General features: G+C 37.2%; 1 protein-coding gene across 2 annotated transcripts; it reads left to right on the forward strand.

The window, feature by feature from the left end:
- Positions 1 to 16189: 16189 nt before the first annotated feature.
- On the forward strand, positions 16190 to 40452 carry DR1 (down-regulator of transcription 1). Of its 2 annotated transcripts, none has more exons than XM_044002893.1 (3): positions 16190 to 16587; positions 31257 to 31420; positions 38345 to 40452. In XM_044002893.1, exons 1-3 carry the CDS (start codon positions 16368 to 16370, stop codon positions 38558 to 38560), a joined length of 600 nt encoding a protein of 199 aa, XP_043858828.1. In that variant the 5' UTR covers positions 16190 to 16367; the 3' UTR covers positions 38561 to 40452. The 2 variants fall into 2 exon arrangements, with proteins under 2 accessions (XP_043858828.1, XP_043858829.1); XM_044002894.1 differs by having other exon boundaries at positions 16223 to 16587; positions 38359 to 40452.
- The last annotated feature ends 31637 nt before the right edge of the window (positions 40453 to 72089 follow it).

Genomic DNA, 72089 nt, shown 5'->3' on the forward strand with positions numbered 1-72089 from the left:
TCAAATATTGCCTCTGTCCTTTACCACCCAAGGGCAAGTAACTTAACATCCCTTCTAGACCTATTCTTGTGATCCTATGATCTTTTCTATTTTTTGGAATCTTTCACTGAGATACCTTGAGAATTGATCCCTTTTGAAAAATTAGATGTATATTTAAGCATCAAGGCTCGCTGAGGAAGAAATAGGATATAGTGCCAGGTGAGTCAAATACCACTGTCAGCTCACTCATCACTTCTGCTCAGACCTAGATGGAGGTAGCCCAACAACCCTAAGTCCAAGGGCTTGGAGAAGAACAGTGCTTCCATAGCATTTGCCTTGCTTCCAGTTTGTTCCCTCCCAAACATCTTTGAGGGGAGCAATCTTAAAAGATGGGTCTTCTATTCTTACCACCACCAATACCAACTGCTGTCCAACTACCATTGATGGACAAGTAAGACCAAGAATCCTTGAAATAAATAGTATCTCCTAGAACACTGATATTGCATATAACCCAACTCTTAAAGAGCAACCCCTAAGAAGAAGGGGCCTGTTGTACCTACCAATGGTCAAAAAACTACCATCCACAGGTCAGGCAAGCCAACCTAGAGGAAACAGCAAGACATCCTGAGGGAGAAACAGGAAGTGATATGCTCTAGGCAAGTCAAATCATTGCTACCATCTTTACTACCACCTCCCCTTAGACCATGCTAGAGAGACAGCCCAGGACCCTAAGCCTAAGAGCCCAGGGAACATAAATCCCTCCCAGACTAACCAGCTCTGCTGCCAGCCCAGCTTCTGTAGTCATGGTTCAGGGAATTAACCCTTGCGGACATGTGACCTGATAACTGCTTCTGCAGGTTCTCCAGCCCCAGCTATGAAAGAGCCATAACAGAAAGTTTTTTGGCACCAAAGCTCAATCAAATGGTTCTACATCAGAAGTTTTTATTAGTGGGAATCACATTAAATAAGATACTTTGCCATCTGCTTTGCAGCTGTATCTTAAGAACCATAGGGTCTTTCTATCTAACTTGCAATTGAAATATCCCATTTGTATTATCTCCCCCTATTAAAATGTGAGCTTCTTGAGAAAAGCTCCTTGTCCTGCTTTTCTATTTGTATTCCCAATACTTAGAACAGTGCTTTAGGTGCATTGTGAATTCATTTATTAATTGTGCTACAAAGATGACAAAAGATAGCAATGGTTAATCTTTGAGGGGTTGTGGAAAGACAGACTAATACACATTTTGGTTGAGCTTAAAATTGATTCCATCATTTTGGAAATCAAGTTAGAAATATGCTCAAGAAAGTATATAACCTTTCTTCCAGAAATCCCACTGGTAAGCACATAAAGAACTCTAGGAGGTCAAAGATTGAAAGAAAGGTCCAATTTACAGCAAAACATTTATCACAGCATATTTTTTTTTGTAGTGGCAAACCACTGGAAATATAGTAGATTTAGATGACAAGTGGTTGGGGAATGGTTAAACAAATTAGGACACATGAATTAATATAAATATGCTGTTATAAAGGAGACATGAGAAGACACATGAATTGATACAAATAAAAGTAAGTAGAACCAGTAAAACAATATACACAATGACTATAACAATATAAATAGAAGAATGAAAACAATAAAAATGGAAATGGAATGCATAGTAATTATAGTGATAAGTTTGGCCCTGAAGATGAGTTATCATAATGTATCTCCCCTCCTTTCTTTACAAAGATTGGGGGAGAGGGTTGACTATAGATGTGAAACAATACATGTTCTCTTAGATGATTGATAGTTTTGTTGAACTAGGTTTGGGTTTGGGGGTCTTTTTTTTTACCCTTTTTCTTTTTTCTCCTTTTTATAAGTCATGACTCTAAGTCAGGAAGGGATTTATGGGGAAATAAAGTTTTGTCAAAATGAAAGATAGAAATATCAGTTAATATGAATTAAATTTGTGCTACCTCCAGGAAGATGTTTTCTGCATTTATTTGGTTTATCTTAAAAGCCATTGCTGCTTTCTCTTCTGATTTATTAGGAATGTGGTGCTCCTATTACTGCCAGATGTGGGACTTTGAAGAAGGGGTCATCAATCCCTATCAAATGTCAAGCAAATGTTGTCCATAGGTTAGGCAAGCCAGCCTAACTGAAGTAGACAATAAAAGTAGAGTATAAAAATGATGGCAAATAGTATCTGTTCTGTGTCTGTTTTCATATTTTCATGTAGGCGAAACAAATGCTATTGGGATGATTCTCCTTATTAGAATCTCATACAGCTCTGTGAAGATATCTTTTCTTTTTAAGTTTTTTTTTTTTAAATATCCTATCGATAACTTAGATTGTTTTCCCTTGAGAACTAACTTTTCATAAACTTTGGTCATTTGTCATTTGGGGAATGTCTGCTTTTTATACGTTTGCATCAGGTTCTTATATAGCTTGGAAATAAGAGTTCAATCAGAAAATTCCTCTCCTCTCCATTTAATTTAACTCAAATAGAAACAGGGACCACTGATCCATACATAAAGACCCCTGGGGACTACATATTCACTTGGTTTTAAAATGCAATGTTATCTATATTTTATTGTATTTTAATTTGGTTCCCAGCAGAACTAGGGAGTATTGCAGGCCACATATTTGACACCTCTACTATGTCCTTTGGTGTTTTTATGGTATGACACTAAACAAATTAATTTAGGTAATATTTAAATTTTTTTATATTGGCTCAGTCTACTCATGAGTAATTAATGTTTCTTCAATTATTTAGGACTATGTTTCTATAAATAAAATTTTATAACTGTATTCATATAATTCCTTTGTTTATCTTGTTAGGTAAATTCCCAAATATTTTATGCAATCTTTAGTTATTTTAAATGGAATTTCTATTTCTACCTCTTCCTGATAGGTTTTGTTGGTAATAAACAGAAATGCTAACTGATTCATGTAGATTTTTTTTTATCTTGAAACTTGGCTAAAATGATTCCTTAAATTAATTTTTTAGTTGATGCTTTAGAGTTCTTTAAGTGTATCATCATGAAAGCAAAAGGTGATATTTTGGTTTCTTTTTTGCCTCTGCTTATTGCCTGAATCTCTTTTTCCCATTTTACTGCTATAGCTAGCATGTCTACTATTGTATTGAATAATAATATTGACAGTGGACACTCTGAACTCATTGTTAAGAACTCTGGCTTATTTTCATTACATATAATGCCGGATCTTGTTTTAGATGTATTCTATTTATCATGTGAAGGAAAAGTCTATTCATTCCTATGTTTTCAAAAACTTTTTTGAGTATAATGACTATTTTGTGAAAAGCTTTTTCTGTATTTGTTAATATAATCATGATTTTTATTGTTCTTGTTACTAATATGGTCCTAATAGTAAACCAATCCTGCATTTGTAGTAGGAATTCAACATAGTCAAAGTGTATAATCTTTATATGTTGCTGTAGTCCCTTTGCTAATATATATATATATCTATATATATACATATATATATATATACGAGTCCATAGTTTTATTTTTTCTATTTTGACTCTCCCCAGTTTACATATCAAAACAATAATTGTATCACAGAAAGATTTTAGTGGGATCTCTTTTTGGGGTATTTTTGCAAAGAATTTGTGTAATATTAGAAATAATAGGGTTTTTTGAATGCTTTAAAGAATTTGTAAATACATCTGTAATGGATTTTTTCTCTTTGGGAATTCATTTATGATTTTTTCAATTTATTTTTCTGAGACTAGGTTGTTTAAATTCTCTATTTCTTGTTCTGTTTAACTGGTATTTTATGTTTTTTGTAAATATTCATCTATTTCACTTAAGCTATTTGCTTTATTGGCATATAGATTGGCAAAAGTTTCTAATAACATCCTTTATTCGGCAGTTGTCAATTATTTTTTTCATTTTTTTAATACTGGTAATTTAGTTTTCCTCTTTTAAAAATCAAATTAACTGGGAGGGAGGGAGGGAGAAAAATCTGAAATTGTAAAGCATGTATAAACAAAAGTTGAGAACTATCTTTACATGTAACGGAAAAAATAAAATATCTCAAAAAAAAATCAAATTAACTAATGGTTATACAGATTTGTGTCTAATAGTGGTCATTTCAAAGTTTGGGTGGGGAGGGAAGGTTAGGGAGGGAAGACAAGAAACATGAAACTTTGTTGGACATTTGAAAGAATAGCAAGTTGTATATAATGGATCTGCAATTTCAGGTGCTATCCTGTTTTTTTATTCCACTTTATGTAAATAATTATTTTATTTCTTAAGTTCTGAATAAAATAAATAAAAAAATTTTAAGTATTTAGATGCTATACCAATAAATAGGTACCTACATGTTAAGTATTTAACTATGTTACCTTCCCATAAAATGTAATCTCCCTATTTGTTTATTTTTAATCTCTTTTTGCTGTTGCCTCATCTGAGTTCATGAAGCTAGGTGGTGTATTGGATAGAGTACTAGGCTTAGAATCAGGAATATTTGAGCTCAAATCTGGTCTCAGACACTTAGTAGCTGGATGACTCTGAGCAAGTTACTTAACCTCTGTCTGCCTTAATTTTCTCAACTGTAAAATGGGGATAATAATAGCATTTACTTCACAGGGCTGTTGAGAGAATTGAATACAATATTTGAACAGCACTTAGCATAGTGTCTTGTACGCAGTAGACACTTAATAAATGCTTAATCCAGCCATGATTGCTATCCTTGCTTTTTTAAGTTGAGCTGACACTTAATAGATATTGCTCTAACCTCTTATTTTAATGTTGTATGAATATGTTTCAAGTGTTTCTTGTAATCAATATCTTGTTAGATTCTGTCTTCTAATTCACATTACTATCTCTTAGAGTTCAAGAGAGTTCATCCTATTCACATTTCTTGAAAAATGATATCTAGTTTCTTTTGAGCCTTGATACGCTTTTCAGGTCAATTATTTTTTATGTGGAATACTTTACATTTTCTTCAATTTTTCAGTCTTTTGTATTCATTTTAAGTTTTCTTTTCTCGTGCTAAAATTTAATTTTCAGAGAGTTTGCTACTTGGGTAAAATTTTGTACCTCTTTTGCTAAGTTGTTAATTCTCTTTCCAAGACTCTCTCATATAGTTCTTATTTCCTTTCCAAATCTTTCCTCTGGTGCTCTCAATTCACTTAAATAATTTTAAACTCTTAAACTCTTACTTCATTTCTTCTAGGAATTCTATTTGATCTTTAGGTCAAACTGTGTTATCCTTTGAGGCTTCAGAGTTATTTTGATATTATTCTCCTTTTCTAGGTTTGTGTCTTTCATATCTGTGGTATTACATTAAAAGCTTTTTTTTTTTCAGGGCAATGAGAGTTAAATGACTTGCCCAGGGTCACACAGCTAGTAAGTGTCAAGTGTCTGAGGCCAGATTTGAACTCAGGTCCTCCTGAATCCAGTGCTGGTACTTTAATCTACTACACCACCTAGCTGCCCCTGTCTGATTCTTTTCAAAGGCCTCTTACTTCCATTCTACCACCGTGGTTGGTCCCTGAAGGTTTATTTTCCAAGAGGTGACACTGGTTATACTTCCATCCTTCTCTTCTGGAACATTTTGCTAATGGGTTTGCACTTGACTCAAGGGCAGATTCTATATCCCTGATTGCAGAGGTAACTGTTTGTCCTTCCTTCTCAAAGAGGACCTGGATGTTTAAGGCAATTACGGTTAAGTGACTTGCCCAGGGTCACACATCTTGTGTCTGAGATGAGACTTGAAATCAGGTCCTCTTGACTCCAGGGCTAGTGCTCTATCCAGCGTGCCACCCAGCTGCCCCCAAGGAGAGGTAACTAAGCGTTTCAAAGAGGTAATTTTGGACTTCTTTTTTTAGCCTCCTCATTGTTGCTACTGTTATGCATCAGTTCAACCTCTCTAAGTAATGGTGATCATTTTTACTTTTGTCCACTTTCCATTTTTTACCCAACAACTTGTTTAAATAGATGGGATTGAAGAAAATTGAATTCAATGTTTTCTGGTCATCCTTTTATTTTAAAATTAGAAGTATTTACTTCGACCTTTGCGCTAAACATTAATAATCTGGCTGCACACATAAAGTTCACTCAGAAATTATCTGAATGTTATTAAATCTGTAACCTGGCATTTCATGTTAAATAAATTTTTTTAAGTTTAACTTTAATGCCATTTGATACTCACTAGATCTAGCTCCTTACAATTTTCTTTTTCAAGCAAGTCCTTATGATGTAGGGGCACAAGACTTTGGGGTAGTTTACAAATCTTTAGGTCATTTCATTTTTTAAAATCTCTAGCCACATTTTCCAATATAAATTTTTACAGTTCTCCCCTGTATCCACTTTTGCATTCATTTTACTATCAAAATACAGAATCGGTTTGGAGGATCTTGCTCTTTATGAAATTTCTTTACTTCATCTTTTGCAAAGGATGTTGAGAGCATAAAACTTCATTTATCTTCTTGGTGATCTACTTGTGCTCATTCTAAGCACTGCAAAATGGGTATCTCATGAAATGAAGTTTTTGTTGCCGTTGGGTGTCAAATGAAACCAGTTCTACCAGTTTTTCTGCCTTCCTAAAAAGTCTGCAAACTATATTTTAGCTGCAACTTCTTTGTGTCTGTCTTCTGGCTTTATTTATAGTCAGAATGTTAATATAGATATTCACTTTGCCCAGCAGTAGAGCAATTCTTATTTGGAAAAATATTTACTTTAAGAGTACAAACTCTTTGTGTTTATATGTAGTCTAAAAGTATTTTTTATTCTCTTGCCTTCCCCCCTCTCCTTTTTTGCTACTACTGTTATCACGACAGAAATAGAAGAGGATCATACATACTGAGACTCATCTTATATTTTTGCTTTTTTATTGGGAACTGTGCAAAAAGAAATCATTTCCACAGTGTTTTTTTGTAATAAACCCCTCTGAATTTTGCTATGCTGCTTCTTAAGACTCAGACATAGGCAGTCATTAGATCTAGTTAAAGCCTTCCTAGCTTGGTAGAAACTGCCCGAGCAGTTCCATTGACATAAACTTTGAGAACCCAAGGTTCCCTCTAGAGCATGCTCAAGCATTGGCATGGATGGGACTTTTGGGAAAGACTCAAGGTATGACATACTTAAACAATATAGCTAGGATGTGCAACTCTAACACCATTTAATGAAACAACTTGGTCTTGGCATTTTAAACTGCAGACTACTCCCTACTTCCTCACACTCTCTCTTCTATTTTTGTTACACTTAACTATCCAAGTTCTGGATTACTTTTCTACCTTGCCCCCTCCTTCCCAGCAGCCTTCTCATGCTGAAGACACCTCCACTCTCACAGCCTCTTCCTCCATTGGTAAGTTTATCAGAAACCTCCAGTTGAAGAAACACTCAGACCAGCCATGCTCACCTCAAACTCAACTCTGCTCCTGATTCTTGGGACTACTTTTCTATCTTGCCCCTTTGTGAGGGCAGGGATGGTTTTCTTTTTGCTTTTACTTGTATTCCCGGCATTTAGCATGGTGCCTGACCTTTAGTAAGTACTTAACAAATTGTCTATCCTTTCTTTTCTCCAACCCCATTTGGGACTGGGATTACTCTTTCTTTCTTTCTTTCTTTCTTTCTTTCTTTCTTTCTTTCTTTCTTTCTTTCTTTCTTTCTTTCTTTCTTTCTTTCTTTCTTTCCTTCAACCCCCTTTGGGAGTGGAGTCACCTTTTCTTCCTTCCTGTCTTTTTTTCTTTTTATTTTTGTACTGGAAGCTCTTGGTTTAGCCCCTAATTGTAGGTATACTCCAAAAGTCTGTCCACAGCCCTTTTCTCCTCTGTCTTCACTTTCCTGGAAAACTTAAAGTCACATGTTCAATTGTCAACTTTATTTGGCTGATTTACAAATCTCTATCCCCCTAACACATTCTATCAATGATTAATCAACACTGTATACTAGGAGTATTTTTCAAAAACACAAAAGTACCTTTCTTCAGGGAACTTTTATTCTCAGAGAGGAAACGTGAATAAATAGATACATATAAGAAGAAAGAACTTGCAGCTGGGGGGGCTGGGAAAGGCCTTCTGCAGAAAGTTATATTTGAGCTACATCTCAAACTTAGTATAACGGAAATAGTACTGGATTTGGATTCAGAAATTCAAATTCCCAGATTTAAATTCCACTTCTGACAATTAAAAGCTATGCGATCATGGGCAAGTCATTTAAGCTCAATGGGCTGCTTTCCAAAGGGCTTTGACTAGATGATCTTCAAGGCCCATTCCAGTTACATGGACATATGTGGACATTTAGGTAGTTAAACATGCTAGTAGAAGAACAAGATAAAAAAAGAATGAAAAAGCATTTGAGTGCTAAGTATGTGTAAGATACTGCACTAAGCCCTGGGGGTACAAATATAAAGGAGGTAGTCCCTAAATTCAAGGAGCTTACATTCTAATGGGGGGAAACAACACATAGGGGAATGGTGGCTAGGAGAAGTTTTGCTTAGGGGAAATCACTGAGATGGCAAATTGGTGTACCAAATATGCCTTTTCCAGAAACAATGGTACTATTATTGTGTGCAGAGGGAAAGGTAAGGGGGAAGGAAGAGAAAGAATGCTTGTGACATATGATGAAATGACTTGGGTGGATCACTGGAGGGGATGTGAAGTTCAAACCCAGCGAGGCATCAAGGGCTGAGCAAAGTGAGCTACTTTCATCTTTTTCCTTTTTTTCTTTTTCTTTTCTTTTTTTTTTTTTGGTGAGGCAATTGGGGTTAAGTGACTTGCCCAGGGTCACACAACTAGTAAGTGTCAAATGTCTGAGGCCATATTTGAACTCAGGTCCTCCTGAATCCAGGGCCAGTGCTCTATCCACTGCCCCACCTACCTGCCCCGAGCTACTTTGATCTTAATAGTATTTTATTTTTTTCCAGTTACATGTAAAGATGTTTTCAACATTTGTTTTTATAACATTTTGAATTCCAAATCTGTCTCCTCCCCCAAGACAGAAAGAAATCTGATATAGGTTATATATGTACAATCATATAAATTTAATTTGGTCACTATTCAACTGGATGAAGAAGAGAAGAATGGTAAGAGAATGACTGGGAAAATCATCCTTTTATTCACTTAACTTTTGCCTTAGTTTCCTGAACTCTAAAATGGGAATAATAACAGTACTCACCTTTCAGGGTAGTTGTGAAGATCAAATGACACATTTGTAAAATGCTTAGCACAGAACCTGGCACGCAGTTGGTATTTAATAAATGCTTGTTCCCTTCTGTTTCTCTTCTCTACCCATAGATATTTGGCAGTAAACCATTGCCAAAGGTAGTCATTCTAGCTACTTACTATATGAGGTAGACAAGAATCCTTGAAAGTTTGTGGCATGATTGTATTACTAAACACCTTTCTTTCCATTTCTCCAACTACAAAAAATCTCCAGTGATAGGCCAGGGTACTTTTTTTTTTTTTTTGGTGAGGCAATTGGGGTTAAGTGACTTGCCCAGGGTCACAAAGCTAGTAAGTGTTAAGTGTCTGAGGTCGGATTTGAACTCAGGTCCTCCTGAATCCAGGGCTGGTGCTTTATCCACTGCGCCACCTAGCTGCCCCTTTGGGTACTTTTAAAAAAATGCTTTTTTCGTGACTAATATGTTATTAGTTGAGATAATGCCGCTCCACAGATTTAAGACCTACCTAGACATTCCATATACCCGATTAATACCATTGAGTGCATACATATTTTCAGCATATAGCCACAAATATCTTAAGGTTAATGAGGTATATGTTACAAATACTTAGAGAAAGTGAAAGTTATAAGATCTTGCAGTTTTAAAATAGTCTTCAAAGAGATCTTTAAAACTGAAATTCAGGTAGAAAAGAGAATTGAAACTATTCTTCTACCACTGAAAGAAAAGGGTTGGGGAGCTTTTTCTTTCCTGCTGTAAAGAAAAATCAACCGTTTTCTTAAGACTTTTCTTCTATAGCACACAAAGTACATTGAGAGCACATCTGTGGTCAAAAGAGAGAATGCGATGCTATTTTGCAAAGCAAATCTACTGGTGTGAAATATTTTGTCTGGAGTTATGCATACTCAGGCAGCATGATACATTAGAAAGAACAAAGCATTTGTCTAGGAGACCTGTTTATATTGGCATTCTTTTTGTTCTAGCAAAAATTTCTAATATTTCTATTAATGATACTTCAAAGAATTTGATTCAATGAGTATGGGGTATTCCCTTAAGTGGAGTCCAGTCCCTATACACCTATGGTCTTTGTTAGGTGCCATGGCCTAAACAATTCATCAGAAGGTGGATAACCTTTTGGCTGGCCTCTCCAAAATTAGGTGGCTGCCTCCCAGATGGTAGACATGCATCTGAAACAGTATGTCATTGGGCTTATCTTAGAAGTTTTTCTATCTTGGAAGTACCTTCCTGATAGTCTACACAAGTTTCCCAAATATGACAATATTTAGCAAAAGTCTTAACTTTACACTATTTCTGAGGTGTTAGAACAAAATGTTCTAAAAAGATCTGGAAAAGATCAAAATGTTTTTATGTAGAGTACTTGGCATTTTGGATCAATTTTCAATATGCCAAATTCAGTACAAACCCTGCTGCGACAACCAATTAAGTCTCTTTACTCCTCGACTGATTAGGAAAGACAAACAAATCAAAAGGGAAAAAGTATTTGATAATAATTGTCAGAATTCTCTTTAGTAGGGTAGGAAAAGCACTGGACATGGAGAAGGCTTTAATCTTTCTGAATCTTAGTTGGTTTTGCTCTGCATCAGTTCAGACAAGCCTTTACAAATTTCTTTGCATTGATTTTCCTGTCCAATTGTTCAAAATGTAATTACAGTCACATAACACAATTTGTCCATTCCTATTCCAACTTTGTTCCCAGTTCTTTGCTATCACAAAAAGTTTTGCTATATTTTTGTATATATGGGACCTTTTACAATATCTTTGACCTCCCTAGAGAATATACTCAATAATGGTATTGTTGAGTCAAGAAATATGTATAGTTTAGGGACTTTTCTAATATAGTTCCAAACTGTTTCCCAGAAAATGTTTAGATCAATTCAGTTTCACCAAAAGCACATTAAAGTACCTGTCTTCTCAGATCCCCTTCAATATTAATCATGTCTTTTATCATCTTTGCCTATTTGATGAGTATAAGGTAAAACCTCAGAGTTGTTTAAATTTACATTTCTCTTATTATTGGTGATTTGGAGCATTATTTAAATGGTTGGTAGCTTCTTTTTATTTATCTGTTCATATTAGTTGACATTTATTTATTGTGGGATGGCTTTTCTTATATACACGTATCACTTTCCCATATATCTTATAAATCAATTATCATACTTGCAAATTATTTTGTATTCTAAACTGGTGAACTCCTTGGCTACCACCTTGATATCAACTTTTTGCTAAGGCTGTTTTTAGTTTCTGTGGGTCTCCTTGTTATAGTAATTTCTGTATGAATTTCTCTGGTTTGTATGTCCTCTCTTCTGTTTTATCCAATTTTTCATCAATTTGTTATTTGATATGAAGATGTTCCCAATTGACAGCTTATTCTAGCTGCACCCAATTGCTTACAATCTCTTTTTATGTATTCAAAATTACCTATTCTCTTAAAATTATGTCTATTCTTTAAGAATTTTCTCTCTGGACTTGAATGTTTTTATATTATTCTCAATTTTTAAAAAAAGCAATCTTTTATATTTAGGTTATATACTCAATTGGAGTAGATTTGTGGTATGTAGTACAAGAAATTGGCCTGAACATAATTTTTGCTAAATTGCTTTCCAGCTTTCACAGCATTTCTTATCTGGAAGGAAGTGTTTGCTATTTGTTAAGGACTGTGCTGATTGGTACATATCCCAAAGAAGTGTTATTATTTCCATTTCACAGCAGAGGACACTGAGGCAGAGGTCTTGTTCTTGCTCCAAAAGTTTATGCTCTTGGGTTTATCAAACATTTGGCTATTATGTTTCACATTCTTGAGTATTTCTTAATTTTCCACTGATCAGTTTCTTAACCAATGCCAAGTTTTGACAGTTAGTGCTTTATAACATTGTTTACAATCTGGTAACTCTAGGTTCCACTAATTCCTACTTTTTTTTCATTATTTCCTTTGGGATTCTCGACCTTTTCCTATAAATCACTTGGTAGTTTGATTGGTGTAGCATTAGTCTATAATCTTTGGTTATCATCTAATCACAGCTTGGAGTATATGACCTTTTTCTCCAGGAAGGATCTTCTATTGATTTAAGTTATCTCCATTTTTTTCTTGAAAATAGGTTTGACTATCCCCAAGTCATTGAAAGGATGGCTCCAAGAAATGAGTGGTTCAAATTCTTTAGGTTGTTTAGTATGATTGGACTGATTGAATATTAATTTCCACTAATTTGGCTGGCAACCAGACCTTTTTTTTTTTTTTTTTGGTGGGGGGAAGCCTTGTGTGCTCACCTCACTGGGTAAGCATACTCAATGTTTGTTTTTCATAAATGTTTTATTTTTCCTTCTGTCACTGGCATCACAAACAACTCTTTGCATCATAAATCCCAGTATGTCCTGGGGATAACTTTAAAGTCCTCTTGAGCAATAAAAGTGACCAGGAACCAACACTGTGTATATATATCTTGTAGGGGAATGATGTGGAAATTGAGGTTGAAGGCTACCCCTCCCTGGCTGTTCTTCTACCTTCCCAATCTAACTCACCCCCTCTGCTTAATTCATTACAAGGAAAGTTAGTTCTCCTAAGTTATTTTATTTTATTTTATTTTTTTGTGGGGCAATGGGGGTTAAGTGACTTGCCCAGGGTCACACAGCTAGTGTCAAGTGTCTGAGGCCAGATTTGAACTCAGGTGCTTTATCCACTGTGCCACCCAGCCACCCCTCTCCTAAGTTATTACTTAAATTAAGTTTTACAGCTATTTCGGTTTGCTGTTCAATATAGTACAACTATGAACTGAAAGAGACTTCAGAATTAACAGCTCTATCAAACTTGCTGTTTAAAAATTTTACAGCAGAGAAATTCACCCTTATCATTCACCTTATTATTGCTGAATGAGGGGACCTCCGAAATCACTATATGGCATAGTTTTTAAATTTTAAAAGCACTGACTTCATTTTGAGAATTTGATGAGAAGTCTTGCTATTCCTGGAATAAGAGGTAGGACAAGGCATTTTTTAGCACTAAGCAAGGTTTGAAAATTGCACCTAGGGGCAGCTAGGTGGCACAGTGGATAAAGCACCGGCCCTGGAGTCAGGAGTACCTGAGTTCAAATCCGGCCTCAGACACTTAACACACACTTATTAGCTGTGTGACCCTGGGCAAGTCACTTAACCCCAATTGCCTCACTAAAAAAAAAAAAATTGCACCTATATTCCAAAGGAATTGTCCCTATGACATTAAGACTTATTACAAAATAAATAACATTTACCTGCCATGAAAGGTGGGATTTTTATAACATTAAAACTATCTGCATTCAAAAAAATATAGTATCTCTTATCACTGTACTCTTGGTGGCTGCCTACTCTTCTCCTACCCAGCTCTACCAAGCATTTTTGTCTCACTAGTGTATTATTTGCTTAAGATAGGCCTATGATGTGGAGGGGGGAAAGGGACCCACATGTACAAAAATATTTATAGCTGCTCTTTACGTGGTAGCAAGGAATTGGAAGTTGAGGGGGTGCCCATCAATTGGGGAATGGCTGGACAAGTTGTGGTATATGAATACAATGGAATACTATTGTGCTGTAAGAAATGATAAGCAGGAGGAGTTCAGAGAAACCTGGAGGGTCCTACGTGAGCTGATGATGAGTGAGATGAGCAGAACCAGAAGAACATTGTACACGGTATCATCAACATTGAGTGTTGACCTACTGTGATGGACTATATTCTTCTCACCAATGCAATGGTACAGAAGAGTTCCAGGGAACTCATGATAGAAGAGGATCTCCAAATCCAAGAAAAAAAAAAACTGTTGAGTATAGATGCTGATTGAACCATACTATTTCTTTTGTTTTGGGTGCTGTTGTGTTTTTTTCTATTTTGAGGTTTTGCATCACTGCTCTGATTTTTTCTCTTGTAACAGGATTAATGCAGAAATAGGATTAATGTTATTATGTGTATATGTATGTGTGTGTATATATATATATGTGTATATATGTATATGTATATATGTATATAGATATATAGATATAACCTATATCAGATTACCTGCTGTCTAGGGGAGGGGGGAGGGAAGGGAGAAAAACCTGAAATTGTAAAGCTTGTATAAACAAAAGTTGAGAACTATCTTTACATGTAACGGAAAAAATAAAATACCTTATATGTAAAAAAAAAAAAAGATAGGCCTATGATGTATTGGAGCAGAGAGGTAGAGTGCCCTTGGAGATAAGACTCAGGGCAAACCAAATGTCTAGGAATGACCTTTCCTAAACACCTAACCACAATTCTCAGACCATTTCTCCAAAGGGTGAAAACTCTACTAGTTCTTAGGCATCTTCAGCACCTACAAACAAAACTGAGATTAAAAAACAAGAAAAACCAGATGTCGCAAGATTATGAAAAACTGCTTTATCCAGAGACCATGAATAACAGCTCATATTTATATATAGTGCTTTGAAAACCACAACAATCTTGAGACAGGTAGCACAAGTCCTATCTTCCGTATTTTGGTGATGGGTCTAGACCTGGGATTTCAGCAGTACGGGAAACTTCTAGTATGGAAACTCCAACCATCGCTGCTGACTGACACTTCTACATCTTAGATGCTCAGAGTTTTAAGTGCCTTGCCCAAGGTCACACAGCTGATATGTGTGAATGTAGCATTCTAAACCAGGCCCCCATAATCTACTGCATCAAAATGCCACACATCTCCATTCTGATGGAAATTAAGACCCAAAAGGGTTCTTTGCATCACAAATTTACAGCTGGATGAGACCTCGTAAATCTGCTAGTCCAACCCTCTCAGTAAACTGAGGCCCAAGGGAGGTAGGGTACACAAGTTCGTAAGGGTCTCTAAGTGAGGTGCAGGAGTCTCCCCCACTCATAACCAGAGTCGCACGTGTGTGAAGTTTGGGGGTGCAGATGGGGCCTATGAGCAAAAGTGAACGAAAAAGGAAGACTATCTCTCCCCCCCCCCTCGAATTGACACAGAAAAGGGCTCTTTGGGCCCACGATGCCCCAGCTGCCCTCCTGGCCCTCCAGCCTAGCCCCTCTCCCGACACTTTCACTCCTCCACTTCCTGCCGGCTCAGCCCGCCTTCCCCCAACCCAGGCGGAGCGGGGGCGGGAGCCGGGCACGAGATCCGGTTCGGCGGAAGGGCCGCCGAGGAGTGTGCTGCCGTTCGGCCTAGAGTTCGATTCTGGTCAGCCTCCTCCGCGACCCCAGCCAAAGGGCTTCCTCCCGGGGGCTCTCGCTACCGGGAAGCCAGGCTCGCCCTCCCGCCACAGGCGCTCCCTGGGGTCCCTCCTCGGCCGCGGGGGCATTTGGGACCCGTCCGGGGAAACTGGACCGCGAAGCGGCCGTTGAAGCCCCGCGAAGGGGCCGCAGCCTCCCACCCCTGACCCCCTCGAACGCCCATGGGGGGAAGGGCGGCGGCAGCTCTTCCTCGCCGGAAGTGAAGTGAGAGTTTGGAGGAGGCCGGCGCTTCCGGCCGCGCAAAGGCTCTCGGGAGCAGCTTCTGGCAAACCCTTTTCCCTGGCCTCTAGAGAAGGCTCCTCTCTCGCCGCTCCGGCTTCCGCGACCTGCATCCGGGCTAAGCGGCCACGGCGGCCGCCGCTGCGGCTCCTCGTCTGCCTGACTTAGCCCCGCGTTCCCTTCCAGACGATAGCGGCGGCCACGGGGGCCGACATGCTGTGAGTCGGCGGCGTCGGTGCCGGTGCCCGAAGAATGGTTTGGCGGCGCCGGCGGCGGCAGCAGGTGGTGGCGGCGGAGGCGGCGGCGGCGGCGGCGGCTCCGGCTCTCTAGAGCCGAGCCCCTGCCTGGGGTGTCGGCCCGGTGCAGCGGCCAGGCCAGGCCCCCGGATCTCGCCAGGGCTCGGGGGACGGGGCCGGCGGAGACGGCGCCCGCCCCCCTGAGGAGGAGACTGAGGTGGTGGTTCCCGAACTGCTCCACTTCCCGGACCACGCCGGGCTTCTCTTTCCCCTCTTCCCTCCCTCCCTCCCTCCCTTCCTCCCTCCCCCGTGCTCGCGATCCCCAAGTCACCCCTCACCCCCACATACACACACGCGCTCTCTCTCACACTCACCACTCTCCCCGGGATTGTGGGCTTGTGCCCCCAACCGCGCCGCCCCTCTCCTTACCCCCCCCCCCTCCAGGCGGCCGGGTCCTCGTGTGAGGAAGATTCTCTGGTCTCTGCGGGCCAGTGGACCAGAACCAGGGAATTTTTAAACGCCGGAAGGAAGAGAGGAGGAGGAAGGTAGAAACGAGACGATGGCTTCTTCGTCTGGCAACGATGATGATCTCACTATCCCCAGAGCTGCTATCAATAAGATGATCAAAGAGACTCTCCCCAATGTCCGGGTGGCCAACGATGCCCGGGAGCTGGTGGTGAACTGCTGCACTGAATTCATCCACCTCATCTCTTCCGAGGCCAACGAGATCTGCAACAAATCGGAAAAGAAAACCATCTCCCCGGAACATGTCATACAAGGTAAGCAGGAGGGGGCAGCTGGGGTCGCTGGGGGGTGTAACTCGGTGGAACAATGCACTGAACACTGCCTCCGTGCGGGGCTCGGGGTTCAGGAAGGGACCCTCCTCCCGCCTTCAGGGGGCTTGCTCCCTGCCCCGAGAGTGGAGCCAGCTGGCTTGGCACTCAGCGTGTTTCTTTTTTTGTCCTTTAAAAGCAACGCTGGCGTTCCAGGAGCAGGAGCACGATGTTTGGCACCCCCAGAGTGCGTCTGTACAGTGCTAGTTAATGATTGCAGGCGTTTGTTGTGTCCCGCAACGTCCCGAAGAGAGAATTAGTAGGAAGAAGTAGGTTCACCGAGAGGGACGGGGAAGCAGCCAGATGTATTGGGCTAGACCTAGGTCAGTCACACCAGGGGAGTAACACAGCTGGAAAAAGAGCACGGGGTTTCTGGCTTCATTGCACAGTTTTTACAGAAAGACTTTAGTTTGGGGATTTCTGGGGGGAGTGAATACCAAGACAAATGAAAACACCTCGAAATTTTTTTCTAACGTGTGTGAGAGTAAGAATTTTCAGCCCAAGATGGGTGTTTGAATTAGAACCAAGTGTACCATGTTTTCTACTTTGTGGAGTTCCGTATTACATAAATACTTCCCCTCAAAATGAAGTTTTTGATTTCTGTTGTGGAGGCAGAGGTAACTTTTTTGAAGAGGACTGATGTTACTTGGATCATCATTGACTCTGTTTTACCCACAGCCAGGTTGTGTACTGGAAAGAGAAAATATTTGAATGTGGCCAAGAGCTTATTCCAAGGGTTTTTACATTGATTGTTTTTCTGTTCTCCCCCCTTGAATTACTCCCTTAGATTTACACAGACAGCCATTCATGAACTCCACTTTAAAATAACTTCATCAGTTAGCAATAGATCATGTGCAGGGTACTGTCAAGTGTCAAGAGATGGAGATAAATAATGTTGGAGACTTTTAGTACATCATGATGGTCTTGGGGCTTGAGTGAATACTGGCAATAGGACACTTTGATTTTGATTTTATCCACTTAGTTTTTAGTATTTTAAAAGTATTTAAACTTGAAATGATGGGGGCAGCTAGGTGGCACAGTCGATAGAGCACTGGCCCTGGATTCAGGAGGACCTGGGTTCAAATCCAGCCTCAGACACTTGACACTTACTAGCTGTGTGACCCTCAGCATGTCACTTAACCCCAATTGCCTCACCAAAAAAAAAAAAATTGAAATGATGACTGTATTTCATAACAAATTCCAGTCTTGCCAATTTGCCTTGATTGCTTAAGATGCTTTTTAAAAATCCAAAGTTAATCAAAACCATAGTATTTAAGTGGTCTTCTAGTTTGCCTTTTATCATTTGAGTTTCATAATTGCTATATTGTGTGTGTGTGTGTGTGTGGGTGGGTGTAGTAACAGTCTCATCACAGTGATGTGGAAAATACTTGAGCTCCAGCACTGTACAGATGTGGTATTATGCTGGTAAATGTACCTGTTACCGCACTGGTGACATTTTACCATCAGTATTGACAAAAGAATTAAATGACCCATTGTAATTCCTTTATGATATATTGTAAGCAGTTTAAAAATATACCATAACTTCTCAGTGACTGAAAGGGGGAAAAAAACTCCAGTAAAGCAGGTTGTATGCTTTAATAGACTCATGGTGAAAGGATTCTTCTAAAAGCTTTTTTGATGTTCGTACTTAAGCCCACAACATGAAAGCTAAGGATATTCTTTTGTTTATATTGCTAAGTTATACTGTGCAGCTACAGAAACATCTTTTCTTATACAACATTATCCACCGCAGAAAACAATTTATTTTTTACAATTCATATAAAAATGGAAAGATTCTTTTGTCAGCATCGCCTGTCATGGAAAAATACTAGAGCCTTCAAAGGGATCTGCCTTAACATTTTTAACACCTTTGAAGTGGTGAACTTTCCAAAATCTATTAATGAATTGCATAAATTTCTCGGTAGAGTATAATCAATTCTATAATTTTTTTATGTGAACATAATAGATTGAAAGTACTGGTGTCGCAAACAGTATCAGTTCAACATTAGAATATATTCAATTCTAAATACTTTATGGTTATACCTGTAACTAAGCAGTGAATCAAGAATTAGAATCCCAGTAAAACACTTATTTTATTTACAAACAAGGATAATAGAAGAAGGGGAAAAGGAATAAACATTTATACAGTGCTGGACACTGTACTAACCACCTAATATTTTTACAAACAGTGTGACGATATTATGATAATAGTTGAAAATCTCAGTGCTTTGAAAATAGTATCTCATTTGAGGTTCCTAATAGCCATTTCAGAGAGATCATTTTATGTAAAAGAAAATTGAGACTGAGGCAAGTTTAGTGACTCGCAGGGGCTCGTGCCCAAGTTATCTTGCTTTCAGAGCCATTTACATGATGCTACTGGGGCCTGCTATAATTAATTGTGCCTTTTTGGTGTTAATACTATTTATTGCAAAAATCACATTTTATTAGAAAAACACTATCTCTAGTTTCCTTTTCTACTCCTAGAAATTTGAAATTATATAGACTCTTCATTTGGAAGCTCCTTCATTGAAGGGATTTAAAAAAAAATTGTTAGAAGATGTGTTCTTACAGAGAATGAATATCCTTACACTTTGGAAACCTAGGGTTAGGGAATATGGAGGAATTGCAGATGAAAATATAGATATCTGTATAGCGCCTACTTTATTGTACGTATTTGTTTCAATTAGAAATAACACCATTTACATAGATGATGAAAGTGGTATAAGTCTTGTGGTTTTAGGTTGCTGAAGAAGTTAAACTTTTAGTGATGGATTCTTTAATGAACTAGATTAGACTTTTGCCTCTGGACATTTCACTAGCCACTTACTTAACAGTGGCACCAAAGCACTGTAAGAGTGAATTCAGCAAATCGTTATTCAGTTACTATAAATAAAAAGATAAAGGAAGGAATACAGTTACTCCAAATAGATCCGTAAAGTAACTTGATGTGAAAAATAAGTTTGACATTAATGGTATACTTTATTTTGAAAAGTTGTTTTATATCTTAAGTTGAGAGAAAGTACATTTAGTAATTTGTGTGAAGGTCATGGTTCATTACAAAAGGTTCTGAGTTTCTCAGATGGTGCTTTATGTTGCTACCTTTGCCTGAGAATGTGTTTTCTGGAAGCCAGCCTTGAAGCTCTCTGGTTTTCTCATCTGTTAGTCAACGTTGCACTAGATGATCTTTTAAGTCCCATTCTGTCTCTAATAGTCAATGAATTTGTGGATCTTCATTAGAAATTTTATGGCTTTTGTTTTCCCCTATCCTCTGCACAATTTAAAAGTAAAGAGAGTGTAGGGGAATAAAGATTTACAGTTATTATCTTGTTACTCATAATAACCCTGGGAAGTAGGTGTTGATATTTTCCTCACTTAACTGTTGAGCAAACGGAAGCAGAGGTTAAGTTACTTGCCCAGGAGTCACAAAGCTAGTAAGTGTCTGAGGTTGGATTTGAATTCAGGGCTTCTTGACTCCAGGCCCAGCTCCTTATCCTTTGTGCTACCAAGCTACCATAAAAGTATCACGTTCGATTCAGAATCAACTTTGAAATAATTTTGAGAGCTTTAGATGTCATATTATTTGTTTTGTATTTTAGAATCATAGGATTTAGAGCTTGAAGAGATTTAAAATGCAGTCTAGCCAAATACCTTTATTTTACTTATGGGGAAACTGAAGTGCACAGATGTTGTTAAGATTGTTTAAGATTGAAGATTGGAATCCTGGTTGTTTACCTAGCTTCTTTTTTTTTTAGTGAGGCAATTGGGGTTAAGTGACTTGCCCAGGGTCACACAGCTAGTAAGTGTTAAGTGTCCGAGGCCAGATTTGAACTAAGGTACTCCTGACTCCAGGGCCGGTGCTCTATCCACTGCGCCACCTAGCTGCTCCATTTACCTAGCTTCTTAAACTGTGGGTCCTGACCCCATGGGGGGGGGGGTCACGTAACTGACTGGGGGAGGTTATGAAAAATTTAGCAACAGTAAAAGGTTATTTATACTATTTTATATATTTATATACCAGGGGTCGCTTAAAATTTTCTCTGACAAAAAGGAGTTGCAAATGGAAAAAGCTCTTATAAGCAGTACAATGATGTAAGACAATTCTAAAATGCTTTCCACATCTAGAAAAAAAACCTGTGGAATCTGAATTAAAATTGAACCGTACTGTTTCTACTTCTGTTGTTTTTTTTTTCTTTTTTGAGGTTTTTCCCTTTTCTTCTGATTCTTCTTTCACAACATGACAAATGCAGAAATAACGTTTAATGTGATTGTACATGTATAACCAATATCAGATTGCCTTCTGCCCCCAAGCCCTGGCCTAGTATATCACAGTACTCTTTTCTGTTAGACCAAAGCTTTTAAACTATGGGTCCATATGAGTTTGAGTAACTGAATGTGGGGGTTGTGAAAAATTTGACAGTAAATGTTTGATTCATATACCTATTTTTATATACCTATATAACCCGGGTTGCATAAAAATTTCTTAGGTGAAAAGGATAGGAAAAGAGTGGGAAAAGTTTAAAAAGCCCTGTGTTAGACAGGAATTCTGTTGCTGTTACCTGCAGTATGGATTTTAAGACTGGATGAAGTAAGCAGAACCAGGAGAACATTGTACACAGTAACAGCTACATTGTGTGATGATCAACTGTGCTACTTAGCTCTTATCAGCAATACAATGATGTAAGACAATTCCAAAATGCTCTCCACATCTAGAAAAAAACTGTGGAATCTGAATTCAAATTGAATCATACTGTTTCTACTCCTGTTGGTTTTTGTTTGCTTGTTTGTTTTGTTTTTCTTTTTGAGGTTTTTCCCTTTTCTTCTGATTCTTCTTTCACAACATGACTAATGCAGAAATGTTTAATGTGATTGTACATGTATAAGCAATATCAGATTGTTTTCTTTCTTGGGGAGAAGGGAGGGAAGGGAAGGAGGGAGAAAAATTTGAAACTCAATGTTATAAAAAACAAATGTTGAAAACTATCTATACATATAACTGGAAAATAATAAAATACTTTATGATTAAAAAAAAACACCATCCATTGCCCATTCTCTCTGACTGATCTATAATAGTCTTTCATACATTTGTCATAGGGTGTCCATCTGATCTGGTGGGGATTTCCTTACTTTCTCTTGGCAATACAGGGATACCAGTGGAGCATATAGTCTGTCCATCAAATTATCATTCCTTGCTCTTAAAATGAAGGGCATTGTGGTAGGCAGGTCCAATGTTTTATTTATTTAGCTATTATTATTCTGAAAGTTGACATTTGTTGAATAGAACATAGAGGTGCTTAGAAGTGGAGGTTGAAAAAGACCAGAAACAGTCTCCCATCTTTCTCTCCCTGGGGCCAAGATTAGTAATTACAGTTACACAAAATTTAGCTTTGTTTTGCTGCTTTTTTCCTTTACGTTATGGTGGTCATTGTGTGTATTGTTTTCCTGACTAGTGATTCAAGTGATACTGACCAACATAAAGTCTTTTACTAGTGTCAATTTTAAAATGTTGATTAACTACTTTTTGCATGTGTTTTCATTTTTTAGTTGTCTCTGACTCTTTGTGATCCCATTTGGGATTTTCTTGGCAAAGATACTGGAGTGGTTTGCATTTCCTTCTGCAGCTCATTTTATAGATGTGAGGAAACTGAGGCAAACAGGGTTACACAGCTAAGTAAGTGTCTGAGGCTAGATTTGGACTCGGGAAAGTTAATCTTTCTGACTCTAGGCCCAGCATTCTATCCACTGTGCCAAAATGATTATATATGAGAATGACTCATACATAGTTAAATATTATATTTAGTTAGTGATTTTTCTCCCTATCATACATTGTAATTCTTATCATATGTTTGTTTTTGTTTTTTTGTTTTGTTTTGTTTTTTTAGTGAGGCAATTGGGGTTAAGTGACTTGCCCAAGGTCACACAGCTAGTAAGTGTTAAGTGTCTGAGGCCGGATTTGAACTCAGGTACTCCTGATTCCAGGGCTGGTGCTCTATCCACTGCGCCACCTAGCTGCCCCTCTTATCATATGTTTTTATAGATTTTTTATTTTTAATTTTATTTATATTTTTTTTGTGAGGCAATTGGGGTTAAGTGACTTGCCCAGGGTCACACAGCTAGTAAGTGTTAAGTGTCTGAGGCTGGATTTGAACTCAGGTCCTCCTGAATCCAGGGCTGGTGCTTTATCCACTGTGCCACCCAGCTGCCCCCTTTCTTCACAATTCTTAATGGTTTGACTTTTTACTTGATAGGTTTTTAAACACCCCAGAGTTTTGTGTAAGACTGGAATGATTGTTATTACTAGATAATAAATCACAGTAAAAGTGTTCCTTTTTTTTTTTTTTTGGCAAGATAGTGGATAACATATATTGTGCAAAGTGTCTTAAAATATTAGCTTAGTATCTTACCATATTTTTAAAATAAAATGTATGCAAATTCATTTTATTAGTAATATTTGTGTTTTGATTCATTGATAATTATTTTGCGACTTACTTGTCGTTTTTGTTAGTATGATTCTCATTTTAATCTTAAATTTTGGTGAAGCAGATGTTCAAAAGTATTACTGACAGCCAAGTTACTCTGATGGGGAAATTTATGCAGTAATGATTTCATTGAGCTCAGGAAGACTACAGAACCTCCTCATTGAAATTCTCCTGAATGCGAAAGAGAGGGTTTTTCTTATGTAAGAGGTTAGACCCAAGTGGACATAGGATATATATTAGTTGAACTTTAAGTAGGTGGTGTAGCCTGTCAAATTAGTTGATAAAAGACGTACACAAATATTGGACATGCTCTTCAGATGGACAATGAGTTGAATCTAGAGTTAAGAAGGTAGATTGGGTTGAATTGCATTTGGGAATTAGTGTTCTCAGTGGTTCCAAAAGGCTTGTTATATATACAAAGACTTGTGACTGAATGGAACTTCATGATATAGGAAGAATCAAATATCAGGTAACCCAAAGGTCAGTGAAAAAACTCATAGCTGGTATAAGTTGGCCATAGCATGTTACCAGTAATGACCTGCTTATATGAAGTAGCATAGTAGACATCACTGAAGAGGTGTATAAGCAGAAAAGGAGGTGGGTCGGAATCAGAACAAGCCTGAATACTACCTTGGTAAGGAGCCTAGAGAAAAATATATTTTTCCTCTTGCAAGTTGAGTGGAACCTTCAGATGAATTTGTCAATCAGCAAGCATTTATTAGGAGCCTTTTGTGTGCCTGGCATACAGAAAAATGAACTTCTCTCGACACTCAAGGAGCGAATACGTTATCTACTAGGGCAGATAAACACACACAAATATATACATATAGATGTGTGAATGTGTCTATACATGTTTGTGTATACGTGTGTGTTGATAGACATATGTACATGTATGTATATGTCTGCATGTATGAAATGTAAAACAGTTTTGGAGAGAGACTGGATTAGTAGCTTGGGAAGGATTGAGTGGTAGATCAAGAAAAGCTTCATTTGAAAGTTAGCACCTAAATCAAATCTTGAAGAAATAGGGATTCTAAGAGGCAGAGATGAGGAAAAGTGAATTCCAGTCATGGGGCAGCAACTGCCAAGACATGTGGACAGGGACAGGAGATGGAATGTTGGACACGAGGAACCATTATAAGGCTAGTACCTTCTTCTGTGCTTGTCAAGATCCTTTTGTTCCTTTAAAGCTTATTGCAGTATTCTATGTCCTCTGTGAAGATTTCCACAATTCCCCTTGCTGGAAATGAGTCCTTCCTCTTCAATTTTTCCTCTAATACTTTGCCTAAACCTTTCCTTTGCATTCACAATGCTCTACCTTCTATCATACCTTATCTATATGCCTTATAGGTCATATTCCCATATAGTAGATACTAAGCTCCTTAAAGGCAGATATCAATAATTTTAGTTTTAATGTTCACTAAAGTACATGAAGGAATATGTGAGGACATGGGCAAGAGTCACACAGGTTGAACTTGGAAAATGATAAGATCCATTTGAGTACTGTATACTACAGCACATTACACCATTCTTTTGTCATTAAGCACATAATTTGTTTCCATCTTTTTGCTATACCATAGCGCTGCTTTAAATATTTTGTTACATATTGGACCTTTCTGTTATTGATATACTTGAGGTAAAAAAAACTAACAATCTCATGCTTAGTCAGATAGGTCAGTAGTAGATGTAGTGGATTCAGGAAGATCTGGACTAAAGTCCCACTTTGGACACATAACTGGGTATGTGACTCTGGAACCAGCTTAACCTTTCAGAGTCCTGAAGGAACTCTTGTTCAGACTTTAAATTGAAGATCAGTTGCTGATGTACTTTGGTGCAGATGATTTCCTCACTGGGTATTCTCTATTTACTAATGAAATAAAAGGGTGCAGTTTATTCTATTGCCTAATTCCAAAGTGTTTTCTAGAATAGTTAGATTCACAGATCCACCAACAATGAATCAGTGTGTGTCTTTTCACAAGACTTTCTAGCATTTCGTTTTTTCAATCTTTTATCATCTTTGCCACCTTGATGAATATGATGTTGCAATCTCAGAGTTTTTAAAGTAGCCATCTCCATTTATTCAGCAAGCATTTATTGAGAATCTCCAGTGCTGGGTACTCTGCTAGGATACAAGGACAAAAGACCAAAACAATCCCTACCCTCAAGGACCTTATGTTCCACTGTAAGCATAATAACCAGACATGGAATAGAGTAGATTATAAAAAACAAAATGCTATTTTTAATAGAAAACTTTCATATCACCAAAATAAAACCTTTAATGAAAAGAAAAATTTTGAATTGGAATAAAAATCTTCCACCAAACATTCTGACAGAAATCCAACATACAGTTTGTATAGAGTTGACTCAGATCTATCACACTAAGAGCCATTCCCCAATAGAAAAATGGTCAAAGGATACAGATAGTTTTCAGAATATGAAAGACAAACTGTTAACTAGAAAATCATACCTTTTTTCTATTGGGCTCTTAAGGCTAATATATTTGTGTCAATTCTTTATAAATCTTGGCTGTCAGAATTTTATTACACTGTTTGATGCCACGACTTTTCCCCCTAAACTCTGTGACAGATATTAAGGATTTAGAGAAATTTGGAAAGACTTACATGAAATGATGTAGAAAGAGTGGGTAAAAAAGATTTATTAAAAGTGCTATTAAGTGCCAAACATTGCTGAGCAATGGAGATACAAAGACAAAGAGCAAAGGTTCCTAGTTCTGTCCTCTAGAGCCAAGCACGTTGATGTGATAGTCTTTCTGCTACTTGAAGACAAATTACCATCTCTTCTGTAAATTAAGCATTTGTAATTTCTTCAACTAATCCCCCTCCGAGGATTACCCTGTGACATTATATTACAATTGACTTTAAGTCTTTTTACCATCTTGATTGCCCTGTTCTGGACATCTTCCAACTTAATTTATCTTTCTTAAAATGTGACCCCTAGAACTGTATATAAGCACAACATTAAATGGTTTAGCTCAGTTCTCTTTTTATGGGAACATACTATGGAGGAAGTGTTTATCAGTAAGAGACTAATATGTCAAAACAGCATATAAACAAAAATTAATGGTGAGTCTGGGAAAAAATGAGTAGTCAAGGTAAGGAATTCGAATGACTTTTCTTGATTTTTTTTATTGTCATTTGCATACTACTGAGGGAGAGAAAAGTGAAATTTCCTTTATTAACAGGCATCTGTTAATATTTTGTTAGTTCAGATGAGGGCCAGGTTTTCTTTGTCATCTTCTATCTCACATTAGTAGAGATATCAAGTAGAATTTATTTAGTTTAATCAAATAATTGCATATTGTGACAGGTAACATCATTGATAGAAATAACAGAAATTTGCAACAAAAGCATGTCAAATATCTTTTAAGATTATTCATACAATCACCTATATGATAATTATGATTCTGTAAGTGTGTATTTGGCACTTATCCTAAAAGTCACAGACTCAAGCTTTTTTAGACGTTAGGTGGGAGGTCTAATGGAATGTAACAGAATATTAAGGGATATGCTCAAATTCCTGTTTCCTAAAACCAGATTTTTGGAAATCTTTATAAATTTTCTCCATTAAACTCCTTCATTGATGTGTTTCTGCTACTTTCTGCAGTTAGGTGGCACAGTGGATAAAATGTTGGTCTTGGAGTCAGGAGAACCTGAGTTCAAATATGACCTCAGACACTTGACATTTAGTAACTGTATGACCCTGGGCAAGTCACTTAACCCTAATTCCCTCAGACAGCGGGGCCATCTCCAGTCGTTCTGATATATATATCTTGCTACTGGACCCAGATGGCTCTGGAGGGGGAAGTGATGCTGGAGACTTTGCACAGCCCTCCCTCACTTAAATCCAATTCATTGCAAGTCATGACATCACCTTCTAATGTCATGGTCATCTTTGAGAACAAAGGACAAACAACAACAAACTGTGGGACAGAGGTAACTTTACATTCTTGAAAACTCTGTAACACAAGCTGTGGCAAGTTCTACTAAAGCTGAAAAGATTGAGTATTACAGAATCCTAGATTTAGAGCTAGAAAGTACTTCAACCTGAGTTCACTTGACACTTACTAGCTGTGTGACCCTGGGCAAGTGGCTTAACCCCAATTGCCTCACCAAAAAAAAAGAAAGAAAGTACCTCAAAGGGCATTGATTCCTTCATTTTACAGATGAGGATACCGAGGACCAAAGACATTACTGGGTAGCTCAAGGTCACACAATTTGTGAGTGTCTTGGATAGTGTTTGAACCCAGGTCTTCCTGATTCCAAATTCAGTACTCTGTCCATTACACCGTGCCCGTCTGGTGATGGACAGTATGTCCATAGTCTAATGACAAGCCTAGCCACATTCGGAAATGTTTATTACTAGATGGTTATGAGGGGGGTTTTGGCTGCAGAAACCCGTGAAAGAAATAGGAAGAATATTTTCTTAGAGCAAGGATGCCTATTATCAACACTCTTCTTGAATAGTGTTCTAGAAATGTTAGCTACAGCAATGAGAGAAGAAAAAGAAATTGAAGGAATTAGAACAGATAATGAAGATGATCAGCTGTGGATGACTTATTCTCAGCAAATACAATAATCCAAGACAATTCCAAAGGACTTCAAGATAAAAAATGCCATCCACTTCCAGAGAAAGAACTGATGGAATCTGAATGCAGATTGAAGCATACCTTCCCTCCCTCTTCTTTCCCTCCTTCCCACCCTCTTCCTTCCTTTCCTTTTTTCCTTCTTTCCACACCATGGCTAATATGAAAATGTTTTGCATGACTGCACATGTATAATATAAAATCAAATTGCTTGCCTTCTCAGTGAGGGGGGAAGAGGAGGAGAGAGAATTTGGAACTCTTCTTTTTTTCTGTGAATAATATTTTTCCCCCAGACATGTAGTAAAAAATTTTTAAGTAATGAACATTTTTATTTATAGTTTTGAGTTCCAATTTTTATCCCTCCTTCCCTTCCCTCCCCTATCCCTGAGGCTGTAAGCAATCAGGTATGGATTATACATGTACGATTATGTAAAACGTTACCATATAAGTAATTTTGTACAAAAAACTTGAATAAATGGAAAAAATGAAAGTGAAAAATAGCATTTCAGTCTGTGTTCCATCAATATCAGTTCTTTGGAGGTGGATAGTATGTTTCATCACTGGTCCTTTGGGATTGTCTTAGATCATTGTACTGTTGAGAATAGTTAAGTCATTCACAGTTCTTCATCAAAACGTATTGCTATCTCTGCACAAAGTTCTCTTGGTTCTGCTCACTTTACATCAGTTCATACAAGTCTTTCCAGGCCTTTCTGAAGTCATCTTGCTTGTCATTTCTTACAGCACAATAATATTCTATCACCGTTGTATAGCACAATTTATTTAGCCATTCCCCAGTTGATGGCACACCTTTGATTTCAATACTTAGCCACCACAAAAAGAACTGCTATAAATATTTTTGTACAAATAAGTCTTTTTCTTTTGTGTGTGTGTGGGGTATCTTCGGGATATAAACCTAGCAGTGGTATTGCTGAATCACAGTTCTGTAGCCCTTTGGGCATAGTTCCAAATTGCTCTCTAGAATGGTTGGATTTTTTCACAATTCCACCAACAGTGGATTAATGTACCAGCTTTCCCACATCCCCTCCAACATCCAATATTTTCCTTTTTTGTTATATTTGCCACTCTGATAGGTGTGAGGTGATACCTCAGAGTTGTCTTAATTTGCATTTCTCTATTCAGTAGTGATCTAGAGCATTTTTTTTTTGCAGGCAATGGGGGTTAAGTGACTTGCCCAGGGTCACACAGCTAGTAAGTGTCAAGTGTCTGAGGCCAGATTTGAACTCAGGTACTCCTGAATTCAGGGCCGGTGCTTTAACCACTGCGCCATCTAGCTGCCCCTAGAGCATTTTTTCATGTGATTATAGATAGTTTTGATTCCTTTGTCTGAAAACTGCCTGTTGATATCTGTTGACCATTTATTAATTGGGGAATGACTTGTATTTTTATAAATTTGACTCAATTCTTCACTATATAATTGAGAAATGAGGCCTTCATCAGAAATATTTGTTTCAAAAATTCTTTACCAGTGTTCTGCTTCCCTTATAATCTTGGTTACATTAATTCTGTTTGTGCAAAAGCTTTTTAATTTTATATAATCAAAATTACCTACTTTACATTTTCTTTTGCTTTTTATATCTTCTTTTGTCCTAAATTCTTCTTCTGCCCATAAATCTGACAGATGATTCCATGGTTTCTTAATTTGCTTATGGTATCACCCTTTATGGGTAAATCATATGCCCATTTTGACCTTATTTTATTATATGGTGTGAGATGTTGGTCAATACCCAGTTTCTAATTTGGGGGTGGGGAGGCAGTTGGGGTTAAGTGACTTGCCCAGGGTCACATAGCTAGTAAGTGTCATGTGTCTGGGGCCGGATTTGAACTCAGGTCCTCCAGAATCCAGGGTCGGTGCTCTATCCACTGTGCCACCTAGCTGCCCCATATAACTAGCTTCTACCATACTGTTTTCCAGTTTTCCTGGCAGTTTTTGTTCCAAAACCTTGGATCTTTGGGCTTATCATATACTAGATTACTAAAGTGTAATTTGTACCTATTCTGTTCTACTAATCTACCTCTCTGTTTCTTAGCCAGTACCAAATTGTTTCGATAATTACCACTTTATAATACAGTTTGAGATCTGGTACTGCTAGACCACCTTCTTTCATGTTTTTGTTTTTGTTTTTGTTTTTTTTTCATTGATTCCCATTATATCCTTGAGCTTTTATTTTTCCAGATGAATTTTGTTATTTTTTCTAGATCTATAAAATAGTTTGATTGGCATAGCACTAAAAAATGAATTAACTTAGGTAGGATTGTCATTTGTATTATATTGTTTTGGCCTACCCATGAGCAATTAATATTTTTCAAGTTATTTAGATCTGACTTTATTTGTGTGAAAAGTGTTTGTAGTTCTGGTGTTTGTCTTGGCAGGTAGACTCCCAGGTATTTTATATTGGCCATAGTTATTTTATTTTATTTCTTTTTGGTTTTTTGTGGGGCAGTGAGGGTTAATTGACTGGCTCAAGGTCACACAGCTAGTAAGTGTCAAGTCTCTGAGGTCGGATTTGAACTCAGGTCCTCCTGAATCCAGGGCTGGTGCTTTATCCATTGTACCACCTAGCTGTCCCCTGGCCACAGTTATTTTAAATGGAATTTCTATAAAGATAATTTTTAAAAATTTATTTTTAAAATTTTTGAGTCCCAAATCCCCCCCATAAATGTTAGTTGTTGTTAAACCAATATTAACTAAAAATAACTATAGCTTTATGTATTTTTAGATTAAAGAAAGCATTTGGAGAATTTTTCTATCTATGAAAGAATAAGAGGTTAGAATTCTTTATCCCTATCTCTTCTATCTCTTTTCCACCCCTACTTATCCATTTATGCCACTTGAAATTATTTTTGTGATGTTTCCTATTTAGTTTCCAATATATGGGAAAAGCAAATGGGTAGCTATGTTTGTATGTGGCATTTCATTTCCACTTGTATATCTTAAACTTGGCAGTTTAGTGATTTTGCTAAAATCTACTTGTCTTCTGCACAAAAGAAAAGCTATCCTTTTTTTTCTATTCTTCCATTTGAAACTTAATATGACGTACCACCTTCTCAAGCCAATTGACATAAAAATCTACTATTAACAAATAGGTTATGAATATTTGTTCTTTTTTTTTTGTCCTTTGAAGGTGACTAAATCATTGAATCATGAGTTACTGTAGGTCTGTTGATGATGCTTCAAAAACCATATATTCTTAACATTAGTAGTTTTTCATAGGAAATGCTTTGATCTTATTAAAAATTATAGTCAGTGAAAGAAGGAAAGGTGTGAATATTGAAACCTGTTCTTATCTGTTAGCTGATTTTGCTTTTAATGTTGAGCATATTGGTAAAATTTTTATTGTTTCAGCCTTCAAGATAATTGTTAGTAGAACTATGAAATGGATTAAATTAATTAAAAAAAAAAAAGACCAACTGAAACTTAATGGCCCATACCTAGGAAAAGGGCTCTTTGCTTTTTCACTGTTTCCCCTTAGCCTTTATGGTGTAGAAAATCAAAATGTTTTGTTTTTTCCCTCTAGCACTAGAAAGTTTGGGCTTTGGCTCTTATATCAGTGAAGTGAAAGAAGTCTTACAAGAATGCAAAACAGTAGCCCTAAAAAGAAGAAAGGCCAACTCTCGTTTGGAAAACCTCGGCATTCCTGAAGAAGAACTACTAAGACAGCAACAGGAATTATTTGCCAAAGTAAGTATTATATTATTTATGGTTTTACATGGAATCCTATTTAGGATTACATTACATTACAGAAATTCATTACAGAAATTTTTTTGGATTTTGAAGTCTGTGATGTTTTGGGTCTGCACCCAAATTAACTTTTCTATCATGTGAGAGAGGCTCGTGTTTTAGTCTGGTCAAATTTTGTCATCTATAAAAAATAGTAAATGTGTGCACTGTATATTTTCTGTCTTGTTTTCTAAAGTAGATAATCTTAGAACAAATATCTTTTAATGTGAAAATTACTTTGAAGTATTCATGTAAAATGACTGTTCTCAAGTATAGTATTATGATTTAAGGTACAATAAAATTATGAAAGTCTTTGATAGAAAATATTTATGAAAAATGTTATGATTAATGACACAGGAGAAATTCAAATAACTTCCCCTTTGTGATTAAACCATGTTCATGACACCTTTGAAAAGATTGGCCTTTTTGAATTTTAAAGAGAGTTGCAGTTCCATTTATTCTGCTTGCTCCCTCCCACTAAGATTCTTTGAATGAGAAGGTTCTAATGTAACCTCATCTAAGCCTGGGTCCCTTTTGCTGATTTTAAGTAATAACATTAAGTCTGAGGCCACACTTCTGTGGGTAGTGCATTCTGTTTTCTGGCTAGCTGTCTTGCCAGTATAGGCTATTGTTTACAAGGGGGATTGGTAAAAGATTTCAGTAGTTGCTTGCCATGTGCTGAGGATGTGGGAGGAGGTAGTATAGAGTTTAGATAATAGTTATAGGATCTAGAGAATAGGATGCATATTTAAGAGGTACAAACAGTGTACTGAATTCAGAGGGGAAATATTATTAACTGGGGGATCATGGAAAACTTAATAGAGAAGGGAATATTTAATTTCAGCTTTAAAGGGGGGGATAGAAAGTCATCATATAGTGAGAAGGCATTGCAGGCATAGGAAACAGACGGCAAAGTACAGGGCATGGATCTCTAACAGCAAGTTCTCTGGTTTGACTCAAACAGTACATGAAAGGGAGTCCTATGAAATGAGGGTGGCATCAAATTATGGAGGGCCTTGAATTTCCAGCTAAGGTTTGACCTTTACTCTATAGGGGAACATCAAAAGGTTTTAAAAGGAAGTGTGATATGATCAGATATATGCAGAAAGAAAAAAAAAGAATGGCTTAGGAGTTGTATGGATTCTGGATTGAAGTGGGGATTGGGAATGTGGAAAGATAGAAGGCTATAGCAGTGATGGTAATTTAATGGAGATTATGGGTTAGATTCAGGTTATTGTGGAGGTGTAGTATAGGACTTTTTAGGAGAGAGTGTAGAAGAAAGAGAAGTGGCCCAAGGGCAGGATCTTAGGAGATCACTTTAAAAGATCAAGAAGAGGAGCCAAGCCAGAAAAGACAAAGTGGAGTTGTTAGGGAAGAGGTTAAAAGCAAGAATAGTATTTGAGAAAGGCAAGGAAGGAGAATATTTCCAGAAGAAGGTAGAATGGTCAGTGAAGTTGAATACTGCAGAGAAGTTAAGGAGGGTGAAGATGGACAAAAGGCCACTATGTTTGATGATTAGTAAGTTATAAGTCAGTGAGAGGACAGCTGGGTTGAATGTTGTTCCTGGAGTCAGAAAGACCCAAGTTCAAATTTGGGCTCAGACATGTACTAGCTAGCTGTACCCTGGGCAAGTCACTTAGTTTCTGTCTATCTCAGTTTCCTCAGCTGCAAAATGGGGATAATAACTCACACCCAGCATTGTGAGGAGATAATAATTGAGATAAATAAATGAGATAGTAACTATAAAGCATAGTGCCTGACACATAACACTATATAAATGTTAGCTATAATAATCATTACTATTAAGGATTAAGCATATCTCTTCCTTAGACACAAAAGAAGGAGAAGGCTATGAGAACTGCTACTGAGAATTTGGGGAAAAGTTGAGGGAGCTCATCAAATAAACTCAGACTTGTTAGTGAAATAGGAGGTCAGTGTAGAGGTGATAGAGCTATGATTAGGAGCTTGAGGGACGAGAAGGTTTAGAACAGCCATTGCAATGAATAAGATTAGAATATAAGGATTGCTGACTAAGAATAAGGACGTATCTGAGATTGTGCACCAGAAATTTATAACAGATGAATTTGATTCTTTTACATGATTTTCTGTAGTGATAGCAGCCTTTAAAGCAGGAGAAATATATAGTGGGAATTGCCATGGATGGAGGATTTGTGAATAACTGGAAGACAGGAATCATGTGATTTTAGAGTGGTAATTAGGGAAATTTTAAATTTGTTTTTTTTAAGTGAGGCAATTGGGGTTAAGTGACTTGCCCAGGGTCACACAGCTAGTAAGTGTTAAGTGTCTGAGGCCTGATTTGAACTCAGGTACTCCTGACTCCAGGGCTGGTGCTCTATCCACTGCGCCACCTAGCTGCCCCAATTAGGGAAATTTTAAAGTGACATACCATGGGGTCAAGGCCAAGTATAAAGAAAAAATAGGTAAAGCTAGAGTCCGGTAGAGACTGTGACTCCTTCATGAGACAAATAGGAGTCGTGAAGGAATGGTAGAGGCAGAAGGATAGAAGTTTGTGGTCAGAGAGTAGAATTTTGAACTTCAGAATCTTGGAAGTGGTATAGTTCTGTAAAATGGAGGGGTCCAAGGTATAGTGATTATGTTGGTATGTGGCAGAAATAGAGTGGAGGGAGGTCATTGAAGTTAAGAAGGTTGAAGATGTAGTCAGATTAGGCTGTCTGCTGTAAAAACAGTTTAAAGCAGATGATGAATGAGTTATGGGTATAAGTCTCCCATTTGCTTCTGCCCACCCCAAACACAAAGAGCTATTTCTCTCTACTGCTTTCTAGCTTCCCTCTCTAATTTTATACCTTTTTGAGGTACCAGCATAGAATTTAATATGTGTGGATTGTTTAAAACTCTTGTTCTGAACCTCATTTGTCTCATACTGACGCTTTAAGACTGAGAGTCATTTTACATATTTGTTTATTTTATTGGTTAATATGGCCAGAAAAGGTCATCACTTGATGGCCAACTTGATGGTAAAAGGCCTCTGTATTTAGCCAGGCTAGATCTCACATAGCAGATACACAGTCATCAGGTTCATACTTAAAGCTTTTCCAGCTTAATATAGAACCTACAAGAGATCCTCAGGTCACAGTAAGGTGGATAGGTAGGATTTTGGTGTGGGATTGACACTTGAGTGCTGTTAATTTTGAAGCCTGATGTCTTGTGTTGCTTTCCTGCTCTCACATCTAACTAAAGAAATCAGATTTTTGTTTTGTTTTGTTTTGTGGTGTCTAAAAGATGCTTTGTTAAAGTTTTTCCTCAGGAAAATGTCTGTGCAAGTAGCTGCAGTGATTTGGGGCTGCTTGAATTTCTTTCCCAACATGTACAAGAACATGATCGTACTTGAAAATTTTCATTTTAATGAGAAAATTTATATATCTAGAATTGTGTTATGGGTAAGCCACAATAGTTAATCTTTAACTAAATTCGTATATCATTTTGCTAAGCACTACCATTTTCCTTATGCCTGAAATAGTAACATTTTTGATCATTGCCCATCCATTTTGGACAGTTTGATAATTTCCAGTGTTTCTGTTACCAAAGGAAATAATATGCTAGAATAACGGTAGTATCCAAATTGTTTTTATAGAAATTGAGATTAAGCTTATTGTAGCAAAAATACCCTTTTTGTCATTGAATAATTAAGCCTAGAAATAAGGTCATCATTCACAGAATAATAAAAGTGGGCTTCTGCCTTGAGTGACCTTTTTTCTCTGTTTTGTTATTTCCTATATATTTACACTTGCCTTCTTCTTCATACCCTTGCTGTAAATTCCATCCCAGTCTTCTCTAAGATGTTGATTAACATCTTTCTCTATCACCTTCAGTCTCTCATCTGTCTTCTGTTCCTCTGCCTTCAAGCAATGCCAGACCCATCCTAAAATAACCTTTACCCCTGTTGACCTTTCAAGCTACTGTCCTATTTGTTTTAATTCTTTCTACTGCAAAATTTTAAGAATGCATGATTTGTATCTGCTGCCTTTTCCTTCTGTACCTCATAATTTTTTTTTTTTTTTGCCCATACGCCTTTACTGAGCAGTATTCTTGCTGTTTGCTAGACAAGTCCTAACCACCTTTTCTCAGGCCTTATCTGTGACCTTTCTGAAATCATTGACCACTCTTTCTTCTTGAAACTGACCTTTCTTGGTCTTCATTATACTTCTTATTCTTTTCCTTACCTCTCTTCTATATCCTTCCTCTTCCATTCCCTAACTTCCATTGCATGAAGGCTGAGTTCTTAAGTCCTTGGTCTTTTCTCCATTTTCATTAAATTTTTATCTCTAATTCTAATTTCTTCCCTTAAATCCAGTTGAGTTATACACTATACTGCATTTACAAAGTACCTACTCTGTGCTAGAGCATTCTTTGCTGTCAAGGAATTTATAGTCTAAGATTATATTTGACTGGTTTCTGGCCATTTCTGTTTGGATGTTCTGTCCCATCAGCATTTCTCAAACTTTGGTTAGCAATTACTCTTTCCACCCCAAAAATACTTTTCCCTTCTGGTCATCCACCTTTCTGTCAGTGGTAGTGTTTCTAGGCTTAAAATCTCTCCCCATCTCTTGATTTCTAGTCTCCTGCTTCTCATACCCAGTCTGTCACCAAGTCCTGTCAGTTCATCCTTTAAAATGTCTTTGGCATTCCTTGAGAGGCAGCGTGGCATAGTACCTGGAATTCTGAACTTGAAGTCAGGAACACTTGGGGTTTGACCCTTCCTAGAGACTCTTGCTAGTTCTGTGACCGAGTCACATAGCCACTGTGTGTCTCAGTTTCCTTATTTATAAAATTAGGCCCATGGTGGCCTTCTGAGGTCCCTTTCAGCTCCAGATCTTTGATTCTGAGACCACTTTCCATTTTCATTGCTAACTAACCTAGCCTCAGTATTATGTAAAGTCTCTTCTATCCCTCTACCCCTTCAGTCCCTTTTACAAATTGCTAATTGACTGCTCTTCCTAAAAAGAGCTTTTATCATGTCATTTTCATGGCCTATAGCCTTTGATACCTTCCTATTAAGTTCAGGATAAAGTCCATATTCCTTATTCTGGCAGTAAAGGTATTCCTCAATCTGATCGCAGCCTGTCTCCCAAGGCATATCTCCCCTACTTTGTTCTAGCAAGACTAGTTGACTTGTATATTTTCAGTTCCATACTTTTGCCCACCCCTTTGTCCCTGGAATTCCTTCCCCCTTTTTTCTACCTTTTGAATTCTTGCTCATTATTTAAGGCCTAACTCAAGTCCCACTTGTTCCCCAGACTTTCCTAGCCCAAAGTGATCCCTGCTTCATGACTTCTGTGGCACTTATTGTCTGTACCACTCTTTTGGTACTTGTGATTGATGATTTACTAGCATACAGACATGTTTCTAACTAGTTTTGTGACCCTAGACAAGTCACTTAACTAGTGGCAGTAATATATAATAATAGCACCTATTTCTCAGTATCGTTTTGGGGATCAGATGAGATTGTGTACATAAAGTGCTTTGTGAAATTTTTAAATGATACATAAATGTGAACTACTGTTATACTTTCAAGTATATCTGTCTTTTTATATCAAATAAAAGGAAATAACTTTTACCTATTGGGACTTGTTAACCTAAGATAAGCTGAAAATAGGTTCAAAGGAGACTTATTAATGTATGGATAATAGAGCCCTAAAAGATCAAGAGAAATGAAGGATATTGAAGAACTAATCCCTTGAAATTAATTTAGTTCAAGGCCATGATGTTCTTTCATAAAACTTTAGTTTACCATTTTAAGAAACAGACTACTGTGTAGTATAACAGTTTCTTGATATTCTTATAGAGAAATGGCTTTTCTGTTTTTCACCAGACCATCTGACCCTCCCAGTACCATTACTGGGACCTCTCCTTGTGTAGAAATGGTTCAAGGATCATCATTTCTTAGACATCTTTACAGGCTAAATAGGGGAAGAGGTGTTTACTAGGAAGTGAAGGAAGAATAAGTGATTTGAGTTTTGAACAGGCTAATGGGAAATGTTAAACTATTTCTTTCACTAGGAGTAATAATTCTTTTTTGCGTACTTTGTCACTGCTTACTTTTTACAATCAAATATTTGCTTCATAACTACTTTTATACAGGTCAGAATGGATGAATTTTACATGGTTCAATCCAGATAGATATTCTGAATTGCTTTATGTTTTGTTTTTTCCCCTCTAAGTCCTTTCTTTTTACTCTCCTATTCCATCATTACCATTCTTCTCAATTTTCTTTTGGTTCCCTAATCTGTTTGACTGATTTTTTCACACTCTCCACACCTCATTTGTTATATTACCATTTTATTCTTTAAGTAGCATGTTGAGAAGCAAAAACTTCAGGATATCTGGGGTAAGGGGCAGACAAAGGCTAATACCCAAGAGCAGTATTTGAATGTTTATTTATTAGATTTACATGCAGTAGTGCTCCTTTAAAATCTGGAAATGCCATGTCAAGAACTTAAATTATGACAAATAATTTTTGTATTACAAAATTCAGTCACAATTTAAAACCACGAATAGCAAGGGATTGTAGTAGAGAAAGAAAAGAGGAAGCAAGATGTTGTGCATAAGTAAAAGAACTGTAGTCAAAGAGTATTAGGACCTTATATAAACTATTTTTTATCCAAAGCCAAGACAGTGGCCAAGGATTGTTTGATATCCAGGGGAAACCTTCCAGGAATCCAGAGACCCAAGTATGCAAAAATAGTGCTTTTAATATTTTTCTCTGGCTACATTTTCTTCTAAGTGTTCTTACAGGAGGGCTAGGTCTTTCTGTTATATACTGTACAGTAGTTAGAAAATGTCTGCCTTTTATATTTGTAATTGATCATATTTGCCTTTGACCAAAGTGTTTTTTTGGGGGGGTGGGTCTGGCTCTTCAGGCTAGACAGCAGCAAGCAGAACTGGCTCAGCAAGAATGGCTCCAGATGCAGCAAGCAGCACAACAAGCACAGCTGGCTGCTGCTGCTTCAGCCAGTGCATCCCATCAAGCAGGATCTTCTCAGGATGAAGATGATGAAGATGACATCTGAAATTCACCAGCTGAGTTTTTATTCTCACAATTTCTTTCCCCCTGCACAATGAAAAAGTGAAAAGAATGCTTATCTGTAATTTTGTATGCATCTTGGTGGACTGGCCATTGGTATTCTCGGGATGTCTGCTGTTAAGTTTCAGCTGTTGTGTGCTATACATGTAAAAACTCTCTCTTTGAAATCTTGAAGATTTAAAGTTCAGTATCATATCAATTTTGAATTTTTAATGGTGTTTATGAAATTTTAGATAGCAGTGAGTCCTTTATTTGATCAATAAACAGTGTTACAGTAAACTACAAGTTTATAAAATACATTGAGATTTATACAGAAGCTCTAAATCTACATACATGTGCATTTCCTCTGCCCTTTTAACTAAACTATAAAAATCATATATGGGGAATTTTTAATTATTTTTTCGGGATGGGGTGGGGTGGGAATGATGCAGTAGACATTGGATCAGGTTAGTTAAAAAAAACAAAGAGTTCAGTTCTACAATGTCTGAATTTTTTGTCCTTTTAAAAATGAGGAGATATATATATATATATAAATAAAAAGGTAATAAATATATATGCTCAGTTAAATACACTTGTTAAAAAACTCAAACACATACAATGCTAGGAAAACGTATGTTTAATAGGAGTTGTACAAATTCAATTTTTTTTGGTTTTTGTTTTTGTTTTGTTTTTGTATAGGGGTAAAAACCAAGGTTTTATTATGGTATCTATTCATCTTGAACTAAACTATTACATTTCAAAGACTGCCCTATTTTGAGGACTGTCATGATTCTTATTATTTCACTCCAATTCAATAATTGTTGTTGATAGTGTTACTTGCTTTGTCCAACCATGTTCATATTATTAAAACGAGTAGGTGGAACTTGATGAAACATTTGCTTGGGTTCCATGGGTTTAACTGGACTTGGTGACTATTCAAACCTTTGTGGGGAGGAATGAGTATGCTTGCAGGAAAAGAGTAATGGGGGGAAAAAAAGTCACCCGTAAGTCACATTTTCCTGACTAGGTTACAGGCAGATTTCTATGCTACCTTTTCAGATGGCATCATTGTCTTCTTAATCCTAATTGGGTTTAATAGCAGAAAAATTAATCAGGTTTAGTTTCAGTTAGGACAGCATGCCATATGACTGATGAGCACCACAGGGAAAACTAATGGTTACTTTTCATGTGTTAGTTTAAAAAAATGCTTTTCTTTTGTTCCAGTAAAGCATATTAATGGTTAATTCTGATGTATTGAAGAAATAGCATACTTGTTCACATTTTGGGAACAGAAAGTAAAAGTCACAATTCTTGTGTCAGATATCCATATCCCTGAATTTTGGAATTTTAGGCAGAGCTGAAAAAAGTATATAGCAGGGTTGGCAACTGCTGGGATTCTAAAAAAATTACATGACCATTTAAATTAGAAAATGAAACGTAAGATTTACAGGAATTTGGATTTCTTAATGATAACATTTTGCTATTTCAGAAATGAAGTTATCAAGTATTTGTTAAATACATCCCTCTTTTTTGACACAACACCTTTCCTCCCCCAATGACAAAAGGTTAGTTTTGTTGGAGTGTTTAAGTTGAAATGATTTCATGGATATTGCATGAAGTATGTTGGGCAAGATCTAAGTAAGCAACTGGTTTTTTTAAAGGTATCAATAAGTACCAAAGGTAGTAAAGCTAGTTGAGAGTAATCATATGTTAATATGCAGTGTTGGCTTTTCTAATTTGTACTGTAACATCCTTATACTTTCTATTTTAAGTGAATCTTTTTCTTAACTTAGATATTTTTCACACTTTTTTTCTGATGCAGAGTTCAGGTTAATATTTTACTGCATCTTGTATGTATGATGTTTGGATCCTTGTGACTTTTCCTTTGGACATTCTTATGCTTTCATATGCTGTATTCTTCAAGCAATAAAATTCTGATGTGTTTTATAAATTGTTTTTATATTTAATACATTGCATACATTTATAATACAAAGATGGAATTTTCTCTTCACCATTTGGCCCATTCCAAAATGCATAGACTAAAAGGATACAAATATTGCCGAATGACATTTTTGGTTAGTAGGCTTGGGGCCACATTTGGCAAACAGTGTCTTGCTTCTTTGTTTGCTTGAATTACATCAAATGTGTTTTGCATGTATCTTTGTAATTTATGTATCTTGGTTGGCTTTGTTGTTTACCATTATTAGCTCTGTGACCCTGGGCAAGTCTTAACTTCTGAGCCTCAGTTTCCTTATTTGTAAAATGGAAATAATATTTGCACTGCCTACCTCACAGGACTGTTGTGAGAAGCAAATGAGGTGTATATAAAATCTTTGCAAACCTTAAAGCACCATATAAATGCTAGTTATTTTTATTATGTATAGTGCCCAAATATGATATGGCAGATTGTGCTTTTATCTTTGTTTTTTAAATCTTAGGGACACCATTTTCTTATATCTGGCATTCAGGTATATTGAAATTGCTAGAATCTTTTGGGAAAGGGGGAAAGACTTCTATATTTCTATAAAAGCAAATTTATTTCTGAGCCTGTACTTCCCATCTTGTGTGTGTTAGTCCACTTTGGGAATCTACCATTGTTTGAGGATATGGAGTGGCATAATTTCATGTAACAGGATAATGATTTGCCCCACGACTTTACTAATAACCTCAAATAATTAGTAAAAACTTCTCAAGAAATACAGCTTATCCATGTTGCAATAAATATCTAGTCCATTTCAATTTAATATCAAACAAATATAACAGCAAAACATTTTTATTCCCAATACTGATGCAGTAGTATCATGTTCTCAATACAGTTTTAGTAATAATATCAGTGTCCATCAAAAATATTGAAGGATAAGAACTGCAAATTTAAGACAAATGATCAAGAGTTTACTACTGAGGAGAAAAAAATTGGGTAAGAAAGGAATCTGTGATAGAGAAAACCAGTGACTTTTTGTCTGTTAAAAAAAGTTAACAAAACAATCACTTAACAGTTTTACATTACTTCTAATTATATAATCTTTGCAACTATGTCACTTTCCTAGAAAATCTAGAGAAGTTAAAAAACTTATGAATAGTTCATATTAGGTCAAGGATAACTTAAACAACAGAAAAAGATAGGAAGTGGTAGACTTGATCTGTTGTCCTGTAGCTAGAAAACTATACACAAAAATTGTTTCAATAAAGTCATTGAATAGATTAATGCAGTTGTACCTGGACAAAAAGGAGAACTTTGAAGATAGATGAAATGATTGTTTCATCCAAATTTCATTTCTGTACCTTAATCCTTAGGTGTTCCATTATTTGACAGATTTATACTTCTGCATAGACATACAGCTTAATGATATGTTTGTTCAGGGTGTTGGAATGGAATAAAACTGAAGAATTGTTTTATGCATATGCATACATATATAATAAATATTCTTAGAAACCTTAAGAAAGCTCATAATTTCCTATAAGGAACAGTGTTACAATTTGGAATTTTGCTCTTCACCAAGAACTTGGAAAAAAGTAAATTATAGGGCAGCTAGGTGGCGCAGTGGATAGAGTGCCGGCCCTGGATTCAGGAGGACCTGAGTTCAAAGCGGACCTCAGACCCTTGACACTTACTAGCAGTGTGACCCTGGGCAAGTCACTTAATCCCAATTGCCTCACCAAAAGAAAAAAAAGTGGGGGGAAAAATAAATTATAAATGTGGCCTACCCATTGAATAAAATCCTGTGGTCTTTTGTCAGTCCTCATCCTCCTTGACTTTTCTGAAACATTTGGCCCTCTATCTCATCCTTGATACTCTTTCTGTGATGATCATACTACTGCTAGTTGTCCTGCCACTCTTAGCATTTCTTCTTTGTCATCTTAGAATTCATTAAATGTGATCATTCTCAAATTGTTAGTCTTCTGTTTGTCTCTTTGCCCCTTGAAGAGCTTATCCACTCTGCTGGCTTCAGCTATTACTTCTATTGCATAATGCAAGATGGGAAAGGATTCAGAGGTTATCCTGTCTAAAAGGAAACTGATTGGGATATTGTTGGGGAGATTCCCAAACAGTCATCCAACCTTTACTTGATAATGACGGGGAACTTAATACATTCTACTTTTGCACAGTTATAATTATCAGGTGTATCAGTTAAAATCTGCCTCTTTTCAGCTTCATGATAGCCCCTCAGACTTTTAGAATGCTGTTTCTTCCTCTCTCTCCTTGTCTTCTCTGCAAGCTAAATATGGCCAGGTCCTTAAACCAGTCTTTGAATGGCATGCTTTTCAGAGATCTGACCAGCCTATTTGCCTTCTTGAATGCACTCCAGTTTGTTGATGTCCTGATAATTCCTAAAGCCATAGGTCTGATATTTCATTCAAGAAGCTTCAGTGCTCCTTGTTGCCTTTAATTTTATAGACTCCTCTTACCAACTTTTAAAACCCTTAACAATTAATTTCACCCCAACCTATTTTCCTAGAATAGGGATTCTTAATCTGGGACCTTAAACTTAAAAAAAAAACAAAAACTTTTGATAACTGCATTTCATTATAATTGGCTTTCTTTGTAACCCTCTATATTTAACTTTATGCATTTAAAAACATCCTTCTGGGGCAGCTGGGTGGCACAGTGGATAAAACACTGGCCCTGGATTCAAATCTGGCCTCAGGCACTTGACACTCACTAGCTGCGTGAAAAGGGGTCTTGCCTTGGCCTTTTCCAGGTGACTGTTACATAGAAAATCATGAAGAACCCTTATTCTACACTCAACTCATCCACTCTGTTCCAGCTGATGCAGCCTGCTTTGGTTCCCTGAACTTGACTATTTTCTCCTTCCTCCATGCCTTTGCAAAGGATAATCCACTCATTTACCTCCCCCCACCCCCCCAGTAAAATATAAGCCTTTTAAGAGTTTTGATTCCCCCACATCTACCCTCATGCCTGACATAAGTTGAATCAAAAATCTGAACACAACTATCATATCGCCAGAGCCTTTTCTTTTCCTGGCTGAACACCCTGAGGCTTCCTCAACCAATTTTCATGAGGCTTAAACTCAAAGCCTCCCCCATCCTGATTGTCCCCTTCCTAAAATATTGTCCCTAGAACTGAATACACCACTCTAAGTGTAGTTTGACCAAGAAAGAGTACAGTAGGTTTTAAATGTTCTTACTTCTGGAAGTCATGCTTCTTAAAATGCAAACCCAGGCTTGCATTAGGTTGGGGTGGGGGGTTTTTTGACTGCCATGTCAAATTATTTACTCAATGAATTTTCATTTCAGTCCATTGTCTGATCTTTTTCAGACAAGCTTGTCTAGCTATACCTTCTATCTTATATTGGTGATGCGGATTATATGAACCCAAGTGTAAGACTTTTAATTTTATCTTGATTAAATTTTATCTTATTTAATTTAGCTCAATGCTGTAGCTTTCAGGGTCTTATTTGATCCTGGCTGATCTAAACCTATCCCTCTTAGCATTGTGATCTGCAGGTTTGTTACTCATGGCATTTTTGCCCTTTTCTGAGTAATTCCAAGTAACCTTTACAGTTTTCTAATTAAAAGTGTTAAACAGCATAGGACCATGAAGAGATCTTTGGGGCACTAGAGCTCTCCTTTCAAGTTGACATAAAACCATTAATGAATATTTTGGGTCCAACTCTTTACCCACTTCCATATCCCATTTTATTCTTTCCCCTAAACCAGTGGTATAAAATTCAAATACAAAGGGATCCCTGCCAGCCACTTATTGACTCAGAAAATTTCAAATTAACATTATCTTTGTTGCATTTAATTTTTATTTATTTTGTTAAACATTTCCCAGTTATATTTTAATCTGGTTTGGTCTGCAAAGGAGTTTTACAGAAATTTAACACCTCATCTAAAGCACATCTCCACATTTCTACAAGAATAGTATGAAAGATTTTGAATGATTGAGAACCTGTAGTTCATCCTATTTGCTGCTCATTGGAGGCTGTAGGTTTAACTGCTACTTTCATTCTTGAATTCTTGTCTCCAAGTATCTGCCTCAGGAGCTGTCACCCTAGAAATCACCAACCCTGCCAGTCTTCTCTTTCTGTCCCCTGTGGAATGACTGTGGTCATCTGACTGTCTCTGATCTCTGCCTTTGCACAGGCCCTCCTACATACCTGGAAAGTACTTCTCATTTCTTCCTCTTAGAATCCCTAGTTTCCTTCAGAGTTCAGCCCAAGTACGTCCTTCTTCCCCTTTCTTGATTCTCCCAAGCTGCTAATGCCTACCTCCCCTTTGTCTTGTATGTATTTTATTTACATGTATACATTGTCTTTCCCTAAAGAATGTAAACTCCTTGAGGACAGGAACTTTCATTCTTGTATATCCAGAATCCAGCATAGTCCCTGGCACAAAATAGGCTCTTAATAAAGGTTTATTGATTAATGGATTAAGAGCATCCAGCTCCCTTTAGGAAGAATCTCAAATTGTTTCATAGCCACATCTTTATCTCATCTAGGAGGAAGATGAGTCTCTTCTTTGAGCATAGATAGTACGTACTTGTCTATCAGAAATACTAAAGTTGTATACCCAATGCAAGTCACTGCAAACTTTTTCTTAAATTGCATACTTAACTGGAATTGAGATCTTCAGTCCCTTCCAATTGCTTATATGAGCTTTAATTTTATTTTTAAAAATCCCTACAGAATAATTTTTATATGAACATCTGTCTAGACATCTTTCCCTCATACAGTACTATGTTGGGTGGTGTTTTTTTTTTAACCCAAATGTGAGACTTTTTTTCCTACATTTATTTCTATTATATTTCATTTTTATTACCAAACTCTATAACATGACATTGGAAGTAGCTTTTGCTTCTCAAAGTCAATGGTTTGATACAGATCTGGTTAATTCTACCAAGCTGGAATGGCTTTTACTGTGGTTCTAGTGACAGGCTGTCCAAGGATAATCCTAGTAAAGTGCAGAGAGTTTCATCACAAATAGGACCGCTAGGTAATGGATATTTGACATGATAACCCATAAAATAAAAATTAAAAAACATTTGTAGGGCCCTGTTACTTTTATAATGATAATAGCTCCATTACTTAGACACTTTTTAGATTGTAAACATTTTAGTATTCTAAATAATGAGATCTTTGCCTAGTAAATTGACATGTTACTAGATGAACTAAAACTACATATTGAAATTTTAATGAAAATTAAATCAGAAGACAAAGTGGCAGCTAAACATTAGGGTGGCTCAGATTACATGGAGAAGCAAATAAAGGAATTCGTGACCTTGGTTTCATTGTTCTTTCTAAGGCAGTAGGAAACATTTCATGGAACACTGGTAATCTTGCCTTTCAGTGTTTATGAGGAGCATAAGAAAAAGACCATAATGAAGATAATTGTAGCTTATGCACCAGCATTTGTTATAGAGGATGAAGAAACAAAGATTTCGTCAAGCATTGGTTGGAGGATAAATTGCTAGATATGTAGAAAGGATTCTTGTTCAGATTTGAGTTGGGCTAGATGGCTTCAGAGGTCCCTTTCAATTCTGATGTTCAATGAGTTTCAAGTAGAGAAATACTCCAAAGAACATGACATGAATCTCTACCAAATATAGATATACTTTGCTACTGACTGAGTTTATTGTGAAATTGAGCTTAGGGGGACATGATAAATTTGTTGAGAAAATGAGTCAAGCTTGGGAAATGACAGAATACAGTGAAAGACCTCCTACACAGACACTGCACACACTTAGACATAATAAAAGTAACATACATTTGTATAGCATTCCAAGGTTTCCAAAGTGTTTTACTTGCCACAACCCTTTGAGGTAAGTATTAGAAGTATCATTGTTACCATCATATGAATGAGGAAACAGGCTCTGGGAAGTTAAGGGATTTGCCAACAATCACACAACTACTAAGTGTCTAAGCTCAGATATGAACCTAGGTCTCTGGACTCCAAGACCAGTGGTCTATATCCTCTTTATTGTGTTCTTTATAAGGCAAAAATTAAGATACTGGACAAATGGATTATATCCTAGCATAGAAATTTACTGGTAACTAATGTAGAGCATTCAGGATCCTATTGTATTTGTTGACTACCAAAAAAAAAAAACATTTGGTAGAGAAAAATAGACTTCAAGGTTCTCCTTCAAACAAGGAGTTAAGATGAGTCAAGATTCCTTGACCCACAGGAGGGTCTGATCAGCAGCCTTCTCATTGTTAATAATCAGGGCATAAAACAGGGACATACGTTTCCCAAAAGCATTCACCACTGTCATGGAAGATGTTCTGCACAAAGTCCACATGAAGGAGATTGTGAGATCCTCCATTTTACAGATGCTCCTGTTTACAGATGACCTTGTGTGGACTTCATCAAGCATCACAGTAATTTAATGTTTCAGTGAGATGAATGACCACCTGGAGCATAATTCAAAGAATCAATTTCCGGTGCCCCAACAGGCAATCCAAAGACACATAGTGGATGTAAGTAGGTTATAGCATATTTCCAGTGGTGATGACTTTTACATAAGAAATGACACAAGGGATACTATCCATGAATAATAAATGATTATGGTAAGAGCAAGAGATTAAATAGATCCCATCTAAGGAAGGTGGGGTTGGCAGACTTTGCCCTGTAGCCTTTTTATGTCCAGTGAGCTAAGAATGGCTTTTACATTCTTAACTCACTGGACATAAAAAGTAGATGGTAGCCAGGATTTGTCTCTTAGGCATGGTTTGCCAACTCGCGGTTCAAGGTTTTTGCTTTGTTTTGTTTTTTTAAGACTTAGAAGAGATCCTTCAGTGTGTGGGCATTTCATGGTAAAAGTGGACAAGAATCACACTGAATGGGAAGGATGAGTAGGTTTTTTTTCTTCATCTTCATAGGGAATACTCACATCAGCAAGATCATGGACCTTTGAAGTATTGAAATGTATTTATTTCATCTTGTTGGATTTGGGGGTATGCTGGTACATACCAGTAGTCCCTGTTGCTGAGGGTGTAAAGGTTGGTGGATTGCTTAAATTTGGGAAATCTGAGCCTCAGTAGGGCTAAAACTGATCAAGTGTCTACATTAAGCCTGGTACCAATATGATGAGCCCCCTAAGGACCAATGGGCTGCTTACAGAGGGGTAAACTAGCTCAGGCTGGGAAAATGGGAGCAGGTTTATGTTCCTGTTCTTATCAGTATGGGAATATGGCCCATGAGTGGCTGTTGCACTTCTAGCCTCTGAAAGATAGGGACACCCAATCTTTCCCCTCCTCCCTTGGGGGGAAAAAAAAGATTTGACTTCTAATTCTAGCCTATCACCATTATCTTGGAATCTGTTGTCCTACTTGTTATCTATCCATCCCCCTGCCCCCAATCTTTGTGTTATGTGCATTTGCAAGTGAGACCCAAATCTACATCTTCTGCTCTGACCTCTCCCACCCTTTAGACCAACATTTACAATTGCCTCTCAGACATTTTATTTAGTTCTCTCTGTTCTAATATCAACTCAAATTAAACTTGCTTTTTCTCTTCTCTGCCCTGCTTCCCATCTGCAAACCTCACCCCACTGCCCATCTTTCTTTTAATGATACAATTAACCTCCCAGGATGAAAACCTGCCTTTGACTTATTTTCTGTCATTCTTTATCCAGTCAATCACATTGTTCATTGATCCTTTACTTAGAATATATTTCCAATTTTTATGCAATCCTATGGTGTTGTCTAAACATTAAAGCTGGACTAATGCCTTCCACCTGCTTTTTTTGCATTTACTAACTCCCCTATCCAGTTCATCACATACATGCCTACTAGTCTAATTTCTTAAAGCATATGTATATGTATATATACACACAACCTAAGTGGTGTGGACTTTGGCTCCCAAAGTTTTCGTGGACAAAGTCTAAGCCACTTAGGTTTTCTAGTATACCTTTTGAGCCTTATATCCAGGTATTCACTTTCCAAAACCCTCTCCGCCTCAGCTTATCTGTTTTTATCAACTATCTCCTCCAAATCCCCTCCCTTTCAAAAAACACAACTCAGATTTTCCCACTTCATACATGCTACCCCACTCACCTATATTGCTCCCCCCCACTCCAATGCATCTACCTCCCATCTACCCCAACTTTCCAATTCTCATACTTTGAGATCTGGTTGGAATTCTATTGATCATGTCAACTGAAAGGATCTCAGGGTTATTACATCTTGACAAGGAACTGAGGAGTTTTGGGGGCACAACTTTGGAGAAGAAAGGTAGGTTTGGGAAGTAAGCAGCTGGTCAAGAAGATGCTATCACAAAATGGAATTTGTATTTCTATGTCAGGAATTAGATACAAGAATGATGGATTGTTGATAGAGTCCATCCAACAAAGGTTGGCTAAAATTTTTTTTTGAGAGACTTGTGAATCTGATTAAGAGGACAATAAATTGAAAATAGGAGAGAACTACTTATAACTAATTCAGAACTATTCCATATCTCCACTGAGTCAAATACTACTGATAACAGATACAACGTACTGAAAAGAAATAGCAATGAACAAGAGACAGATTCAAGAATAGAGGCCTTAGATGTTTATGAAAAAGTTTATAAAGTATGGATGAAGAAGGGAAGTCAAAGATCTTAATACAAGTCAATAAAGCTAACCTCATAATGGTTACTGAGTAATGATGAATGTGACTCATTACATTTAGAAATGTGGTAATAGAAGGAAATGAATTACTAAAAAGAAACAGGTTGGGGGGAAAGGGTGAGTATATCAAAGAGCTGTACCCCAGTGAGAAAATTTGTAAGTCATGGTGGTAAATATTTAGATGATTAATAGGTGGAGAAAAAAATGTGTTATTGCAGTGGGGGTATGCTAAAGACCACTTGGCTAGAAGAAACAAATTTATGAGTTCTAGAAACAAACCAAAAGGCTAACAGAGACATGATAGAGTAGTCCCGTAGGACCTTAACTGTACAGATATCTGTTAGAATGCTCTGTACTAAAAATGAAACAATTGGTCCCTGAGTGGCTTTGAGCCTATTTTTTAAAAGGTGGAGGAGACAACAATCCTGATTTTGAATGGTAAGTGGGTGCTACTTGCCAAAAGAGAAGTGTTAGGATCCTTGGGGAAAAGTGACTGTGCCATCTCAGAGTTGGTGATAAAGAAGGTAAAGCTCGGCCTAGACTAATAATCACACCCTATATCACCCTAGATTTTGAAAGAAGAATTTCAAGAGTCAGAGAAAGAAGAGGTAATATCTTTTGACTTAAGATTCTGCGTGGCAAATTGGGCAACAGAGTGTCAAATATTGTGCTGAATAGCAAATCATCTGGGCTGTGCCAATTAACTACCTGTGTGAGCTTGGACAAGTCAGCTTCCCTTAGTCTGTGTTTCTTCATCTGCAAAATAAGGGTGTTGGATTAGATGACCTGAGACTGAGTACAAGATAGAAACCAAGAGCAGAAAACTGAAGATGGATGTGAAAGAGCGGCATGGCCCTGTCAGAATAATAAGCTTAGCCTTGCCATGAATGCCAAGGGCACCTCCCCCACCCCCAACATCCTCTCCAGGCCCTCTGCCAAAGGAGGAATTTGTTAAGTTTGGGACAAGAAGAGAGAATGGAGACGTGGCTCAAGGACGTGATGACAGCTGATGCCAAAGAGATGACAGGCCTCAAATCTTGGTGGTTTTTGTTCTGTTTTCCATAGCAAAGGAAATGAATGGCAGTCTGAGAAATAATGGAATAAAAATGTTTAACAGGAAATTGAAACTCAACATAAGTGAGGAGATGGTAAGAGGGTAGCTGCTCTTATTAAAGCTAACCTAAACCCTAAATTCATGCCAGTCATGGACACATCGTACTAAAATAATTTGTCCAAGTACGTGCTGAGCTACTGCCCATGATCTTTCAAAAACCAGAGAGCCAGAGCAGCAGTGTAGAGCAGTAGAAAGTGCAGTGGGTTTGGAATTAGATACACTGAGTTCGTGTCGTAGCCCTGTGACTTTGAGCAATTGACTTTGGGCAAGTCTACCTTTCAGGGCCTCAGTTTTCTTATCTGTAAAATGGGAAGACTAATCACATTTCCTTTTTTTTGGTAACATTTACCAGTAGCTCAGTGGCATGCAGTGGTGGGTTGTATGCCTATATTTCAGCAAGGAATTCGACACCAATGTTCATGTGAACACAGTGCTGGATTTTTGCTATATAATAGTGGATTCAGAGCAGGTTTAATGGACAGACCCAAAGAATAATGATTAATGGCTCAATATTAGCTTAGAAGCAGCTTCCCATAGGAGAGTCTCATCAGACCCTTCATTTTGTTGTTTAATATCTTTATCAGTGACTTATATTAAGGTAGAGACAGGAGACACAAAATTAGGAACGATAGGTAGTAACCTGTTGAATGACAATGCTGCCCAAAAATGTCAGGACAAGCCTGAACAATGGGCTAAATCTCAGATATTCCAGTGCTTCTATTATCTCATCAATATAGGTATTTCAGTAATGCTGAAACCCTACCCGCCCAACCACCTTCTATTAGTTCTACTGACGTGAAATACCAGTGTAGCTCATGAGCTGTCTGTCTGTTATGCTTTGCTCCAGGTGACCAGTCCATACTTTTCAATCGAGGTAATTTGTTAACTTTGTTTTACCATATTCCTTCTTCGTCACATGTTGTAGCCCATTTACACTCATCATATGCCCTTCCATTGGCCTTTTAGTGATCCTCAACTTCAGATCCTCCTAGGCCTTTAGTATTCTTTGTCCCAAAGCATATAATATCACCAGGAGAATATTGAGTCTTCATTTCGAGGAAAAGGTCATTTAAAAGAACTTTGCATTTTCCCCAAAGCAATCTAACCCACTCTTCTGTTCAGTTCTGGTACTGAGTCCATTACCTTTGTCTGTGCGCTATTTGTATATTGAAGGATAATCGTTCTTCACTCTATAGGAATTCTTTATCCGTTTGATTTTTCCAATGTGGATATTTAGGCCAAATTCTTTTGAGCAATTGTGGATCTCATTTAGAAGACAATGCAGCGTTCCAGGATTTGGTGCAAATCAATCAATGTAATCTGCAAGCAACATCATCTACAGGTAATCCCTCTTCATATTGGACTCTGTGCTGGCTCTCCTCCATGGCAGTGATGAACACCTTGCTTGACATGATCAGAGGGTTGTCAGATAAAATTATCTCATATCTTTTCACAGAATCATATTTTAACATATGCAGAGTAGACATCTTGGAAATTTTTAACTGACCTATTTAAATGTTATTTGGGGGAGATGTGAAATCGATGGAGAAAAGTACATTGCCATTGCTTATTGCCAAGAGCAATACTTGTTTATAAAATTGTACAGAGAAAGATGATGGAACATTATGAGCAGTATTGCCTCATTTAACAACAAAAAGCAGTTTAAAGAAAGCTCAATGAGAGATCTAACTAGTCATCCCAAGGGTATTTAAGGATGTTAAGCCAACAAAGCAATGAAAGGTTGGACCAAGTCTATTAAGATGAAATTTAATAGAAATAAATCTGAAGTCCTGCACTTGAATTTTAAAAATAGCTGCCTAGGCAGCATTTCATCTGAAAGCAACCTGAGGCCTTTTAGTGAGCTGCATTCTCAATCTGAATTAGCAGTATGAAGTGGCACCCCAGAAAGCTAATGCGATTTTAGCCTCAATTAATAGGAACATAATATACAGAACAAGGAAAGTTTTAGACATATCTACTCTAGTTTAATAGTAAAATTAGCCTTGACTTCCCATCAAATTCATAGTCATGATATAGAACATACAGTAGATTCCATTGTACTACAACATTCTCACATAAATATCACATAAAAATGCAACTCTATCATAAATTTGACCTAGCTCTAGTGTGTTGTTACTGTTATCATCATCATCGGTCTGGATTTGTGATTTATTTGTTACAAAAACCTTATTTCAAGGAAAATCCCTCCACCAATGCAGATGGCAACTATGCTGAAAAGTTTAGTTTTAGTGGGCTGGAGCATTAAGGGGATGAATGACTTACCTAGGGTCACACAGCTATTGTGTGTCAAAGGTGGGACTTGAATATAGGTCTTTCTGACTCTGAGGCCAGCTCTTTCCACTAGGCAAGATTGCCTTCCCCCCCCCCCCTTGCCCTTCTCCTTCCTCAGAGGTGAGGGTAAGTCTAGGGGAAGCCTCCAGGTTTTTTGTTTTGTGTTTGTGTGCATGCACACACACAAACCTGTAATTTTATTGGTTGGTGTAGGGCACTCCCTCTACCAGTGTAGATTGACATCTTTTTTCCTTCTTTCTTTGAGTGGAGGGGAGGGCACTTAGAATCTTAGAGAATTTCCTTGTATAGTAAGAAGTTACTACCCTCAGACACACTCTTAGGGTCATATAGCCAACAATATTCCAGAGGTGGGACCTAAGTCAAAGTGTTTACTATTTCAGGGCCATCTTTGCCCACTGTGCCTTGCTACTTCCTGGATGGTTGTTAAAGTGCTAACTTTAACAAATAATCAACCCTTTTGTGTCATTCTTCTTAGAATTTAAGTGGGTTTTTGAAATATACATCTATATTTCATATATGTATCACACTTGGAGTCCTTTTTTTAAAAAGCTAGCTAAGCAAATTTAGACTAATATTCTTTTTCTCTGGTTACATTTCTCTAGCAGTCAGAGGTATTCATAATTGTTCCATTGATCTTAGATCTGCACTTAAAAATAACCTGTGTTTGGGGGCAGCTAGATGGCGCAGTGGTTAAAGCAGCGGCCCTGGATTCAGGAGTACCTGAGTTCAAATCCGGCCTCAGACACTTGACACTTACTAGCTGTGTGACCCTGGGCAAGTCACTTAACCCCCATTGCCTAAAAAAAAATAAATAAATAACCTGTGTTCAATAAATGTGTATGGAGACTGGGCTGATTTAGGACTCTTTGATCAAAGAGAAGTCTTTGTTTGCTACGTTTGGGCTGGTTTGGTTGATATGATAGATGATGTGCTAGGGATAGTCAAAAGCATTCATTATTGAATAGAGGTAAATTGAGTGCATTATCTCCTCTTGTGTATTTCTGGTGAGGAAGAAAGAGTGAAAGCAAAGCCTTTGGGACTGAGTATCACAGATGGCACAGGTTCCCAAATGGAGATTATTGCTGTGTAACAATTGGAGTGGCGCCATCTGTTGGAGAGTTACTGTAGGGAGGCTCCACCATGAGGAGAAGGCATCTGAGGGCAAGCCATGTGGTTTGGAAGTCAGTTCCTTGGCGTCAGGAAGTGATGTTTGCTCATGGGTACTGTCTGTCAAAGCTACCAGCCAATTATCTTGGAGCTGTGTGTGTGTGGGAACAGGACATTTCCAGTTTTCACAGGAGGCTTGTGGGATGAAGAAGGTGTGGTTCTCTCTCTTTCAGGAGGACCTCAGGGGGGAGCAGAGCAGGAGACGCGGGCTCCCCGGGATAGATAGCTTAATCTAGGCTTCTTTCTCTCTCTCTTCACCAAATTCTTATTCTCCTTAATAAATGTTTAAAGGTCTAAACTCTTGCTAAAGCTTATAATTTATTAGCGACCACTCATTAGATATTTTAGACAGTATAGTTAGAATTTTAGCTCCCTTACAGCTGAAAAAAGATTGTTTTTAATACAAGGTAATAGACCTCAAGAGAAGGGGTGATCAGGAATCCACATATTTTACATCCTTCATACCACCCACTTTTCTCTCTTCCTCCTCTCCCTTGACAGTCTTTGTTTACAAGCCTCTTAAATCTTATGGACTGATCCTTGGTAGATAAGGAAAATTATTCAAATCCAGTGTAGTTAATATGAACAGGACCTAATTGTCAGTTCATTTCTTGTTATCAATTATGGCAACCACCTTCAGAAGAATAATTTGTCATGTTTATATATGTTCTACCACCCTCATGCAGCTGCTGCATGGGCAACAGCTTGTTTTCCAATTGATCCGCCCAGGCCAGCACCCTGGAAGGGACACTCCAGCTACTCCTCATGGGGTAGATACAACACGGGATGTGGCAGTTACCAGTTATAAGTCACTCAGGAGCTGCGGCTCCCGTATCGGACTGCACAGCCACACTGTGGCCTGTGGCTCTTCAAGGTGCTGATCCATGGTCGTCTGCGACTGATGGAGGCCTACTATACTACTATACCATACCACCCTTATATCCTTTGACCATTACCAGCCTTGTGTATGTTGACAATTTCCAACCAGCTGCCTGTGAGAAAAGTTTATTTTGAGTGGTATTACATAGTTTAAAATATTGTAGTTTTGTTTTATTATAATTTTAAAGATTTGTTCAGCATAATCTGGATTAGCAGAAATAATAAAATAGAAGAGTGATGTTAAAATGAGTAGAAAAACCACAATGGGGCATTGCTTGATTTTGTTCACAAAAATAACAGAGCTAAACTTCACATGTTTCATGTGATGATAAAAATGAAGCAATTTGTTTTTCTACTTGAAAAACAGTTAAGTTTTGTTTAGAGACATAGGCATTTCCTTTTTAAAAATTTACTTGGTATAGAATGGGACATATTTTTGGACATGGATAATGAAGAAATTGTTTTGTTTTTCTATGCACATTTATTACAGGGGTTTTGTTTTTCTCTTTCAGTGGAGAGTGGGAGAGAGAATAGCTTTTGATAATTAAAAAAAAAAAAAGAGGATTGATTTTTAAATGGGTAAATCGACCTCCATTAAAAGAGAGCTGAACGAAACAGCCATGTGTCATTTGTGGAGTCGTTTTATTGAACAAAGACAATGATATGTTGCCACTTGAAAACAAAAAAACACTCAGAATTTGGAAATAAACCAGTGGGATATTTTTTAAATGAATAGAAGTCTCTTGAAATGGCATATCAAAAGTAAATTTTAGGAGAGTCCAGTTTTGGAAGCAGAAGACCTGGGTTTGAGTTTCAGTTCTAAAACTTGATAGCAACGTCACAATTCCTTTATCTATTATGAGCCAGTTTCCTTTATCTATTATGAGCCAGTTTCCTCCTTTACAGAATGGGGAAACAATGTGAGAAAACTACTTCATGAACTTTAAAACAGCATAAAGTGAAGTGAGTGTAGAGAAGATTGGCCAGCAGGTAATTGGAAGGAGTGTAGGTAGAGGCAGGGACAACCACAGCCCATGAAAAAAACAAAAATACAAAACATCCACCATTTCTGTGAGGTCCCTTTGGACTTCTACAGTGTTGATGGTGGAGGTGGGGGGAAGTGAGCAGAGGATGCTCATGGATTACTTACTTTTTATGCCATTGACACATATTGAACAATTGACACATTCAATGTGTGACATTTATCCAGCGATTAATAAGATTATACTCCTGGAGGAAGCAAACCCCTCTGTATTGACATCCTCACTGTAAATGAAGTTAGAAGAAATAAAGAAGTTGCAGCTAAATGGAAAGATGATTTATAGGCTTTTCATCATTAACCTAAAGTAAGAGAAGAATAGTTCCATGGGACGTGTGTTCATTTTTACATTGCTTATAATAAGCTTAAACAATCCATGATGAAGATTATTATAGCTTAGCTACATCCATTTCAAAAAACCGAAGAAATGGGGCAGCTAGGTGGTGCAGTGGATAAAACAACGGCCTTGGCTTCAGGAGGACCTGAGTTCAAGTCTGGCCTCAGACACTTGACACTTACTAGCTGTGCGACCCTGGGCAAGTCACTTAACCCTCATTGCCCTGCAAGAACAAGAAACAAAATGAAGAAATGAAACGAGCTTTTTTGAAGATTTTGACAAATATTGCAGATTAAATTAGCACATACTTATATGGTGTCATTGTTTCATAGTGGATAAAGAGCTGACCTTAGAGCCAAGACAACCAAAATTTAGGTCTCACCTCTGGCCAGTACTGGCTGTGTGATCCTGGCTCAAGACAACTCTCAGACTATAAATGGAAGAACAATTGTCGGTCTGCTTTAGTAGAGGGAGGTACCTCACTGAGAGATTTCTATCCCAATTAAAATATTTTTTAAAATGCTTAGATACTCAGTGACTTCTTCATAAAACTATGCACAGGGGAACATAGGAAACTTTTGTTGAAAAATATCATGAATGAACAAATAAATTGTAAGTAAGCAAGCAAGCAAACAAAAACTAAATAAGGAATCTAGTATATTTTGATGGACAGCAAATAACTGAGTATAGAAGTAGCAGATGTAGGTTCAGCCGTGTGTGGTAAGATAATGAGGGAAAAAACTACTAAATTCAGAGAAAAACTTAAGATGAAAATATGCTTAATGCAGTGTCAACAGCTGCATACTGACCTGTATAAATAAACTGTGAACTCCAGAAAGTGGGAATGTTGTCTTACACTCAATATTTCTTAAAAATTTATGCTTACCATATCAAGGAGGCTGAAACAGCCTCCCATACTGCTTGACTGACCAAGTACTTGATCTCCTTAGAGAAACAGAGTTCATCTGGAAAACATTATGGAGGAAGAGGTTAGGCTACTATAAGTATTATCATCTGAAAAAGGAATTTAAGAAATTGAACTATAGGAGGGATTGGTTTGAAATTTTGAAATTTTGGTCATTTGTAGATTAAAATGGGAGACAAACAGATTTGACATGGAGTGATAGGTATTCATAGGTGGTGATGGTGAAACTAAGATTTGAACTCCATTGCCTCAGTAACCAATCTGTCATGTGAAAAGTGGCAACAATTTTTTTAAAAAGGTGGCAAGAACACTTAACAATGAAAATGGGAAAAAAGCAGCTGTATTGGACAAATGAATGAAAAAAAGACTATATGATTGAGATTGATTTTTCAAGGTGTTTCATAGGTGGGATGATTATTTACAACTGGAAAAAAATGACTTTGCTTGTGTCCTAAAATAAGATGAACCAAAAGACATCAGCAACTACCAGCTATTAAATCTGCCTCACACCGTAAGATTTTTATCAGAATGGTCCATGTGCTTGATGAAAACAGAAAAATGAACAGACTTTCACACACAGTTTTCTATAGAAGAAAATACTTTTATGATCTCACAGCTGACTGAAAAGAATAGGAAATCTCACCAAATTCATTTGTTTAAGATCATTTATATTAAATTGTATCTTTGAAAGCTTTCTTTGAACAAAATGTATCCTCACATATGTTAAAATATGAGATTAAAATGAATGCAACTGTGGCAATAACTGTTTAACAGTCTGCTGATTATCAACATGAATGGTAGCATAAAACAGGAAGATACATGCTTTCCTACAGTGTTAGTTATTATTACAGAAGATGTCCTGTTCAGAGTATAAACAAAAGAATTTGTGATGGTAAGGTGTTCCAAATGCTCCCATTTGTATGTATATCTTTGATAATATGGTACTAGTTAAATTTAACCCAAGAACAGCCCTCGGTGAAATTCTGCAATAAAAAGGTTTGATTTGATATAATCATATACGCAAAAATAAAAGGATAATAAACACCTTTTGCTCAGACAATTACATATAACTTGACAGGAAGCATCTTTAGTTAGTCCATTAATTTACATACCTGAGTGCAGTAATCTCTGATAATTTTCTTGGTCTCTTTGCCCTTGTGATGTTCTTCCTCATTTCTAGTTTTAGTAATAGGGGTTTTAAAAAAATTATAATTGCACATTGTTTTTTCAGTTTTGTTAATTTTTACAAAAGCTCTTGGGTTTATTTATCATTTCAATTGTTTTCTTATTTTCAGTTGTATTAATCTTGATTGATTCACCTAGAATCTGAAGGAAAAAAAGAGACCAAAAGTGTGGAAGAGCTCTAAAACATTAATAATGAAGAAAAGCATCTGAGAAAAAAACCACAATACAGTTACCAGCCTTCATGCCTCCTCTATACAGAATTTTTATGAGGATCCTCTACAGACATATCAGAGGCATCCTCAATGAGGAGGAAATAGGCAAGGTTTCACCAATGACAGTCTACAAATCAGCCCCATCTTCACCAGTGCATAACCGAATGAAAGATTTAGATGTGTTGTCTCAAACTCAAACAGAAACAAATCATTGTAACTGCATATTGACTTAGCCACAAATTAACATTATGTGTGTTGTATTTTTACAATTTTGTTAAATATTTCTCAGTTACATTTTAATCTGGTTTAGGCCCCACTTGGGATATAGGTTATACATGTGCAATTATGTAAAACATTACAATATAATCATTTTGTATAAGAAGACTGGAATAAAAGAAAAATGAGAGTTAAAAATAGCATGCTTCAGTCTGTGTTCAGTCAATAGGAGGTGGATAGTATGCTTCATCATTAGTCCTTTAGGATTGTCTTGGATTGGGGCAGCTAGATGGCATAGTGGATAAAACACTGGCCCTGGATTCAGGAGGACCTGAGTTCAAATCTGTCCTGAGACACTTGATGCTTACTAGCTGTGTGACCCTGGACAAGTCATTTAACCGCAATTGCCTCACCAAAAAAAAAAAAAAAAGAATTGTCTTGGATCATTGAACAATGTTGCTGTTGTTATGTACAATGTTCCGCTGGATCTGCTCACTTCTCTTATGTTTTTAACACCAATATTCTACTAGTGTTGGGTGGTAAGACGTCGAATGCAAAAGTTTCTAAAGTTCTAAGAGAACAAAGACAAGAGTCACACAGGATAGACAGGCATGGGTCATGTCACATGTCATCTCTGCATTATTGGAAGGAATTTCCAAATTGATGAGACCATACACTTAATTTGCTTGAATATTAATCTCTACTCTCAACTTGATTCTTTTTTTCTTCTATTTGTGAGGGAATCAAATCTTTTTCTAGGTTACTTATATGCAGGCTTGTTACATTTCTCCCTTCATGATTTGACTCTGCGTGGTAGTAATAACCATAGCTAAGGCTTACATGGCATTTACTGAGGTTATTTCATTTGAGACACACTTTGAGTACTTCTCTGGTTGTGTGCTGTAAATTTTTATAATGTAATAAAATCTCTTTGGTGTAATCTATAATTGTTTTTCTACTTTCTTTCTTTCTTTTAGGAAATGGTACATTATTATTTTAGTTTCCATAAAAGGCTACCTCTTTTATCCATTTTACCAGTACTTATTCCTAGCCTTATTGCATTGTGAGCCTTAAATGTAGCATATAAAATTCCTTCTTTTTTATTTTTATCTGTATCTTCCTTGTGAGTTCCCAAATGCTCAGATAAGATCATGTGTGTTTGAAAAATAATATTCTTTGGTTTTCCCATTGAGTTATCATAATATAGCTGTTATATTTAACATTCCTTAGTTTCATAGGTAATTTCTTTATGTTGTTTATCCTGATAGTTTCACTATTAATTTTTGAATGATTCTATAAATTCTAGAGCCTTTTCCTTTATGACCTCTGAATCAAGTAATATGGTACCAAATTAGATAATATATGAGAGAGAGGGAGAGAGAGGGAGAAAGGGAAGAAGGGAGAGAGAGATGTGTGCAATGGGCGCATATAGATAGATATATGTATATATAAGAGAGCCAGTGTGCTATAGTGGGTAGAGTTGGCTGCAAAGTCAGAAAGATCTGGATTCAAACTGTGCTTCTGCATATACTAGCTGCCCTTTAGCAAATAACAATCTCTTAGGCCCCTGGGGAGCTCTCTGAGGGTTTCAGTTGCAAAGAATGTACTTGAATTAGTAGAAGAAATTTCTTATTAGGAGGTCATTAAATTAATGAAATCATAGACCTGGCCAGAGGGGTGTGTGTGTGTGTGTGTGTGTGTGTGTGTGTGTGTGTGTGTGTGTGTGTGCGTGCGCATGTGCGCACGCACCCTTAAAATGGAAAAAGTATCATTTTAAAATATATCCTTTTAGCACATTGTCCTTGTTTATCTTGATGTTTTAAAGTTTTAATTTGATTTTGTCCTAGATTATTGAGATTAGAATGCTGGCCTTGGAGACAGGAAGACCTGAGTTTAAATGTTGCCTTTGAAACATGCTGGCAGCATGTGACCCTGGGCAAGTCATTTACTGCTCCCAGCAACTCTCTACAACTGTTACAGAGAAAGTGTTGATCTGCATTGGTAGAGGGAATTTCTTTATTCATGACCTACCTATACTGGTGAAATCATAGGTCCATTCTCTATCCCTGTCCTTTTTAATGGAAAAGAATGCAGACTTTCTTTTTAGTATTGTTATTAACCCAGACTTAATGAAACCATGCTGAACACAATTCTTTTCTCTCATAATAATCAGTTTGTAGGTCTCTTTAATGTGAACTTCCCCTCTATCCAGGATATGAGTGTCATAACTCATGATAATAAAATTATGACTCTAAAAGAAATAGAGGATTATTTTCAAAAACACAAAATACTAAAATTTAAAAAGCTGAGTTGATAAACCAATCATAGAAGGCAAAACCATGTCTTTTTACTTCTTGTAAAAAAGGTAGTGTCCAGATGATTTAATAAGCAAATTCTACATAGACTTAATCTAATGGAGAAAAACAATCAATACAATAAATTGTGTAAGCAAGAGACAAAATAAAGAAGACCTATTTGTACAAAAATATTTCTAGCAGTTCTTTTTGTGGTGGCTAAGAATTGGAAATCAAAAGAATGCCCATCAGTTGGGGAATGGCTAAACAAGCTGTGGTATGTGATAGTGTTGGAATATTATTGTGCTATAAGAAATGACAAACAGGATGACTTCAGATAGGCCTGGAAAGACATGTATGAAATGATGTATTGTGAAGTGAGCAGAACCAAGAGAACACTGTACACAGAGACAGCAATATTGTTTGATGAAGAACTGTGAATGACTTGACTATTCTCAACAATACAGTGATCCAAGACAATCCCAAAGGACTATTGATAAAACATACTATCCACCTCCAAAGAAAGAACTGATTGATGGAACAGACTGAAGCATGCTATTTTTCATTTTCTTTCATTTTTTTCTTTTAATCAAGTTTTCTTGTACAAAATGACAAATATGGTAATGTTTTACATAATCATACATGTATAACCCATATTTGATTGTTTGCTGCCTCAGGGAGTGGGGAGGGGAAGGAGGTAAAGAGGGATAAAAATTAGAACCAAAACTATAAATAAAAATTTTTATTATTTTTTTAAAAAATGAAAGATCATAACAAAAGAAAGTGATGGGGAATATGTTAATAGTACAGATTGCATTTTTTAAAAATAAGGCATATTAAATTTTTTTAAAAAGAGAGAGACTTGCACAGATCCAAGGCTGGTGTCTGAAATAGGAATAAAATTCAAGTCTTCTTTATTCCAATTTCTAAAAACAGATATAGACAAGACTTTCCATTTTCACTCTGAAATAATCTTAGAAATAGTAGAAATGAAAAATAAAAGAACATATCATTGGCAATGAAGTTAAAATATTTCTGTTTCTCTTGACATGATATGATTATATATTAGAAAACCCAACAATTAGGGGGCAGCTAGGTGGTGCAGTGGATAAAGCACCAGTCCTGGATTCAGGAGGACCTGAGTTCAAATCCGACCTCAGACACATGACACTTGACCCTGGGCAAGTCAGTTAACCCCCATTGCCCCACAAAAAAAAGAAAAAACCCAACAATTAGCAAAAAATCCATTAAAATAAGCTACTTTATTAAAGAAGCAAGATATAAAATACTCAAAAATTTACATTGTTAGGAAGATTCTAGGAAAAATTATAGAAAAATAAATAATTTTGGGGGCAGCTAGGTGGTGCAGTGGATAAAGCACCAGCCCTGGATTCAGGAGGACCTGAGTTCGAATCCAGACTCAGACACTTGATACTAGCTGTGTGGCCCTGGGCCAGTCACTTAACCCCCATTGCCCCACCAAAAAAAAACAAAACTTTTTTACAATAAAGACAAAATGCATCAAATATTTGGGTAATAAACTAGGACATTCGAGAAACTTTAAAAATGATCAAGAAATGAAAATTTGCGACAGAAATCAAGAATAATAATAACTGATACAGCACTTTAAGGCTTACAGAATGCTTTAAATGAACACATTTGATCTTCACAGCAAAGTAGGTACTATAAGCATTAATCCCATTTTACCGATGAGGAAGGGGAATCCCAGAGAGGTTATGACTTGCCATTGTCTCAATATTTAAATACATACTTCTCTTGACATCTTTCAAGGAAAAACGGAACAAATAGAAGGATATCACCTGTTTGTGGTTCAGTTGAATAAATAAAAATACCAAGTGCTTCTCAAACTACTTTACATATTTAATTAAATACTAATCCAAACAGTTGGCTATTTCAGATAATTAAAGTCAGACAATTTTTATGGAAAAGAAGATATGGAAGAGTATTAGGAAGGACAATGAAAAAGAGCTGATGACAGGAATTTTTGGCCCTTGAAAAAATGAAGTAGATCAACTATCAATATTGTCCTATGCCTTTTCTGCCCTTTGTAGCTAAACTCCTCAAAAAGACTGCCCATAATACTTGCCTCTACTTTCTCTCTTTTCACTCTCTTCTTAATGTTTACAATTTGCCTTCCAACCTTATCCTTCCACCAAAAAACTTTTCTTCAAAGTTACTAATGATCTCTTTTTTGTCACTCAACAGCCTTTCCTTCTCTCTCGGTGGGGGGTGGGAGGTAATGAAGGTTAAATGACTTGCCCAAGATCACACAGCTAGTGTCAAGTGTCTGAGGTCAGATCTGAACTCAGGTCCTTCTGAATGCAGGGCCAGTGCTTTATCCACTGTGCTACCTAGCTGCCCCTCAATGGCCTTTTCTCAATCCTATTTCTCCTTGATCTCTCAGTGGCCTTTGACACTGTTGATCATTCCTCCATGATACTCTCTGCTCTATAGGTTTTTGGAACATCCATCTCTTCTGGTTTTCCTCCTACCTAACCACTCCTTTGCTGAACCCTCTTCCATATCACATCCTCTGAGGTGACCCTTAGTGTTCTATCCTGGGCCCTTTTCTCCCTTAATTCTACTTCATTTGGTGATCTCATCAACTCCTACGGATGTAATTACCCACCATCTTTATTTATGCTGATGACTCAAATCCACCAAATTCTTTGCTGACCTCCAATCTCACATATCCAACTGCTTTTCAAACATTTCAAACGGGATGTCTAGTACACATCGTAAGCTAAACATACCCCCTGAACCCTTTCCTCCCACCTTCTCTATTTTTGGAGAGGGCAAAACAACCCTCCCCCCAGGCTCATAACCCAGGTTTTACCCTCCACTCTTACCCCCTAACCTGTTGCCAACACCTGTCGATTTTACTTTTGCAACATCTCTTCAATATGCCTCTTTCCCTTCTCTTGACTGCTACTACTATAATGAATGAATGCCCTCATCACCTCATGCTCAGAGTATTGCAATATTGCCTGCTTGTGGCTCAGCCTGCTTTAAGTCTCTCCCCAATCCATCTTCTGTTCAGCCACCAAACTGTCTAAAGCACAGGTCTGACCATGTCATTCCCCCACTCAGTAAACTCCAATGGCTCCCTATCATTTCCAGGATCAAATACAATATGCTCTGCTTAGCATTCAAAGCCTAGCCCCCTCCTACCTTTTTGGGCTTCGAGCTTACTCCACATATTCTTTGATTCAGTGACACTGACCTCGTGGCTATTCCACAAACATGACACTCCATCTCTTGGTTGTAGGTAAGTTCTCTGGCTATCTCCCATGCATATAAGGCTCTTCTTCCTAAATTCTGTCTACTGACTTACCTGGCTTTAAGTTGTAATGGATAGAATGCTGGGCCTGAAGTCAGGAAGATTCATTTTCCTGAGTTCAAATCTGGCCTCTGACACATTGTTTGTGTGATCCTCAGCAAGTCACTTAACCCTGTTTGCCTCAGTTTCCTCATCTGTAAAATGAACTACAGAAGGAAATAGCAAACCACTCCAGTATCTCTGTCAAGAAAACCCCAAATATTGTCAGGAAAAGTCAGACATGGCTGAAATGACTGAATAACAAAAAATCCCAGGAAGCCTTATCCAGCCCCTCTTAATTCTAAGACCTTCCTTCTGTTGTTATTTCTTGTTTTTCCTACACATAGCTTGCTTTCTATGTATTTTTGTTTTGGTATGTTGTCTCCCCCATTAGACTGTAAACTCCTCGATGGGATGGACTGTCTTTTGCCTTTTTGGGAATCCCAAGTGCCTGGCACATAGCAGACACTTAAATGTTTCTCTATCCGTTGATCAATGGAACAGAATAGAAGACTCAAATGGAAGCTAATGTATATAAAACGTTAGTATTTGACAAAGTTATATCTAAAATTCACCGGCAAATGGAATCACTACTCAGTAAAAACTGGTAAGGAAATCACATTGCTATAGAGTAAAAATACATTCAAATTTTTACCATAGACTATAAACTAGATTAGTGATCTGATAACTTTAAAAAGGAATAATATTTTCTTCAACTTTAGAGGAAGATATTTTTTATCAAATAGAAGAAATTAATGGAGACTGGATTTCATTGTGCAGGTAAATAAATATGTTCTGCACAACAAACTATTATCTTGAGAATTGAGAAAAGAAAAGGATCATGGGGAAATATTTGCTATAAGTATAGCCAGCAAAGGCCAGACACTCAAAGACCATCTCCATTCTTGCCTCTGCTTGTTCTTCTCTCACGTCTCCACCCTTTTCAGTCTCTCTCCTATCTCATCCCTTCACTGTAACAATTAACCAATGATCTTTTCTCTGTGCTGATGCTTTTTGAACTCTCTTCAGCAAGTGACACTATTAAATATCTTCTCCCAGATACTTTCTCATCTCTGGGATTTTGTGGCAGTGTTTCTCAGCTCTCCTCTTTTCTGTTCACTGCACCTTCACAGTATCCTTTGCTGGATCATCATTCATATCCTGCCACCCAAGTGTGAGTGTACCACAAGCCTCTGTCTCAGACCTTCTCTTTCTCTCCACTCGCTCTGGTGACCTCCTTAGCTCCCATAGGCTCAATTATCATTCCTTTGCTGATATCTCATCAATGTTTATCTGGATAGATTTATGAATTGACCAACCTGTCTACATCTAATTATAGCTAGACCTCTCTCCATATTCATATACACACATCTGTATCTAGCCCTGGTCTTTCTCTTAATCTCTAGTCCCTTTTTATCAATTGCTTACTGAACATTTCAAATGAGGATGTCCAAAAAAGAGCCCATTACCTTTCCCCTAAAACCCATTCCTCTTCCTGTCTTCCCTGTTTCTGTTAAGGATGCAACCATCCTAGCTACCAAGGTTTGAAACCTCAGAGCCATTCTCAGTTACTTCCTCTTCCTCACTCATACCCAGTAAGCTGGATAAGTGTTTATTGATTCTATTGCCACAACATCTCTGTTATCTGTCCCTTTCTCTCCATTCACAGTCTGTCACTCCTTTTCCAGCCCTCATCCTCTTTTGCTTGGACTGTTGCCATAGGCTCTTCTTCCCCCCTCCATTCTCCACACAGCTGTCAGAGAGAGAGTTCTCAATTACAGGTTTTAAAAAAAAGATACATCCCAGCTTAATAAGTGCAAATGCTTTTGTTGTTCCTAGGATCAAATACAAATTCCTCTCTCATTTTTTAAGCATTTAAAGAGTAACAATCTAGCTCTAGCTTACTTTTTCAGGATTGTTTCATATTATTCCCTTTCATACACTCTACAGTCCAGTAAAGTCTGGCTTTCTTGTTGCTCACATGAAACAACATGATGTCTCCCTTCTCCATGCCTTTGAACAACTTGTCCCTCCGTCTGGAATTCACTCCCCTTTTATTTTGCCTTTTAGAATACCCAGCTCCCGGGGCAGCTGGGTGGTACAGTGGATAGAGCACTGGCCCTGGAGTCAGGAGTTCCTGAGTTCAAATCCGGCCTCAGACACTTAATACTTACTAGCTGTGTGACCCTGGGCAAGTCACTTAAACCCCATTGCCTCACTTTAAAAAAAAAAAAAGAATACCTAGCTCCCTTCTATGCTCAACTCAAGAATCATTTCCTACATGAAATCATTCCCAATTCTCCCCTAGCTCCAGTTTCCAGTGTCTTCCCACCTAAATTACTTTGTACTTTTTTGTTTTGTTTTGTTTTGTTTTTTGGTGAGGCGGTTGGGGTTAAGTGACTTGCCCAGGGTCACACAGCTAGTAAGTGTCAAGTGTCTGAGGCCAGATTTGAACTCAGGTCCTCCTGAATTCAGGGCAGGTGCTCTATCCACAGCACCACCTAGCTGCCCCGTACTTTGTACTTTTTAATACATATTATGGACCTACTTAAATATATACATGTAATATCTCACTACTAAAAGGCAGAGGTGGATTCATTTTTGTGTTTGTGTTCCTAGTTTCTAGTGAAGTACCTGGCACAAAGGCGGCAGATTGACTCAGCATCTTTAAGGACCTGACACATAGCTTTAAAACTAATATAAGATCCCAGTGGAGCAATAATTAAAGGACATGAGTGGCCAGTTTTCCAAGGTGTAGATTAAATGTAACTGTGAATAGAACATCGGCCCTGGATTCAGGAGGACCTGAGACACTTGACACTTACTAGCTGTGTGACCCTGGGCAAGTCACTTAACCCTCATTGCCCTGCAAAAAAAAGTAACTGTGAAAAAGAACAGCTAAGTGGCACAGTAGATAGAGTGCCTGGCCTGAAGTTAGGAAAACTCACCTTTGAGTTCAAATCTGGCCTCAGACATTTATTGGCTTTGTGATTCTGGGCAAGTCACTTCACCCTGTTTGCCTCACTTTCCTCATCTGTAAAATGAGCTGGGGAAGGAAATGGCAAACCACTCCAGTTCCTTTACCAAGAAAACCCCAAATGGCATCAAGGAAGAATTGGACACCACTGAAATGACTGACCAACAAATGTGAAAAACCCATAATCTCCCCTATAGTAAGAAATGCAAATCCATATTGCTTTGAAATAGACTTTTGTAACATATACAGATTTCACCATTTATAGTGGAAAATTATAAAATTCAATGTTGGTGGGTCAACAGGGAAATAGGAGCTCTATTACATTGTTATTGAGACCGTAGATGTGATCCAAATAACCTGGGAAGCAATATGGCAACATTCAGTGAGTGAGGCACGAAACTAATGTTACTTTTTGAACCAGTACTTCTTTTGGGTTTTTTTTTGTGTGTGTGTGTGTGTTTTTTTTAGTGAGGCAATTGGGGTTAAGTGACTTGCCCAGGGTCACACAGCTAGTAAGTGTTAAGTGTCTGAGGCTGGATTTGAATTCAGGTTCTCCTGAATCCAGGGCCAGTGCTCTTTCCACTGCGCCACCTAGCTGCCCCACCAGTACTTCTTTTACTAACACTCTAAGGACCTAGCTGTATAATAATAGTAATACTTGCTTTATTTGTAATAGCAAAATAATAAAAACCTATATATTCATTGACAATTAGAGATTGGTTGAATTAATTATAGTCTATCAATCTAGCATAGTACAGAGGTGCTCTACGAATAAAAATACAAGGAAATAAGAAAAGATTTATGAAATTATGGAAAGTGCAACCAGCACAATCAAAATAATATATATCAAACATGAATTTTTGTGTATGTAAATATATACACATAAGAGTACAAACTTATTTGTGTGTATAGATGTATGCACATACACACATACATATGCACACTACACGTATGTGCATGTGAATTTAAGAAACAGCCCAAAGTAGTGGAAATAGAGACAGATTCATTCTTTTGTTGATTTGTTGATTAGTTCTACTTTATTAAATGTCTATTGTAATAGATTAAGGCTTTTATCCTTATTTTGCATCTATTTGCTAATTTGTTTCTGTGGATAGTTATAATTTAAATTTTTAAAAAATTTAAATAGACAAAAAGTAAAACAATTTCTTACCTTATGTAAACTTAAATGCATTTCAACTTGGAACATGCATAAAGTGGCTGCACTAATATTAGCAGAACTATGAACACCATTATCAGACATTTCATCAATTAAAATGAACTTGTTTGCCTTTAGTGTGGTGATTGATATAGAGATATCTGAAAGCTGTATTTTGTGATGATAAAATGAAAGCTGTTTATATGATATTTTATGACCCATAAAGATGGTAATGATTAATCTTTTTAACCGCTGAAGATCACTGATTAATGATTAATCTTTTAAACTACTGATAGTTTGCCTCCCACTGACTTTGCAAGTGTCTATTTGAGCTAGTTTTGTTAACTGAAACAAACATGCCATTTAATTTTCTCAGAGTTGCAAAACAATTCTGAAGTAAATTGCTTTAAAATGTCAGTTGTTCACCTTCTAAAAATTAAAGCAATATGTAATTCTAAATTGCGAAGATGTGTTAAGGTAATGCCAAACAGGAAAGCACTTTTGTAAGAAAAAGTTGATTAACTCTTCCTGACTTGGTCATTTAGTCAAATAGTATTTATTAAGAATGTAATATGTGCCTAGCACTGTGCTAGGCACTAGGGGATAAAATGATAAAAATGAAACAGTCCTTGATCTCAAGGAGGAAAAAAGGAGAGAAAAGAACATGCTTATATGTAAACAAAGCTTTTATTTGTTGTTCAGTCATTTCTCAATTATACTCTTTGTGACCCTGTTTGGGATTTTCTTGACAAAGATACTGGAGTAGTTTGTTATTTCCTCTCCAGTTCATTTTACAGATGAAGAAACTGAGGCAAATAAGGTTAAGTGACTTGCCCAGAGTCACACAGCTAGTAAGTTTCTGAAGCCATATTTGAACTTAGGAAGAGGAATCTTCCTGACTCTAGGACTGTCACTCTGTCCACTGGGCCACCTCGTTACCCTGTATACAAAGGAAATAAAAGATAATGGGGAGGGAAGCAAATGGGGAATCAGGAAAAGCCTTATGTATGAGGTAGCATTTGATCTGTGCTTCGAAAGAAACCAGAGATTGATTCTAAGTTGTCCAGTTGAAGATAGAATACATTTTAGGCTTCAGGACATCCTGCACAAAAGGACAATGTTGTCAGGTAGGATATTCTGTGTGAGGAGCAACAGAAAATTCTGTTTGGCTAGACTGTAGGATGTATGAAGAATATTAATATGTAAAGAGCCTGGATAGGTAAGCCAGAGCCATATTGTGAAGGGCATTAAATACCCCAAAGAGGAATTTGTATCTGATCTTAGATGTAATAGGGAGCCACTGTACTTATCAAGCAAGGGAGTCAAATGCTCATACCTCTGTATTGAGTATCATTTTGATAGTTCTATGGAGGATGGTTTGGGAAGAGGAGACATGAGATAGGGATACCAACCAGATAAAGCTATTACAGAAGTCCACGTTGGGTGGGGGCGAGGGTGGGAGCCTCAGCTATCATGGTAGCCATAGAAGCAGAATGGGACAGAGGAGAGTTGTTGCCCACTTACTGCATTTGGGAAGAGAGGACAGTGATGAGGGAGAGTGGGAAGTCCTAACTCTGAGATCACAAACCTTGATGCCTGGTGCTTGATGGTTCTGTCCTCAACAGAAATAGGGGTGGGTTTGGGAGAAAAGATCATGAATTCTGTTTTGGACATGTTTAGTTTGAGATGTCTATCCATTTGGAGATGGCCAATGGGCAGGTGTCGATGTGGATCTGGAGCACAGCAGACAGAGTCAGGTTAGATTTATAGATCTGGGAGTCATCTGCATAAAGATGGTCATTGAAGTCATGACAGCTGAAGTGGCTACCTGGGAAAGTACAGAGAGAATAGACAAGGCCCCAATGAGGTGCCAGGAAATGGATGATAATACAGCCTAGGGACCTAAAGAGTGGCAAGACCGGGAGAAGGCAAACCAAGAGAGTATTGGCACAGAAATCCTGCGAGGAAAGAGTCTTCAGGAAGAGAGCATGTTTTTTTGTTTGTTTGTTTGTTTTGTTTTTGCAGGGCAATGAGGGTTAAGTGACTTGCCCAGGGTCACATAGCTAGTAAGTGTCAAGTGTCTGAAGCTGGATTTGAACTCAGGTCCTCCTGAATCCAGGGCCAGTGCTTTATCCACTGAGCCACCTAGGTGCCCCAAGAGCATGTTTTAAAACAAATTCAAGCTAGGAACAAAAGTCATTAGAAAATGTGTTGATGAATCCTTTTTCATTTTTACTTCATTTTTAGGCAGTTCTAAAATGTAACACTTGACACTTACTAGCTGTGTGACGCTGAGCAAGTCACTCATTGCCCTGCAAAAAAAAAAAACAAACAAAAAAATGTAAAGTTACTCTCCTTTTTAAGCTTTTAAGCTTTACTTTTTGTGCATATACATATGATACAGTTTTGTCTTACTAAGAAATCTACAGTGGGAAAATAAGCACTTAAATAATAAATTTTTTGTTTCATAGGTTTTAATAAGCCATAGTATATTTCCAAGAAAGATTTCCATACACTAATTCCATTAAAAATAATTTTTAAATGTACAAAACATCTATGCATACATTAGGCCTACAGGAATATAACTATAATGCTAGCTTTACAAAAATTAAGGAAGACTTGAATTATTGTAGAATCATTGTTACAGCTGAACTGCACTAATAAAATAAAAATGTTTTTACCTAAATTAATTTGCAGTACTATACCAACCAAACAACAAGGGAGTTTCTTTCTAGAACTAGGCAAAATAATGATTCATTTGGAGAAACAAAAAGCTCAAGACTCCTAAGAGAATTTTTTAAAAAAAGAAAGAAAAGAGAAAAAGGAATACAGGTCAGCTTAGCATTGCCAGATCTCAAACGACACATTAAAGTAGTTGTCATTGAAGCCATTTCGAGAAAACAGAAGGGAGGTACCTTTTACGACTTTGACTGAAGGAAAAGTCTAAGCAAATGAGGGATAGAGGTGATTATGGAAGATAAATAATTTCAGCCATAAAAATTTTAAAGCTTTTATTCTCTATAAGATTCATCAGCTAGGATGAGAAGGTAAACTAGCGATTTGGGAAAACTTTTCATCAAAAATCTGATGATAATTTTATATCCAAGATATATAATGGTTTAGTACAAATATATAAGGTAAAAAACTATTCCTTAGCATATAACATGTCAAAACTTGACCAGTTTTCAAAAAACATGTAAATGCAAAATATCAATATCCAAATGAAGAACTTGCTCCAAATCACTTAATGGGAAAAATTCAAATTAAGTCAATTTTAAAGTTTCACCTCCCCTTAACAAATTGATTAAGATAATATAAAGTGGAAACTGTTGCATGAGCTTTGGGAAGACAGGCACACTAATACACTGTTGGAGCTATAAATGGGTGCAGCCATTCTTATTAAACAACTTGTAATCTTGCAAGAAAATTCACTAACTTGTTCATACCTTCCCCCCCCCCCCCCCCGGAAGATCATGACAGAAAGAAAGGCAGTATGTGTAAAATGCTGAGGGCCTCACTCTTCAAGAGCAAAATAACTAGAAAGAAAGTAGATGTCCAATTAGGGCTAAGCACATTGTAGCATATGAATACAATGGATTATTATTGCACTGTAAGTAACAATGTGAAAAATTTAGAGAAAACGGAGATTTGTATGAACTAATGCCAAGTGAAGAAAGTAGAACTAAAAAAACATGTACATCAACTATGTACATCGACACTAAAATATAGCTAAACTCAACATTATTGCAATTACTAGTGGTCCTGTAGAAAAAATAAAGAAGCATAATTCCTTCCTCTTGATAGAGAACAATATATGCAGAATGTTGTGTTGCTTTCAAATACGGTCAATTTTCACTTAGA

Source organism: Dromiciops gliroides, chromosome 4, assembly GCF_019393635.1.
Source record: "Dromiciops gliroides isolate mDroGli1 chromosome 4, mDroGli1.pri, whole genome shotgun sequence".
Lineage (NCBI taxonomy): Eukaryota > Metazoa > Chordata > Mammalia > Microbiotheria > Microbiotheriidae > Dromiciops > Dromiciops gliroides.

Excerpts from the sequence above, each read along its gene's own strand:
- DR1 (XM_044002893.1), top strand. The coding sequence starts at position 16,368 with ATGGCTTCTTCGTCTGGCAACGATGATGATCTCACTATCCCCAGAGCT. Across the intron at positions 16,588-31,256 it reads CCCGGAACATGTCATACAAG|CACTAGAAAGTTTGGGCTTT; the intron begins GTAAGCAGGAGG and ends TTTTCCCTCTAG. Across the intron at positions 31,421-38,344 it reads AACAGGAATTATTTGCCAAA|GTCTGGCTCTTCAGGCTAGA; the intron begins GTAAGTATTATA and ends TTGGGGGGGTGG.